The following is a 71,648-nucleotide window of genomic DNA, read 5'->3' on the forward strand; positions in this document are numbered from 1 at the left end:
TAGAGGGGCCGGAAGTCCCTGTGAAGGAAACCACATTGCCCCAGGAGCCCTAGAGCCCTGTTCCCTAGAGGCGGCACCTGGTACCCCCCAGGCTCTCCGGGGAGCTCCTGCAGGGACTCCCCTCACCAGCCGCAACACAGACAGGACACTCATAAAGCCACTCGGAAGTAGTCACCCGATTAGCCGGTCATGAGGGGTGGCACAGGCTCACACGTGAACCAGAAACCCACATGGTAGTCCCAGCTCCACTGAACACGGGCACGGGGACACACACCTGTGCACCCATCTTGCCGCACAAACATTCACACGGGCACACAGATGGAAGGCTTGTGCCTGTTTCCACAAAAGCTCATGCCCATGAGTCACGAGGACATGCATGCCTCGAGTTATATGCATGCAGACATGCTTGCGTGTGTGTTCCCAAGTGTTCTGTCCCTTCCCACCCTGGTTCCAGTTCTCAGTCTGATACCCCGCTGCAGCTCTCCAGGGATGACCTTTTGCAAGGTGGGCATCAAAGGAGGGCAAGTGCCACGTGCACATGGGACCCCCTGGGAACACAGCTCTGTCTGCGTACATGTCTAGATTTGTGCACGTGCCACTGTATGTCTCGTAGTCTGTATGGTTATAGCTCTCTGTTAAACAGGGAAGCGTCTCTATGTGACTCTGGGGATATTTTTCTGGATCTATGTGTATTTCTGGCAGGACTTCCATGTATCTCCATGAACACATTTTTTTGTGAGTGTGGATGACAGTAGGGGACTTGTGTATTGTGTGACTAGACCATGTGGACTGTCTTGCCGCAAATGTATGTCTATATATGTGTGTGTGTTTGCACATGTGTACATTTCTCATGTGTATATGGCTCTGGGGTCTGGAGTCCACAGGCTGGCTGGGCTGGCTCCCATCCCTGCAGAGGCTGTGGCCTGGGGTGGGGCTGGGCGGGACTCGACTGCATCCCTCAGCCACTGACAGTCGTATTTACAGAACTCCGAGTAGGACGTAATTGCTTCTATTAATCTTTCTCTGGTTGTTAATTGCTCACTTATCGGGTTGTGTATTATGCCGACTGTTGCTCTTAATTCGCCTCCGTAGCTGCAGGTGTTTGCTGCCTTATTAACTGTTAATCGGCGCGGCTAGGGATGGAGACTTAATTGGCCCCCAGAGTGGGACACAGGCGGGCCAGCCGGGCACTGCCAGGCTCTCAGCCTGTCCCTGGAACCCTTACCTGTGGAGCACAGGTGGCTACAAGGGAAGGAGTTGGCCCACTGCCATCCGCAGGCGGACAGCAGTCTTGCATCCAGCGGTCAGAGTGACAACTGTAGGGTATAGCCCCCATGTACTCCTACCTCCTCCAGGAAGCCAATCAACCAATCAGAATCCAGCTCCAACCCTCCCTCTCCATCACCAACAAACTTCATCTACCCAGGAGAGGAGCCAACCTCATTTATCTTAATTATGTGAACCTAATTGAGAACGAAGGGACCAACACAGAGTGGAACTGATTCTCCTCCTTTACCACCTCCTCTGCCTCCCCTCTGACCCTAGTAGTCAAGGCTAAGGTTACGGGGACTCTGGGAAAAAGGAAGGCAAGAAGGCCAGAGCAGGAAGGGCTGAAGTCAGACCCAGGAGGGACATTCCAGGTTTTGAAGAGGCTATACAGAACAAATGGAGGCTGGAGGGGAAGGGGTGTAAGGACGTGCATGAGTGTGTGGGGGTGGTGATGGGTGGGGGATGGGGGCCATGCTTCACCAACCTGGCCTCCAGCCTCCAAGGACAAACAGGCAAACCAATAGTCCTCATCCTGTGCCTTGAATCCTGACATCTGGAAGTCCTTGCTGGTGTTTAGTTGTCAAGTCTGGCGCTGCAAAGGAAGTTAATTTGCTTTGGTTGGGTCCTGAGAGGAGCTGGATTCTAAGAAGGGAGGGTAGAAGCCATTACTAAGGGCCTGCTGTGTGCCAGAAGCCGCATAAGTGGATATAAAAGTGACATCTCATCAAATCCTCACATCATCTGGTGAATTAAGGATTAGTATCCTTATTTACAAAGAAGGAAACTGAGCCATAGAGAGGGGAACTAAACTTGCCCAAGGCCACACAGACAGGAGAGGGCAGAATTGGGATCCCAACCAGACCTGGCATTGCGTGGGGGTGCTGGTCAAGGGTACTTGGACGAATTCATGCTAATGATTCAATAAAGGGCCAAAACAGGAGGTCACTATTACAGATCACCCACCCACCCCAATTCTGGGAACATTAACAAGCGAAACACTCACGCATGCGCGGCCCACGTGCCCCTCGGGCGGGATGAGAGAGAAGCAAAGGGAACTGTCCCGGGATAGTTGCCCAAACAAGTTCCGGCCCCGCCTCTATGTTAATGACATGCAGATATATGCAAATTTCCACACGCTACCGCTCAAACCTTTGGGAGAAATGGGACGACACAGGAGCGGTTGCTATGGAAACCCAAATGCGAGCCCCCCTCCCCCCTCTACCGCTCAAGCAAGCGCAGAGACACGTGCCCAAAGACCCAGGGTTCCTCGCTCCAGAGCCCAGAGGATCACGGAGTCTCGGAGGGTGTGAACCGGAAGGACCCTCGGAAACTGCGTCCAGCCCGGGGGAAGCTGAGGCCAGGAGAAAGTCGCGCCTTGCACTGAAGCCGAGGGGAGCTAGGTGGCCTTTCCGGTCCCCGGGGACTCCTACTCAGGCCTAGCAACTTGAGCCCCGCCCAGCGTTGCTTAGCAACGTCCCTCGAGCCCAGCAACCTCCGGTCACGCCCCCTAGCAACAGCTCGCCTAATCCTTGCTCCTGGCCTCCTCCGCCGCAAGAAAGGCGAAGGAAGAGGCTTGTGGACTAGGGCCAAAGCGTGGGTGGAGGTCGTACTGTCCAGCCCCAGCCTCCAAGCACGCTGCAGGATTTCGCGGTCCACCTCTAGCCCTCTTCGCGGGGCGAGGTGCTGGAAGGCCGAGTCATCGCCCCCATTTGCAGGGGGGAGGGGGGAACTGAAGCTCCGAAAGAAACGCCCGGCCGAGAGTACAGAGCCTGCTCTTCCCTGAGTGCCCTGAGAAGGCAGCATACGCTCTCCTGTCTTCCTGAGAGGAAGCCCTGGGCCTGGGGAGAAGGGGTGCGCAGCCGTCTTCCCCTTGACCTGCCCCAACTGCATTAGGAAAATGACCCAAGTTGCCGACTCAGATCAGGCTGCAGGTTGCATAGTAATTTGTGTCATTTACGTACAGAACGGAGGCTGTGGCGCTCACTAGCACGTCGGAGTCGGTAAAGTTACCGAAGGAACCCCGCTTTCTCAATCCTGATTCACTTGTCCAGTCCCCTTTCCGCGTCCTTCTCCTGCCCCCGCACCACACTCCGGGCCCCTCTTCCTGTCCCTCCGGCTAAAATTCCATACCTCTCCCCGCCCCCAGTTCGTCCTCAGGTCCTGCTAGCCCCGACCTCCATCCCTAGGCCGAGGGCCCCCTCTGCTGTCGGCCGCGGGTAGGGCAGCAGCAGAGCTCGTGGGGCAGAGAAGAGGGGCTCCCCCAAACAACCAATGCCCCATCCTTCCCAGTACAGCACGCTCCAGAGCGAGGCGGGTGTACAGGTAGACTTCCAGAGGGATGGACGGGGTATACACCCCTTTAGGACCGGGCAGGCGGGGTGAGGAGGGAGGAGCGGTCCAGCCAGAAGTTCTCTTCCCACTGGGTTAGGCAGCCAGGGGGCAGCTAGTTTCCAGGTGGGTCCCCAGACTCAGTTCTTGCCGGGTCCACCCCACACTGAAATGCTTTACAATTGTAGCTGCTGTTAGGAGCTCACTCCAGGCCCCAGGCAAAGCAGTACCATCCGGCCCTAACACAACGAGCTTCCCAGCCTGCCCTGAATGCCCACCCCTTCCCAGGCCAAGACCCGTGGTGTTCTCCTGCACCAGTTTCTGGGAGCTGGCAAGACACACAGAGAAGAGTCATCCTAAATGGATCTCCTAACTTACTCAACAGACACCCATACACACACACACACTCAGACATCCATGCACACAGAGGCACACACAGGCTCACAAGCCCATGCGTACAGAGACACTCACAGATCCACATGGACGCAGAGACACAGAGGGAATATGGTGGTACCCAACTAGCCAAATGAAAAAAATTGCTGGTAACTGAAAAAAAATGGGGGGGGGGACTGAAAAATTTTAAAAATCATTGCAACTTGCTCTCCTTTTTCTCCCTAACAATCTCTCAGTGTCTGTGCCCTGGCAAAAGCCTCATTTCTGTCTCCCCCACCCTAGTCCTGCCCTCTGTCCCATGGCTTCTTCCTCCTAGTTCAGAATACTTGCAGAATGCTTAGAACCCACCACAGCAACAGCTGTGCCCTGGGGTGCAGTGATGGTTCAGGAGCTCAAGGCAAGCAACTGGCAGGGCTGCCCCCTCCATCCCCAGCACTTCAGCTCTGCTACATCTGTGCACAGAAAGTCACAGACACACCTACCCCAACCCACCCCTGGCCCGGCCCCGGATCTCTCCTGATTAGCCAGCAGAGGCAACCTCACCTTTGCCAAACTCTTTATTGAACCAAAAATCAACACCAAACAGACCGCAGAACAAGAAACTCAAAGAGCTGACCCTCCCCTGCTTCCTCTGCCCCTCCCTCTCTCCGGGAACAGCTCAAGATTCAGTCCTGGGGAGGGAATCAAGGCCTCTCTTCTGGTTGGCAATGAGGGTCAGGTCTCTCTAGGGAGGGTACACTCAGAACCAGCTCCATCTGTAGGACCCAAAGAGTCAGGAGCCTGGCCAGGGGGCTCTGGAGATGCAGGGGGCTGGCAAAATAGACCAAGAATTCCAGGGGCTTCAGGGGGCTGGGCAGGGTTTGGGGGAAAGAGCCCCTGGCCTGGGGAGCTCAGCGAGGCTTGGAGCTGGTGGCTCATGGACACCAGGGATTCCAGATGCTGGAGCAGGGCCTGGTGGGGACAGGAGGCCCTGTGGAGGTGCTGGCTGGGGCCAGATGGTACTGCTGAATGGAGATGCCATGACTGGCACCAGCCTGGTTTGGGGGACCACTGCCCTCGCCGAGGACCCTGCCAGTCCTCTGGCTCTCCCCACAGTCTCTCCCTGCCTCTGGAAGGCCTGTGCCAAGCACAAATTCCCTTTGGATCCAGGCTGCCCGCGTCCTGGCTCGGCAGTGGAGCACCCTTTGGGCAAGGGGAGCCCTTCAAGGCCACGCTGGGACTCCTGTCCTCTGGCTGATAGCTCCTCCTCTCCACTTTTCTGTTGAAGGAGACCATCTTTCGAACTTTCCCCCACAAAGGGCTGGACTCCGCTGTGTGTGGAAGCCCTGCCTTGGGGAGCAGCACAGCCAGGACCAGGCTTGAGTGAGCAGCTTCCAGGCCTGGGAAAAGAGGGAGCAGAGAAACCAAGGGCCGGGTAGGAGAGAACACACCGTCCCCAGAAGCTGCACTGTGGCAGCAGCAGGTCTGGAGAGGAGGCCCCAAAGAGAGCAGTGAGACGGGGGCCCATGAGATGCTGGGAACAGTAAGAAGAGGGTGAGGCTGTCCCAGGCACGGGAATGGACTCCCCTGATGAAGGGTAGGGCAACGGACGGTTTGACCTCAAGACTCTATGGATTCAGTCTGCCACATTGTCGCCAGGACAGGCAGCCCAGAAAAGCCAAGTGTTCTGCTTGGAAATGGAGGCAGCCAACCCCCTGACCACCACCCCCACCCCGGGGGCTTTGCTGGAGCCACGCCCTGTGCACCACGGCCAACCTTGGCCTAGGACCACTGCGGTGAAAACCCCCCTCCTTCCCATCTTAGGTGATGGTTTTCGATTGTCTGCGGGTCCTGCCTCTGTCCCACTGTGTCTGCCTTCCTTGTGGCCGCCCCAGGGGTTTCTAATCCGGATGCCCAGTTGAAGAGGCAGTCCGTGTGGTGGTCAGCAGCCCAGTCTCTGCAGCCCTGCCTCCTGGCTGTGAGGCCTGACCCTGCTCCTGACTGGCCGCCTGACTCCAGACATGTCACCAGCTTTCTCCCTACCTCAGTTTCCTCATCTGTGAAATGGAGAAACCGACATCAGCATTCTGATGGGGGTGATTCTGAGGACTCAATAAATTAATAAAAGTGAAGCTTCTAGAACACTGCCTGGCACCCAGTAAGCAATGTGGAGCTATGATGGTCACTGCATGTGCCAGTCTCAGGAGTCCCCTGCTGAGCTGAGCTGAGCCTGCCTCCTCCGTGGACACCAGGGTGACCTTCAACAGCGCTCCCCCTCGCTGGTCACAGGGCAGGGGAGTCAGGGTCTGGTTCGCGTACTGGGGCACTCACCGGGGCCTCCAAGAGGGCGCAGTCTGGGGGGCAGGGGCTGGAAGGCGGGTAGGGGCAGCAGAACCACGCCCACGTGCTCCACAGCTGCCAGGCCGTGGCGCTGTTTGTTGTTGAGGTAGGAATAGAGCAGACGGCAGTTCTGGGTGTCCCGAGCCCCGTGCGGGCACAGTCTGGCCACGCAGATGTCCTGCAGTTGCAGGAAGGAGGGTGGCTTCTGGAGCAGCCATCCTTTCCTCCTGCGAACACCCCGCCCTCATCTAAACCTCTGACAACCCTGTGAGGACGCGTGTTCCCCCTTTCCAGAGGAGGAAAGTGAGGGACTTGCCCAGGGTCACAGAGTGTCTATGATTACAGGGGGAACCAGACCCAGACAGCCTAAGCCAGGCCTCTGCTCCAGACATGGAGAGAGACGGAGCACAGGGCTGGGGGTCCCCAGCTAGGAGGAGAAGGTGGTGCCCAAGGATGCCAGTTACCTTGGCCTCTGCCGGGCAGACGCTAGCCAAAAGCTCCCAGACAGTACCAGAGGGGATGCAGCCTGCTGAACGGATCACCTCAGGCAGGGTCTGGGGGCAGGGAGGACAGCCAGTCAGCCCCCAACTTCCCACCCACTTAGCACACGCTCCACACCCGCCATGGCAAAGCCACAGCCTTCAGTGACAAGGATGGCATACCAGAACCCCAGGAAGGTCAGTGGCAGCCTGGGAAGCCCTGACTGTCCCTGGAGGCCTACAGCCTACCTGGACCCACCCCTGAAGCTCCTCAGAAGCTCCTTCCTCCCTCCTTGACCTTTCCACTCCCATCCTTCAGTTCAGCTTGACCATTCAGTCACTTGACCATCCCTCCTAACCCCCACTCCCCGGGATCAGGGAGGCACCACACTCCTCTCCCAGGGCCCTCTCGCATGATGCCTTCAGTCACAGGGAGTCCTTGACCCCTGTGCATCTCCGCAGGAGTGGGGCTGGTGTCTCACTGGTCCCGTGCCCAGCACAGGGCCAGGCCCAGAGAGGCGCCAATGCCTTGTTCTAGAACGAGGGAGTAAGAGAATCAAAGAATGAAAGCAGTGCGAGGAGCTGACTCCCGGTGTGTGAGGGGGACGGCCCTGGCGAGCAGGGCCGGAGTACCGTGAGGAGCCGACAGCTGTTTCCAGACACCAGCTGGGCCTTGGCCCTGAACCGCTTGATGGAGAACATGTCCAAAGCTCCCTCCCAGGGCGGCTGGCTGGGCAGAGCCTTTGTGGGCCCGGCAGGCATCTGGAGCCTAGAGAGAGGGACAGAGAGGCCCAGACAGAGCAGGTTATCAGGCCATCCATCACCATCTCCCTACTTTTCAGAGAAGGCCCTGTGTTCCCTATGTGGGTGCTAGAACACTAGTCAGAGCATGGCCTTGTGGGGGGAACCCGCAGGTGGCGATGACTGGTTCCATAACAGATGGGGAAACTGAGACCCACAGAAGAGGCAGGACTTGCCCCAGGCCACAAAGAAAGAAGAGGCCATACTGTGTCTTCTGCCCCCCAGGTGGGCACCCCGCCCCCTCTGACCTCTCCCAGTCCCAGCCCCACACCTGTCCTGGAGCTGTGTGGGAGGCTTCTCCCTAGCTTGGGGCGTCTCTGGAGAGGATGGGAGGGCTGGGCTTGGAGCTCTCTTGAAGATACTGTCCCCTATCCTTGTAGTAGCTTTGAAAGAGCTTGGCAGCTCACACGAGGGCTTCCAGTCTACAAAGAAGAGCAGCAGAGGCTGACAGGCAGGCGGCTAGATGAAGCCAGCCTAGGGCTTTGGAGCCAGGCTTTGAACTGGCTTCTTTTCAAGGTGACCCGGGACACAAATAGGCCCACCCTGCCACCTTCTCCCCAGGCCATGGATCCCTGTTGCTGCTGAGCCCCCACTCAGCCCCAGCCTGCCTACCACCCCTGCACCCAGCCCGTGTCTCCCGCCAACCCAGGCAGATGCGGCAGCTGGGGTCCAGGAAGTGGTGCTCGTGCTGCCCCGTGGTGTCCTCGTCCTGCTCTGTGGTGGCTTTCGACGTGGCTGCCAGGGCCGATGGGCTGTCATCTATGGACACCATGGGTACCTAGGAAGCACAGGAGGAGAGAGCAGTGGGCTGGCAAGTTGTCAGAGAAGGCAGCAGCTCTCCATCCGTAGGGAGCCTCGGGGATAAGGTTTTATTTTTCCACATAATACATTCTTTTATTACAGAGATACACTGAAGGTGTTGGAGAAAATTTGGAAAATACAGAAAATTTGAAAATCACTGAAAAGTCACCCCTGGCCCCAGCACTCAGAGACACTTGTCCTTGTAGCAGATTTCCTACACACAGGGTGCGGGGTTCCTTTGAGTAAAATAGCTGGGATCATATATTCCGCCTGTATCCTCATCTCATCCCTGAATTACAGCAGAGATGCCTGCCGTGTTGCCCAGCACCTGAGTAAGTGGGGGGATGGGGGTGGGGGGGTGGAGAGGGGCATCATATGTGCATTACCACCACTCCTGGATGGTGGGGTCATTCCCAGAGTTTCATCATTACAAACAGTACTGAGGACGTCCTTATGCAGAGAGCACTTTCCTAAGCTTTCATCTCTGTCCTCAGGACAAGTTCTCAGAAGCAGATGGCAGAATCAGGGAGAATGAGCAATTTTTTTTCTTTTTTCTTTTCTCATTTTATTTTTTTTTTTTTAAGATTTTATTTATTTATTTGAGAGAGAGAATGAGAGCCAGTGAGCAGGAGAGGGGGAAGTTCAGAGGGAGAACCCGACCCGCTGCTGAGCAGGGAGCCTGATGCAGGACTCGATTCCGGGACTCCAGGATCGTGACCTCAGCCAACTGAGCCATCCAGGAGCCTGAGAATGAACATTTTTAAGACTTGATGCTCACTACCAAATCACCTTTTTTCCCTCACAACATAAATAGCTTTAACTACAAAACAGGGATGCCTCGGTGGCTCAGTTAGTTAAGGGTCTGCCTTCAGCTCAGGTCATGATCCCAGGGTCCTGGGATCAAGCCCCACCTCAGGCTCCCTACCAGACGGGAGCCTCCTTCTCCTTCTGCCCCTCCCCTCTGATGCTTGGGACGCTCTCCCTCTCTCTCTCTATTAAATATAATCTTTAAAAAAAATAAAAAATAAACACAAACTAAACATAGCTTTAGGAAGATTTTGAAAGATTCAGAAGCTCCACTCTGGCCTCATAAACCACCTCCAGAGTAGCACCAAGGCACACACCTCAAATCACAGCCTCCCCTCAAGACCAACTAAGTGACCCTGGGCACAGGGCTTCGGGTTCCTCATCCAGGACACTGGCATCACCCACCTCTTAAGTCACTGTGAGATCTGAACGAGGCACTGTTTGTCAAAGGGGCATACAGTGGGGCTGGATGAGGAGTGAAGATGTTATTACGTGTGACTCCCCTCTCTGCTTCTCTGCCATTCTCTCCCCGGTGAGGGCTCCTTTCTGGGTTTTCTAGTTCCTCCCTCTACACTTAGGTGCCACTTATTTGGGGAATACAGATTGGTTTTGCTGGGAACCCCTTTACACGCAGGCAGCGGGAGGGAGCAGGGATTTTTGTCTGTCACGTTCACTGTCATTTACTGAGAGCACGTGGCTCACGGGGTCCATCCACGCCGTCCACCCCAGACACAGAGCTTATTAGAGGCAGGTGAGCATCTGAGCCACGGAACACCTAAGCCAAACCAGACCAGCCTCCCGGGAGTGACTGAAATAAGCCGAGGGGGAGTTCTGATCATCTGCGGAAGGCTGAGCTGGTGATGAGTTCATTGATTTGAGGGCTGCTGAGCCACGGTGACAGGCCACGTGCAAGAAGGGGGGGGGCGCAACAGGGAGGAAGGAGCAGATCCCCAGCAATGCAAGGGAAGTGTAGTGACAGCCCTGGGCTTCGGGTGGTTCTGCGCCCCCAGCCCCCCAAAGTCCTGCCACCAAAGAGAGTAGGTCTCTGTTCCTCATATCCAAAAACAGTCGCTGACTCAAACAGTGTGACCCTCCTGCTTCCCAACCAGAGATCTGGCAAGAACGATTGGGGCTGGAGAAAGCAGCAGTGATAAGACTTATTCCCACTCCCATGGGATGACCTGGCATTAGGCCGGAAGGAGGGGACCACCGAGAAGGTGAGGACAGGCCAGTCCCAGGGGTTCAGTCCTGCCCCCTGTTCGGCTGGACCCCTGTGGCAACAACCATCCCCTTGTTCACAGTGAAGACCCTGGCACTCACAGTGGCCCAGCAACTTGCTCAAGGCCACCCAGCTGCCAAGGTGAGGAGTGGGACCCTGGGCACCAGACCACCCCCCCCTCCCCGCCCCCAGTGCCAGGTCAGGCGGCCACTTACCACCAGGTCCTCCAGGGTCAGCGTCTGGTCCATGTCGCGCGGGATCTCTACTTCACCCTTGTGGGTCAGTTTGAAGGCCGGGAGGCTGCACGACTCCTTCTGTTGCTGCTCAATGATCTCCAGGCCCTGGCAGTGGGGGTGGGGGGGGCAAGTAGCCCAAACTCAGCCAGGTCAGGGGGTCCCAGTCTACCAGGAGCCCAGGTGTTCACTTTCCCCCGGGGACGCCCCTCTCCCTCGGACCCCCTCCTGGGCCACCTCTTCCTCTCCCTTCACACTTCTGCTTCCACTGTTCCCCATGCCTAACAAGCCCTCCCCCCTCAGCCCTACTGCTCCAGAGCTCACTCATTCGCCTTCCAAACTCGAGCCCTGCCTCCTCCAGCAAGCCTTCTTGGACTTTATCTTCTCCCACAAGTCAATTCTGCCTCTGACCGTGCCCCACCCTCTGGCTTGGGAAGAACACGGTGCGGTAGAAAGAGTGCAGGCTCGGAAGCATCAGCTGGGTCGTGACTAGAGACCCCCCGAGGCAGTGTGGCTTTGGACAAGCACTTCACTGCTCTGAGCCTCCATGTATCTGTTTTCGAGGAATTAAATTAAGGGCATTAAATTAAATGACAAATGTAGAATGCTTGGCTGGAGCCTGGCTCACAGTAAATGCTACCTGTCATTCTTATTGTTAATCAACGTCATCTTATCTGAAATGTTTCCTGGAAGCCTGGAGGAGGTCTCGTCCTCCCTGGCGGGGCTCGCCTCACGGCTGAGGGCTCCTGTGCTTACATGGCCATGGCCCTTCACACAGCCTCTTGCTTCATGCTGTCGCCATCTTGAAATTCTTACTGCTTCTTGAGCAAAAGGCCACACATTTTTGTTTGGCCCTGCCCCTCACAAGATATGTAGCTGGTCCTGCTCCTGGTCCCCCATAGGTACCTGGACAGAGGCTCAGCCTACAGTGGACAGAGTCACCTAGTGGATTCCAGGTGGATCTAATCAGCCTAGTATCTTCCAGAACGGAGGCCACAGCAGCCCACCCCGCCCCACCAGCCTACTCCGAGATCAGACCCCTCTCCATCAGGGACCACCGGCAAGCATTCCCTAAAGTTAGCTCAGTGCCCACACCTTCCCTGTCCCTGAGCCGTCCCCAGGAAGGAAGAGACTCATGGACATGGGTTGTATGAGGACGTGACTATGAAGCATGAGGGCTGTGGGGTCCCTCCTCCAGCGTGAGGCACCAGGAAGACTTTTCTGGGGCTTTTGACGCTGATGTGGGAACAGAGACATCCCAGGGGGGTCTACCCCCATCAGTGACGGATGACAATCCTGGACTCTAGACCCCAGACCATCACACCCAGTACCCCCACCCCTGCCCACAGCCTAGCTCTGCAGAAAAGCAAATGGAAGATGACACCTCTCAAGGGTCCACACTCCACCAAGCTCTCCATCACCAGGCCTTTTCCTTTTTGCCTCTTGTCCATTGTTTTTCGTAGAGAGGTCTCTCTCTCTCTCTTTCCTTGTCTTCCTGCTCTTTCTTTCCATTTCCTCCTTTTTATCTCTGTCTTGTGCTCCCCGAATCTCACTGCACCCCCCACTCTGTTCTGTCTCCCGGCGCACCCTCGGGCCCTCCCCTCCCCAGATCCCCCCCACATCACCTATCTTGACTTGACCCAACAGCTCACCCTCTTCTCCTCCTGGTCCCGCCAGCGGGCCAGCTCTTGGGGGGCCAGCTGCGTGGAGCTCATCCGCACCAGGTTGTGGGGGGTGACCTCTCCCCGAACCACTTTGAGAAACAGGTCCTGCAGGGGCAGACATGGGGGCTGCACCACACTGCTCCAGAAGCACCCCCCACCCCAATATCCTGCCTGGGCTTCGAGCCTCCAAGGGAGGGTCTGGGCTCGCCCCCAAGCTCTGCGCACCGGATTCCGGGGATCACGCAGGTTGAACAGCAGGCTGCGGTACTTGGTCTTGTAGCGACAGCTGGTGGCTTGTGTCAGATCGAAGAGGGCTGTCTCAATGCCCGCAGCTATGCACTCCACCGCCTCCTCACTCAGCACCAGATCTGGGAGCTCCTGGAGGCTGCGGGAGCCACGGCTCTGAGCCTGCGAGGTGATCTAGGCCCTCGGCCGGACAGGGAAAGTATGGGGCAGGGTCTGGACCAACTGTGGGTCCTATTCTGTGCATCTCCCTATGTATATGCGTTCATTCTCACCCTAGTTCTGCGAGCAAGCCATATTCTCATTCTCCATTTACAGATGGGGTGAGCAAGGCTCAGAGAACATAAGGCGCTTGCCCAAGGCCTCATGATGAGTGGCAAAGCAAGACCTGACTGATCGGCCCACACTTTATCCTTGGCCAGTGGAACTGGGTTGGAGGAAGCCAGGGGGAAAAGGGAAGGAAGCAGCCAGGCAGGGGACTGAGCCCTGGCCCTCAGTGTAACCCGGACTCTGCCACTGACTTGCTGCGTGGCCTTTACCAAGTCCTACCCTCTCTGAGCCTTGGTCTCACCATTGTAAACGAGAGATGCACAGTCTCACTGTGTCTGAAAGCATTTGCTGTGGGTGGCAACCACGAGGACAGGAGCAGCAGCAGTGGCTTAAGGGGAGGGCGTGACCTTGCAGCCAGAGAGACCCAGGTTCAAATGTCACCTCTCCACCAGCTTGCTGTGTAGGCAGATGAGCTCGCAGCTACAAAATGGGGTTCGTCACACACTTAGAAGCCCTGAGAACATGGCAGCATGGGCCTGGGAGGCGAGGACAGCTCTCAGGACGTGGGATGACAGGGAAGTGGGGAGCGAGTCCTTACCGATTCCGCAGCACCTCCTGTAAGGCATGGACCACTGTAGCCCGTACCCCGACATCCAGGGACAGCTTCTCCTGTTGGGGCTGAAGCTGAGCTGCATGGGGGGAGAGGGAGAAAGAGAGAGAAAGAGTCACAAACCCCCATGGGATGCCTGAAGAGCAAGGGGCAGGGGGTGACTCAATGCTGAAGGGTTCACGTAGGCAAGGTTGGGGGCTCCCAACTTTAGGAATCTGAGCCGTTGGGTCCAATCGCAGTCAGCTAGCAGCCCCATCCCTCTGTGGAAGGACTGCGGGCAGTGGGACTGGGGGATGGAGCGAGAGAGAGAAGAGTCCTAGCAGGGGCTGGGGCCAGAAGCAGCTCCTGGGAGGGCTCCCTCCCTGGCATCTCACCTGAGTCCTCTCCCCCATCCTGCTTGCCAGGCTCCTCTTCAGCCTCCACTGGGCCGCACTGCCCAGAAGGGGAGAGGAACTGAGGCCATGACTCTGGGAGTAGCCTCCCAGCCCCAGGGGGCACTGCTCCCCCCATTATCACCTCCCCAGCTTCTGCCTGCTTCAGCAGGGGGCCGGTGGGGAGAGAGGCACTCATCCCAGGACCCTCAGCACAGGCCTCACACACAGGAGCCCCCTCCTGAAAGAGAAAGGAATGGCTTCGACAGCGGAAAAAGTCAGAGGCCACCAGGGGCCCACGCCATCCCTCCAGAGGGAGGGGGCTAGAAGACCTCCGGAAGGCAGAACATGCTGGTCAGCCAGGAACAAAGGTCAGCAACTGCTCCCCCTCCAAATGCACTGGAGGCTCAGCCCCTCCCTTGCTCCAGTCAAGCTCAGAAATTCAGGAGCGCTGGACAAAGAGCACACAGACCCCGACAGCAGGCAAGTGGGGGGTCTAACCCTGTCTCTGGCTAGCACATTCAGTGTGACCATGGGCAGGTCAGCTGTGTGGTGGCCGTGACATCTCTGTGAGGCAGGTGTGACAGCGTCACTGGGCAGGGATGATGGAACACTGTCTACGTGAAGAACTTGCTCTGTACCTGGCACCTGGCAGGGCCTTGGACCACGGGCCTTTCCTTCCTTCTGGGCCTCTGGACAGGCGATGCTAAGCTGACCTCCATCATGTCCTCCAGCACCTCCAGCTTTGGGGGCTGCGGCTCCCCTGCCTGGCCACGGCGGAGGGCCCCCAGGAGGTGGAGCACTGCTCCAGAACCAAGCTGCAGGGGGAGGAAAGCACCTAAGAACCAAGGAGCAGCAGCATCGAAGGCCCATTTGGAGAGCTTACTTCCTCTGCACTCATTTACTGTCTCTCTCCTCGCTGTGCTGTAAGCAGCAGGAGGACAGAGAGCATGGATGTCTTGGTCCCACTATATTCCCAATGCCTAGAACAGGACTGACACGAAGTAGCATTCAAGAAATGTGTGCGGACTGCAAGGATCTCTATGCCAGGAGAGGAGCTGGTCTTCATTCTCATCTTCTCACCTTCCCCGCTCACTCCAGCTGCTTATAAGCATTTCAAGGTAGAGTGGTTTTTGGTCTTTTGATGAACTATAGACTCTATCCTGCTCCCCCTTTTTGCCCTGGCTGCCAGGAAGCTCAGCATTAACTTAGAGTCCAACAGTCGTACCTTTCCAGGATTGGCAGAGGGTGAGAGGTTGTCATACCAAGATTTCCCCTTCACTTACCCCTTTTCTCTAACTTGAGGCTTTTATCCCTTTTCAGGTATGTTTTGATTCTTTTGATTTATTGCAAACCACAGGGAACTACTGTGAAAGCAGGGTCTGAAATCTAATCTTTGAATTCTCATGAATGGTCAGGTTCCAAAGGTCGGGGAAAACGAAGTCTGAGGTTCAGCACCACCGGGGGTGGGAAGTGCTACCATGCTCTGGAGGAGAGGGGGTGGGGCAGAATTAACTCTAGATCCTCTAGGAAGACCCCTCTCATCCCCCCAGATCTGAAGAGAGGGAGGAAGAAGAGCAGTAAGAAAAAGCAAAAACCTACGTAACACACGTGCTTCACCCCATGGGGCATTTCCATTTCCTCCTTGGAGAGAAAGGAGGCAGAGGTTAGGATTCAGAGGACCAGTGACCCCTTTGGAGGGAGTTCACATGAAGACACTCACACAAAGGTAAAAGAAGTTCAGTGTTCACAGGATTGGCAAAAGGCCCCCACACAAAAACAAATGTGTACCCTCCAATGTCCATCAAAGGGGGAATGATTAATTAACCATCACATATCATCCTGTGGATTCTAACCGGCCACCGAGTAGAGTGAGTCATAATAAAATCAATACGTCATTCATCAGAGGCTTATAACGTAGCTTCCCCGAAGGAAACACATCACACAAGACCTTATTTCGGGTCCCAGATCAACACCATGTGGTACGTACCATTTCTACCTCCATTTTCCAGATGAGGGAAACTGAGGGTCAGAGAGGATCTGAAAAGTCCCGCAGCTAACCACGCAGCAGAGCTAGGGCTCGAGCCTACTTCTGTCTGCCCCAAGCCCAGGCACGGAGCTGCGGGCTATGTGGACAGCACTGACAGATGCGGAAAGATTCATGGGAAGATGTCAGGGTGTATTATTTGGAGGGAAAAAATTAGGTTACAGAGCAGTATTGTTGCATAAGGCCCATTTATGTAAATATGTATTTATAGACGCAAAAGGCAGGTTATCTCTGGGGAATGAAATTCCAAAGGGACTTTCAGTTTCCGCTTGTAGACACTTGGGTACTTATGTTACTCAAAATGAGCATGTATTTCTTTTATAAGCAGAAACATATTTTTTAAAATAAAAAACAAGTTTAGAACAATGAGTGTAGTGTGCTCTCATTTGCGTTAAAAGAGAAAGAATTTTTAAATTTGTATTTGCTTGAAACTGCATAAAATATCTCTGGAAGTATCCATAAACCTAAAAGCAGAGGCTGGCAGTAGGAAAGGGACAGGGAGCTGGAAAAGAGGCTTCTCACTTTTTTTTTTTTAAATCATGGGGATGAATCAGCCTTTCAGAAAAGTAAATTGAGGCAAAGGAAAGCAGGAAAGACATTAAGAACAGCCCTCCATGGCTTAAAACTTTCTAACTGGCCCCTGTCTTGGGGGCCTGTCCATCAGCTTTATGAGGCTCCAAGACAAAAGGCAGCCGAATCTGACCAGCAAAGACTTTAGATGCTGGATTTATCAGACTAGAATACAAAATATGGGTAACATGTTTAACAACACAAAAGAAGGAGTCAAACATGTGAGTGAAGGGCAGAACGATATTACACAATAACCAAGCAGATTTGGTTGGGAACCAAACACAACTTCTGGAAATAAAAATGGGATAATCATGAAAATGTAAGACTCCATGTCTAGGTCTGATAGCCTATTAGACACAGCTGAATACGCTGGAGAACTAGAAAACATTTTAAATAATCCGGAGTGGGGCTGCCTGGGTGGCTCAGTCGTTAGGCGTCTGCCTTTGGCTTGGGTCATGATCCAAGGATCCTGGGATCGAGCCCCACATCGGGCTCCCTGCTCAGCAGAGAGCCTGCTTCTCCCACTACCCCCTGCTTGGGTTCCCTCTCTCTCTCTCTGTCAAATAAATAAATAAAATATTTTAAAAAATAAATAAATGATGCAGAGTATTCACAACACAGAGACTTTGAAAACACGGTGAACGAGTGAAAAGGACTGATTAATCTAACTGAAGTTCCAGAAGGAGAGAGGAGAGAGAGCCGGACAGAGGCAGTATTTGAAGATATATGGCTTAGACTTTTCCTGAATTGGTAAAAGAACAATTCACAGATTCAAAAAGCTCAGTGAATCTCAAACAGGAGAAGAAAAAGTAAAGCCACAGCTTGGCACCACGGAGTGAAATTGCCCAATACCAGTGAGGAGGAGATCCTAAGAACATAAAGAGAAAAAAATGACAGCTAACACTTTAATAGCACTGAAAATGTGCCCCCACCCCTGTGAATGTTTTCCATTAGCTCATTTAATCCTCACCAAAACCCTATAAGCTTAGGTACTGTTACTATTATCGTCCCCCTTTCACAGAAGAGGAAACTGAGGCACGCAGAGGCACTCAGAGGCTAATCAGTTTGCCCAGTGTCTCACAGCTACCAGACCAAGGAGCTGGGATTTAAATCCAGGCAGTCTTGGGACGCCTGGGTGGCTCAGTGGGTTAAGCCGCTGCCTTCGGCTCGGGTCATGATCTCCGGATCCTGGGATCGAGTCCCGCATCGGGCTCTCTGCTCGGTGGGGAGCCTGCTTCTCTCTCTCTCTGCCTGTCTCTGTCTACTGTGATCTCTCTCTGTCAAATAAATAAAATAAAATCTTAAAAAATAAATAAATAAATAAATAAATAAATCCAGGCAGTCTTGATTCTAGAGGCCACACCTTTAACCATATGCTATAAAGGCTTCTCACCAAGACATTTTTAGCTACAAAGGAACGGCAATTAGACTAACCACTAACTTCTCAACAGTCACAATGGAAGGCAAAACAGAGTAGAATAGTATTTTCAAATGTGCTTAAAGCAAATAACTATCAACTGGGGACCCATACAACATATTTTTTGAGAATGAGGATCAGACAAAGATATCCTAGTGAAAACCAAGAGAATTATTGTTATTCTTAATAATTTTATTTTTCTCAAGAAGGAAAATGGTTTTTTTAATTAATTAATCTATTTGAGTGAGAAAGAGAGAGCGCAGAGGTGGGGATGCAGAGGGAGAGGGACAAGCAGACTCCCCGCTGAGCAGGGAGACCGACAGGGGGCTTGATCCCAGCAAACCCGGTGACCCCAGGGACCCTGGGGATCATGACCTGAGCCAAAGGCAGACACTTAATTGACTGAGCCACCCAGGTGTTCCACAAGAAACAAAATGTTAAAGGATTAACTTGAGGCAGAAAAAAGGAAATATTACCTGAGAGAAAAGCCGAGATACAAGGAGGAATTTTGAGCAAAGAAAATAACAAACAGGTTGTTACATCTATATGAACATTGGTCATACGAAATTTTAACAGTGTGTAATTGGGGGATTAAAAATAAGATAGGACCAATTTACTGGACAATAGCACATATATTGGGAAGGTGCATTTAAAGCAATTAAATATAATTAACTGGACTTAATTAAAGCATCCCAGGGTACTTATATCATTTCAGAGGCAGGTAATAGTAGTAACTACCTTTCAACTTTGACAAGTTAGGTATTGGTTTTAAAATTTCCAGAATTGCCACCAAAAGAACATAAACAGGGCATAGAAAATTCCAAACTACTAGAGGGATAAAAAAGGAATACAGAAAAATAATCAGGGCTCCTGGGTGGCTCAGTCAGTTAAGCATCTGCCTTAAGCTCAGGTCATGATCCCAGAGTCCTGAGATGGAGTCCTGCATCCAGCTCCCTGCTCGGCAGGGAATCTGCTTCTCCCTCTGCCCTTCATCCCATTTGTTCTCTCAATCTCTCTCTCTCTTTCTCTCAGATAAATAAAAATCTTAAAAAAAAAAAAAGAATCTAAAAGGAGGCAATAAAAGGGGAAAAGGTATAGAAAAGGCAGGATATATATGCAAAGCTCAAAATAAGACAGTAGGAATAGATTCAAATAAATGAGTAGCTACAACAAATGAAAATGGACCAATCCTTGAGATAAATACAAAAAAATCAGGCCTTTAAAAAAAAGAAAACCTGGGGCTCCTGGGTGGCTCAGTGGGTTAAGCCTCTGCCTTCAGCTCAGGTCACGATCTCAGAGTCCTGAGATCTAGTCCTACACTTGGCTCCCTGCTCAGCAGGGGGCCTGCTTCCCCCTCTCTTTCTACCTGTCTCTCTGCCTACTTGTGATCTCTGTCTGTCAAATAAATAAATAAAGTCTTTAAAAATTTTTTTAAAAACCTAATTAAAGGATATTTATAAGACCCACTTCTAAAATACAAAAATACAGGGTGCCTGGATGGCTCAGTGGGTTAAAGCCTCTGCCTTCGGCTCTGGTCACGATCCCAGGGTCCTGGGATGGAGCCCCGCAGTGGGCTCTCTGCTCAGCAGGGGGCCTGCTTCCTCCTCTCTGCCTGCCTCTCTGCCTACTTATGATCTCTGTCAAATAAATAAAAATCCTTAAAAAAAACCCAAAAATGCAAAAAAAGTATAAGAAGAAAATAGAATAATATGTGAACAGACAAATACCAAGCAAAATAAAGCTTCATAGCCATATTAATATCTGACAAAACAGACTTCAAGGAAAAAAATAACTAGGGGCAAAGACTTTCACTACATAAAGATAAGCAGTTTCACCAGGAAGCTATCACATCTCCAAATGATAAGCATCTAATAACATAATCTCAAGAAATATAAAGCAAAAAGTGACAAAACTGCAAGAAAAAAAAATCCACCATTATAGCAAGAAATGTTAATATACTTCCCTGTTGATGAATCTGGCTGACAAAATAGTAAAGATTAAAAAGATTTGATAAAAACTATTTTATTTATTTATTTGACAGAGAAAGAGAACAAGAGAGCACAAGTGGGGGAGGGGCAGAGGGAGAGGGAGAAGCAGGCTCCCCACTGAGCCCAACCTGGGGCTTCATCCCAGGACCCTGGGATCATGACCTGAGCCCAAGGCAGAGGCTTAACTGACTGAGCCACCCACGTGCCCCTGATAGAAACAATTTGAAAACTTCATCGTGTACATATATAGGACGTGTACATATATAGAAGACTTTTCCTAACAAATAAAAAATACATAATCTTCTCAAGGATACACGTGATAGATAAAATTAACCACAGCCTGGACCATAAAGCAGACCTCAACAAATTTCAAAAGACTGGTACTTTCTGCACCAGCACTGCCCAATAGAAGTATAAACATGAGCTGTGTGCATACTTTGAAGTTTTCTGGTAGCCACATGAAAAAAAAAAAAAAGTAAAAAGAAACAAGTTAAATTAATTTTAAGGGCACTTGGGTGGCTCAGTCGGTTGAGCGTCTGACTGTTGACTTTAGCTCAGGTCATGATCTCAGGGTGCTGAGATCAGGCCCTTTGTCGGGCTCCACCCTGGGTGCGGAGCCTGCTTAAGATTCTCTCTCTCAGGACACCTGGGTGGCTCAGTTGGTTAAGCTGCTGCCTTCGGCTTGGGTCATGATCCTGGGGTCCTGGGATCGAGTCCCGCATGGGGCTCCTTGCTCAGCAGGGAGCCTGCTTTCTCTCTCTGCCTCTGCCTGCTGCTCTACCTGCTTGTGTTCTCCCTCTCTCTTTCTCTCTCTGACAAATAAGTAAATAAATAAAATCTCAAAAAAAAAAAAAAGATTCTCTCTCTCCCTCTTCCTCTACCCGTCCCCCACTCAAAAAATTAATTTTATATTGTATTTAACTCAACATATGCAAAATACTACAATTTCAATATGTAATCAAATCAAGAATTTATTAGATTTTTACATTTTTTTGGTACTAAGCCTTTGAATTCAATTCAATTCAATTCAATTCAGTTTTGGTCACCCAAATTTCAAATGCTCAATAGACACAAGGGGATGGCAGCTGCCATTTCAGACAACTCAGATAAAAATTGCATTCTCGGGGCGCCTGGGTGGCTCAGTGGGTTAAGGCCTCTGCCTTCAGCTCAGGTCATGATCTCAGGGTCCTGGGATCGAGCCCCACATCGGGCTCTCTGCTCGCTGAGGAGCTTGTTTCCTCCTCTCTCTCTCTCTCTCTCTGCCTACTTGTGATCTCTGACTGTCAAATAAATAAATAAAATCTTTAAAAAAAAATTGCCTTCTCACACCACACTCTGATCAAGCTAGAAAGCAATAGCAAAGAGAAAGAGAGGAAGAAAAGAAAGAAGCCCAGAGGAATGGGAACTAAAAAAAAAAAAAAAAATCTTCTGAACAATAATACTCAAGTCAAAGACAAATTATAATAAATATTATGAAATAGTAGTAATTGAATGATAATAAAACTATGCATTAAAGTCTCTGCGTGAAGCTAAGGTGATAATTACAGGTTCCCTTATAGCTTCTAATGACTTTAAGATAAAGGAAGAAGAAAGAAAATTAATAAACTCAGCATAATTCTTAAGATTTTATAAAATAAGAAAATAAATTGAAAGAAAGATGACACTAAAGACAAACATACAATGGAAAAGATCAACAAAACCAAAAATCAGTTATTTGAGAAGACTCAAAACACAGACAATTCTCTGACAAAATTAAGGAAACGAGGGATGACACAACTAGACCATATTCAGAATGATTAATCATGAATGCACCAATATTAAAAAGATAAGATGTTATCGTGAAATACTTTATGCCAGGGGCATCCGGGTGGCTCAGTCTTTAAGCGCCTGCCTTCAGCTCAGGTCATGATCCCAGGCTCCTGGGATTGAGCCCCACATCGGGCTCCCTGCTCCACAGAAAGCCTGCTTCTCCCTCTCCCACTCCCCCTGCTTGTGTTCCCTCTCTCACTGTGTCTCTCTCTGTCAAATAAATAAATAAAATCTTTAAAAAATAAAAACACTTTATGCCAACTTGCCAATAAATTCGAAAACTCAGATTAAATGGATATATTTTTAGAAAAATATAACTTGCCAAAATTGACTCAAAGAAAAAAACTGAATAAACCTATAGAATGAATTTAATCAGTAAGGAGACATCTTTCCTAAAGAAGACACCAGTCCAGCCTCTTTGTTACCAGTGACTCTACCAAAATGTTCAAAGAACAAAATAATTCCAATCTTATACAAATTCTTACAGCAAGCAGAAAAGGAGAAGACACTCTGCAATTCATTCTATGAGGCAAAAACCTGGACACCAAAACCTTAGAAGGCAAATGAGAATAAATAATTTCAGGCCAATTAACACATCAATAGAAATACAAAAATCCCAAACCAAATATTATGAAAATGAATTCAAAAAATATAAAAGAGAAACATGATCAAGTTGGGTTTATTCCAGAAATGCAAGACTGAGTTAACATGAAAAAAAAACCCCAACTCATTAAATTTACTACAATAATAAATTAAAGAATAAAAATCATATTCTCTCAAAAATGCAGAAATCGTATTTGATCAAACGTACTGTCCATTCAGAATAATGAACAAACCAGCAATAAAAGGAAGCTTCCTTAACTTGATGAAGAGCATATATATAAAAATAGAGCAAACAGGGGTGTCTGGGTGGCTCAGTTGGTTAAGGATCTAACTTTGGCTCAGGTCATGATCTCCGGTTCTGGGATTGAGCCCCACCTCATGCTCAACGTTCAGTGAGAAGTCAGCTTCTCCTTCTCCCTCTGCCTCCTTCCCCACTTATGCACAGGCCCACTTTTTCTGTCAAATAAATAAATAAATAAAAATCTTAAAAACAAAACAGAGTGAACATATTCTGATGAAGATGACTGCGTTCCCTGTAAGGTCCAGAACAACACAAGGCTCTCCGTTATCATTTCTATTTGACATTATACTGAAAGTCTTACCTAGCGCAGTAAGGAAAGAGGGCAGAGAATATGCAAAAATTGGAAAGGAAAGAAAAAAGCTGCCATTATTTGCAGATGACATGATTGTCTACACAGAAAACAGAATTTTAATAGGTAAATTATATGAATTAATAAAAGAATCTAGCAAGATTTCTTTAAAATTAATTGCATTTTTATACACCAGCAACAGTAATTTTTAAAAGTTACCATTTTATGATAGCATCAAAAGACATAAAGTAGTATAATCAGACATGATGTGGTTTTGGCTTGAAAGACCACATGACCACCTATAAAATAGTCAGGCTGAAAACTATGAATCCAAACTTAATCAAAGTTCCAGATTCAAACACCAGTTCACAGGAAATACAGAAGACAGAGAAACAGGTGGGGGATGCAGTAAGCTACAGGACAAACTAATTTCTTTAAAAACAGATTGCAAGAGGGGTGTCTGGGTGACTCAGTTAAGCCTTTGGGTCAGGTCATGATCTCAGGGTGCTGGGATTAAACCTCACTCAGGCTTCCTGCTCAGCAGGGAGTTTGCTTGTCCCTCCCCTTCTGCCTCTCCCCCCCACCACTCATGCTCTCTCTCTCTAATAAATAAAATCTTTTTAAAAAACAGATTACAGGAAAAACAAGATATGGGGAGAAAACCTAAAGGCTAAAAGAGACTTATAGGCATATTAACCAATTACAATGTGTGTATTTTATTTAGATCTTGACTTTTAAAAGACAAAGCATAAAAATAATCTTATAAGCATAAAAAAAATCTTTATAAGACTATTGGAGATTAAGATACTGAATGACTATTAGGCGATATTATTGGAACTATTATCAACTTTCAGACAAAATAACAGATGGCTGGTAGAGTTGGGTGATGAGTACTAGAAATTTCACACCAGGGCCCAGCAATTTTCCTCTGGAAAGAACCAGAAGGAAAGTATTTTAGGGTTGCTGGTTATATGGTCTCCACTGCAACCCCTCGACTCTGCCTTTGGGGTATTAAATTAGTCATAGATAATATGTAAACAAATAGTTGTGTCTGTGTTCCAGTGTATTTACAAAACCAGGTGAGGTGGCCAAGCCCTTCTTACAATTCAATCTATTTTTGCAGATATTTGAAGTTTTCTATAACAAGTTATATAGAAATATAGTATTTAGGAATAAATCTGAAGAAGATATACAATATTTTTGATGGAGAAAATACAAAACTTTATTGAAAGACAATAAAGATGATCAAAATAAATAAAGGAATATACCATGTTCATGGATTGACATATTATACAATACTTCACACATTTACAATACTATAAAGATGCTGTAAAGATGTTAGTCCTCCTCAAAATGATTTATAGATTCAGTATCTTTCCAGTCAAAATCCCAACAGGTTTTCGTGTATATGGAAATTGACAAGCTGATCTAATACTTATATGAAAGAGCAAAGGAATGTAAGAGCAAAGATCCTCCTGAAAACAACAAAGATGGGAGACTTGTCTTGCTAGACATCAAGAATTATTAACAAGGGGCACCTGGGTGGCTCAGTGGGTTAAAGCTTCTGCCTTCGGCTCAGGTCATGATCCCAGGATCCTGGGATCGAGTCCCGCATGGGGCTCTCTGCTCAGCAGGGAGCCTGCTTCCTCCTCTCTCTCTGCCTGCCTCTCTGCCTACTTGTGATCTCTGTCTGTCAAATAAATAAATATTTATTTGAGAATAAATATTTATTTGAGAATAAAAAAAGAATTATTAACAAGATACTATAATTAATATTCTATAATATTAGCAAAGGGAAAACTTTTTGAAAAATAGTACAGGGAGACCAAAAACCAATCACATACACTGAAACATGATTTGTGACAGATCTGGCACTGCCTATAAGTAGGGAAGGACAGGATTTTCAATAAACGGTGTTGGAACAACTGGGTATCCATATAAAAAACATATAGTCCATATCATTAACAAAAATTAATTCTAGGTACATTATAGACCTTAGCATGAAAGACAAAACAATACAATGTACAAGAACTTCTTCATAACCTTGAGATAGGAATTTCTTTAAAAGATTTTTATTTATTTTTATTTTATTTTTAAATAATCTCTACACCCAACATGTGGCTCAAACTCACAATTCTGAGATCAAGAGTCACATGCTCCACTGACTCAGCCAACTAGGTGCCTTAAAGATTTCTTAAAACACATAATGTAAGTGAAATAATGGATAAATTAGGATACATTAACATTAGGAATTTCTCCAGCAATTCTATCTCTTTTCAATTCCACTTTGATTCAGCTGCCACTTCTGAGCAAAAGGACTGAAAGTGCAGACTTGAACAGATCTTTGTACACCAATGTTTATAGCAGCATTATTCCCAATGGCGATGAGGTAGAGACCACCCAAATGTCCATGGACAGATAAACAAAATGTACTATATGCATACAATGGAATATTATTTGGCCTTAAAAAGGAAGAGAATTCTGATACATGCTATGACATGAACCCTGAAGACACTATGCTAAGTGAAATAAATAGTCACAAACGGAGGAATATTCCAGTTGTATGAGGTACCAAGAACAGTGAAGTTCATAGAGACAGAAAAACGAATAGCGATTATCAGGGGCTGGGGGAAGAAGGGAATGGGGAGTTACTGTTTAATGGATACAGGATTTAGGTTTGGGAAGATGAAAAAATACTGGATAGTGGTGTTGGCAGCATAACTGTGAAGGTACTTAATGCCTCTGAACTGTACACTTAAACAAGGTTAAAATGGTAAGTTGTATGTTATGTATATTTTACTACAATGAAAAAAATTTTAAATAATTAATTTCTGCTCATCCACAGACACTATAAGGCAAGCAAAATATAAGCCACACTTTGGGAAAATATATTTGCAAAACATATAACTGACAAAGGAATAGTATCTAAAATATATAAAGAACTCCTACAAGGGCATCTGGGTGCCTCAACTGGTTAAGCATCTGCCTTCAGTTCAGGTCATGATCCCAGAATCCTGGGATCGAGCCCCATGTTGGTGCTCCCTGTTCAGCAGGGAAGTCTGTTTCTCCTTGTCCCTCTGCCCCTCCCTCCACACTCATGCTATCTCTCTCTTACTTACTCTCTCTCAAATAAATACATTTTTTTTTTAAAAAGAACTCCCACAGATAAATAAGGAAAAGTTAAACAAACAAAATAAAATTTGGGGGAAAAGAGTTAACAGAAATAGCCAAAATGTATGCAAAGATTCTCCTTAATAATAGGGAAATGAAAATCAAAGTAGGGGTGCCTAGGTGGCTCAGTCAATTAAGTATCTGCCTTTGGCCCAGGTCATGATCTTGAGGTCCTGGGACCAAGCCCTGTGTTGGGCTCCCTGCTCAGCAGGGAGTCTGCTTTTCCCTCTCCCTCTGCCCCTCCCTGACAGCTGTTGCCTGTGTCAGTACATGTGGGGTCTCTCTCTCTGTGTCAAATAAATAAATAAAATCTTAAAAAAAAAAAAAAAGAAAGACAAGATAAATGAAAACAACACTGAAACCCTGTAACATATTATTCCCACTTTGGCATAAACTTCAAGTGTTGGTGCAGATGAAGAGCTACTTTACACACTGCTTGTGGAAGAATCTACTTTAAAAAAACGTTTGGTGGGGTGCCCGGGTGGCTCAGTCAGTTAAGCATCTGCCTTCTGCTCAAGTCATGATCCTAGGGTCCTGAGATCGAGCCCCACGTCAGGCTCTCTGCTCATTGGGGAGCCTGTTTCTTCCTCCCCCTGCTCTTACATTCTATCTCTCTCTCTCCTTCTCAAATAAATAAAAATAAAACTTTAATGAAAATTAAAATTAAAAAATTGTTTAAGTAAAGCTGAAGGTGTGTAAACCCTATGATCTAGCAATTCCAGTCCCAGGAACATTCCATGGAGACACTGTTGCTCATATGTACCCAGAAACATATACAAAATTGCTCATCATAGCATCACTAGATGTAATAGCAAAAAAATGCAAACAACCCAAATGTCCATATGGAGTCAATAAATAAACTGTGGCATATTCATGCGATGGGACACTTGCTGCCAACACTTAGGATCTGTATAATCTTGGGAAAATTACTTGATCTCTCTGTGCCTTAGTTTTTATCAGTGAAATGGGCATAATGCCAGTATCTACCTCATAGTGTTGATGCAAGGACCATCATTATTCAAGGTTCTTAGAACAGCGCTTGGAACACAGCACGTTCTCTCTGTAAACACTGATGTTAAGCTTCCTTGGCTCATGCCCTGACACCTGACCACACTGCAGTCTCTCCCCTTGCATTCAAGCAACTTTGTCCTTGCTGATCTCTCCCACCTCACTCCTCCCCCTCCAGACCCCATCCTGCCTCCTGTTCCACTCCTGTAACACTCCAAGCTGCCTCCTGCCCCTGGTCCTCTGCTCTCCTCCTGATATGTCTTTCCCTACCTTCTCCACCTGCTGAACACCTACTTCCTTTGCCCAGACCCAACTCAGACAGCCCCCATCTCTGCCCTACCTTACCTTAACCCCTCCTACCCACCCTTACCACAGGTAGACTCAATTGCCCTCTGGGTAATCTAAGGTCTGCTGGGCCTCAGTTCATACCTCTGGTTACTTGTTTACCTCCTCCCACTGGACCATGAGTTCCCTGTAGGGGTCCCCCTCCTTGTTGAACAAATTACAATAAAGTCCCATAAAAATCCAAACCCCTTAGCCAGGACTTTGGCAGCCTAGCTCAGAGCACAGACTCTGGAAGCCTCCAGGCCTGGATTCAAATACTGGCCCCAGGGGCGTCTGGGTGGCTCAGTCAGTTAAGTGTCTGATTCTTGATTTCGGCTCAGGTCACTACCTCATGGTGGTGAAATAGAGCCCTGTGTCAAGTTCTGTGCTCAGCACAGAGTCGGCTTGAGATTCTCTCTCCCCCTCCCTCCATCCCTCCTGCCCCACCCCCCACTCGCATGGTCTCTAAATAAATAAATAAAATCTTTAACAACAACAACAAAAATACCAGCTCTACTGTTTAATTGCTGTGAGACCTTGACTGAGTCACTTAACTTCTCTGAATCCCAAATGGGAGTACTGAGTATTAACACCAACTTTTAATGTTGTTGTGAGGGTTGATTATGAGATGATGACCCTATGTGAAGCTGCTGGTATACAGTAAGCGCTCAATAAAAAGCGCTGTTCTTAGGCTACCCATCTGCTAGAAGGACATGCTCTTCTCACACAGCTCCTGACACTTCCCAGCAGCAGACAGAGGGCCCCCAGATGGGGCCAAAGGAGCTCCATGCCTCCCCGGTTGTGGTGAGCAGAGCAGGGGGCTGGGGCCGAGCTGCCCTCCCCACACCACCTGCTGCTCCACCCTCAAAGTAGCGCCAGGCCTCACTGGCCACGGCGGGGCTCTGGACAGAGAAGAAAATGCCATTTCCCCCGCTGTGTCATCCAAAGGTCTGTATCTCACACCAGAAGAACACAACACAACCAACCTCTCATACTGGATGGCCATTTCATAGAGGAGGCAACTACGGTTCAGGGCAGAGACATCCCTCATCCAAAGCTACCCTGCAGTAAGAAGCAGAGACTAACCTTGAACAACCGGTCTGCCCCTGGCACAAGCCAGGCTGCCTCCAGGAGAAGGTGCTATCGCCCTGAAAGGGGACCAGACCGGCTGGACCCTATGCCCACGCCCCACTCAGCACCGGCCTCGACCACCTGTCTGTCCCTGTTGCAGCCCTGGCTCAGTTCTTCTCCTGCAGCTGGCACCCGTTGCCATAGCAACGGGTGGTTTCAGAAGCTGCACTGGCTGCTGAGTCAAGGATGGGCCCTGGAGGAGGGAGCAGCTGTGGGCTCCTTCAGTCAAGGCAGGTGGACACCTGGAGCCACCACCACACTCCCACAAGCCCCTCAAACCGCTGCAGGCCCCCAAGTCCCAGTGCCGGCCCAAATAAATCATCAGAAATGAGGAGAAACCAGAGGAACAGCAAGGTTCTCTGCAGCAATACTCAGAGCAGCACACAAACGTACATGTCAATAACAGGTAACACTTTTGAGTGTTTATCTTGTACAAGGCACTGTGCTAAACACCAAGCATGTGTCATCTCATTTGCTCCTCACCACCCCGCTGTCGGATAAGTGCTCCCCCCCACACCCCTCCAGTTTGCAGGTGAGGAAATGATGCTCAGAAAGGTGAAGCCGCCTGCCCAGGTCATTCAGATAGAGGCAAAGCCAGGACAGAATGCCAGGCTGGCCGTCTCCAGGCTTCGTACGCTCAACTACACGACGGTGGTCGGAAATGAGAAAAGGAAGTCCCAGCCCATCCTCTGGTCCCGGCAGCACCCGTGGCCGTGACAAATATGTCTGCAGCCCACTGCGAGCCAGGGCTCCGGAAAGGCACAAATTCGGCAGAACAATGTGTACCAACTTGGAAAGATCTCCAAATGCTATAATGCTTGAGAAATAAACAAAGTACAGATCCCAGAACGATGAAGCGTAGAATGAGCTTATTTAAATATGGGTGCTGCAGAGGTGTAGATGTTCACAACAAGGGGGCTGGAGGGATTCCAAGCGCGAACACCGATTATCTCCAGACAAAGGCAGTGGGGTCTGGAAGAATTTAAAAGGACTTCCTCTTTCTGTGTTCACAAATCAATGGTGAAAAAAAATTTTTTTAAGTAAACTCTATGCCCAACATGGGGCTTGAACTCACGACCCCAAGATCAAGAGCCATGTGCCCCGGGCACCTGGGCCGCTCAGTCGGTTAAGCGTCTGACTGTCTGACCCTTGATTTTTGGCTCAGGTCATGATCTCAGGGTCATAGGATCGAAATCTATGTCAGGCTCTGCACTGCTTAGGGTTCTCTCTTTCCTCCTCCCTCTGTCCCTCTCCCCGACGCTCACATGCTCTCTCTATATATACACCAACTGAGCCAGTCAAAAAAGCCAAGTCATACATCTGACACACACAGTCCTAATCTAGGTGAAGAAAAGATATGTATGTACAGGAAAGAAATGAGAGGAAAGACATACCAAAAAATTAGCATTTGGAGTTTTTAAAATTTCTAATTTTCTATCACAAACACATACTAGTATCTTTTATTAAAAATTGTTTTTGAGGGGCACCTGGGTGGCTCAGTAGTTAGATGTCTGCCTTTGGCTCAGGTCATGATCCCAGAGTCCTGGGATCAAGCCCTCCCATTGGGGTCTCTGCTCAGAGGGAAGCCTGCTTCTCCCTCTCCCACTCCCCTTGCTTGTGTTCCCTCTCTTGCTGTCTCTCTCTCTCTCTGTGTCAAATAAATAAATAAAATTTTTAAAAATAATTGTTTTTAGTGATGTTTACAAAAGCAATGTAATAGCATTCTCATGCAATTGTAATACCAAATTGTGGTACATCACAGAGCAACTCACTTGTTCCCATCCCTGTTCTACAAATTTGCTCTTTGGCCTTGAACTCGTCTTCTTACCTCTCTGGGCCTCAGTGTCTACATCAGTAAAATGGGTATATATCAATAGCCTCTACCTCGTCAGGTTGTTAGGAAGATAAAGCGCTTAGTATAGTACCCAGCACACGGTAAGCAGACTAGATCCTCTCACTAGTGTGATGCCAACAGGGAAGGGGCACAGGCAGACAGTGAGGTGTGCTTTCAGGACGGTCTGTTAGCATTTATGCACCGGTTCTGTCATTTACCAGATGTGTGATCTTGGGCCAGTCACCTTACCTCTCTGGGCTTCATGTGAATATTCAATCAAAACTGCCTAGCACAGAATACATATTCGAGGAATGTGGTAAAAATTCCACTATGTGAGAAGGCGCCACCTTCTGCCTTGGATATAAACACATGAGCTACTGGGGTGCCTGGGTGGCACAGTCCATTAAGCATCTGACTTGGATGGGGCGCCTGGGTGGCTCAGTGGGTTAAGCCTCTGCCTTTGGCTCAGGTCATGATCCCAGGGTCCTGGGATAGAGCCCCGCATCGGGCTCTCTGCTCGGCAGGTGCCACCTCTCTCTGTCTGCCTGCCTCTCTGCCTACTTGTGATCTCTGCCTGTCAAATAAATAAATAAATAGTATCTGACTTGGCTCCCACTCAGGTCATGATCTTAGGGTCGTGAGATCGAACCCCACATCAGGCTCTGTAGCGCAGTCTATCTGGGATTCTTTCTCTCCCTCTCCCTCTGCCCCTACCCTTGCTCGTGATCATGCACTCTCTCTCTCTCTGTCTCCCTAAAATAAACAAATAAAATAAAATCTTTTATTTGTTTATTTTATTTTATTTTTTAAAGATATTTATTTATTTATTTATTTGACATAGATCACAAGTAGGCAGAGAGGCAGGCAGAGAGAGAGGAAGGGAAGCAGGCTCCCCGCTGAGCAGAGAGCCCGATGTGGGACTCGATCCCAGGACCCTGAGATCATGACCCGAGCCGAAGGCAGCGGCTCAACCCCCTGAGCCACCCAGGCGCCCTATTTTTTAAAGATTTTTATTTATTTATTTATTTGACAGAGATCACAAGTAGGCAGAGAGGCAGGCAGAGAGAGAGGAGGAAGCAGGCTCCCCACTGAGCAGAGAGCCCGTTGCGGGGCTCGAGGCAGAGGCTTTAACCCACTGAGCCATCCAGGCGCCCCTAAAATAAAATCTTTTAAAACAACATGTTACCTATTATTAATAAAATAATAATTTAATTAAAGGACAATGGAGAGAGAAGTAGTAAATACAGGGAATATGGCTGGGCATTGACTCTCGCTGTGTGAGCTTGGGAGTGTATGTTAACTTCCCTGAGCCTCAGTTTTCCCATCTGGAAACATGGGGATAACGTGCTATTGTTGACTCTAAAGGAAACACAAAATTAACATAAATGAAGTGATTTACTTTGCTCCTTAGGCGGTGCTAGGCACCTTACTTTACACCATCATCTCAATCCTTAAAACAACCCCCACTCAATTGGAATGAGTTATCCCCTTTTTACAGATGAGGAACTTAGTTTAAAAAAATATTCCAGAGTCACTCAGCTAGGAAGTGGACAGAGGCAAGATTTGAACCCAGAACTCACCAACTCCAAAAGATAACGAACCCTCATAAGATATCAGCAAATGAAGTTCATTTTCTCGTTCTTGACATGGTGGGCCTCAGTTTACTCAGCATAAAATGGGTGTGAAGAACAATGCCCACTCAAATGCTCTCTAGCGTACCTCTATTAAACTCCACTGCCAAGCATGGCGTTAAGACTGGCCAAGTCCTCCCTACCCCAACTTCTCAGACTCCACTTACCGGTTTGGGGAAGCTTCCTGGGTGGGATTTGTCTGGCTGGTCCTCGCTGAAGTCATCCGCACTCCTGTCTGCGCCCTGGTGCTGGGCGCTGGACACTGGGCCTCTCCTCGACTTCTTAGCATACTTGGATCTTCTCTGTCCCATGGATGGGCCCGAGTGAGCCCTGCTGGTTGTAGGCTGCAAGGAGCTGGAGGGGCTGTCAGTGGGAGCAGGGGGTTCTTCTCCCAGCCTCCCCCTGGACTCTGGCTGAGCCTTGACCTCTAGCTCCTCCTGACTGTGTGAGACAGCAGGGCCATCATCACAGCCAGCCCCGACTAGGTGCTCAGCTTCTCGCCACACTGTGGCGGCCTTTCCAGATGCTCCAAGGCCTAGTGCAGAGCTGGGATCCCAGACAGCTGGCCTGAGGGATTCCCCTCCATCAGGTGGTAGGACCCCTACAGGGTCAGAGGGGCTGCCTGGCTGGGCCCCGTTCTCTGCAGCAGGCAAATATTCAAACTTCGAAGTCCCTGAGACACATCCCACACAAGTTCCACCTGGATCTCCTGACCCAGGCCCAGTGTCGTAGGGAGAGACAGGACCACAAAGGTCTCCCAAGGACCCCACATCAGCCCCTGGTGGGGGGTCTCCCTCACATGGGGGGTTGTCCCCACCAGGGCTCTGACCAGACCACAAGAAGCCTCCTGCCCCCTCCCCACCCTCTGAGCAGGCCTCATACTTCCTGCTGTTCTTTCTTGCCCCCATAGGGGCTGGGCCTGGGGAGGATGGTAGCCTCCTTTTGGGAGGCCGCTCTTTACTGAAGGTAGAGCCCCCTTCATCACTCCAACCTCCTCCCGCTTCTCCTGGCCCGGGGCAGCTCCTCCTCCCCACCCCTCCCAGCCTCTCCCTACCAACCAAAGCTCTCTCTGGAAAACCCAAACACATGGGACAAGGGTTCCTGGGCCAACTTTCATTGAAGATGTCATGCAGAGAAACCTGGAGCCTCCTGAAGGCTGGAGCCTTCCCCTGAGCAGACATTCTGGGTGGCTGGGAGAGGAGCTGGGGGCCAGGCACCAACTCCTGGCTCGGTCCCTTGCCTTGTAGCTCCAGGGCCATCGAGTGGGCCTCAGCCTCCAGGCCCGCCCCAGGAGCACCTCCAGCCTGGGAGCGGGTACCTCGATGGGTCTCTTCCCTCAGGACCCTCTTCCTGCTGCCAGCCCAAACTCGGGCCCCAGAGCTTGCCCCTGGCCAGTGTGGTGTCAAGCCTGACCCGGAGCTGGCTTCCACATCGTCCTGGAAAAGTGCAGCAATGCAGTGGGGGCTGAGGGCAGGGTCCTCTGAGCTGGAGCCCTCTGGGGACCCCTCCTGAGACATGTCTGTCCGCCTACAGGGGCCAAAAGAAAAACGCAACCCCCGTGAGGAGACAGAAGGGAGACTGCGTCACATTGGTGTCTGGCTGCCAGACCATTCAGGACACCAGGACAGGGGCACCTGGGAGGCAGCCTCCCTGCCAGGGGCTGAACAGAGGCTCTACCCCTCCTGAGGCCCAGAGACCACAGGGAGACAACAGCCAGTCACATAAGCCTCCCCACACTGTAAGTCCCAGGGGAGCAGGGGAGGCCTGCCACCAAACAGGGTTGAGCTACAGTGACCCTTAGGTATTCTAATCTCTGAGGGGTCCCACTTTTGCTTAAACGGGATGTAACTGTAACAGGTGCTGTTTCTTAAGCAACTACTATGTGCGTTATTTCATTTCATGCCGGCAGCCACAGGGTAGGAAACTGAGATACAGGGACTTTAGCGACTCACCAAAGGACACGCAGGAGAGGAAGAGGCGATTCTCTCCCCCACCCAAAGCCCAGCTCCTAACCACTGGGCGGGGAGCAGGTAGTGATTGGGGCTAATTCCCCTCACGCCGATCCTGCTCCGATGGATAACCCCGCCAGGTTCCCAGGCTTGCTCGGGACAGACCCCTACCGCCCAAGCCGTCCAGGAGCTCTCACCTGGGCTCCCCCGAGCTCCCCGCACCGAACCACCCGCAGGCTGGGAGGGAGCTGGGGTCACGTGAGGGGGCGGAGCCCGGGGGTGAGGGGCAGGGGTGGGGCCTCTGAAGAGGCGCCGTGGACGGCACCCTAGGCGTACTGGCGCCCTGGCACCGGCAGAGGGCGCGCTCTTCCTCCCGAGGGCTTCCCGGCGGAGGTGCCAATCCCTCGGGCTTCTGGGCAGGGGTGGGTGGGCGCCTGAAACAGAGGGCAGAAGCGTTGAGGGGTCTTGAATCTGTCTGACAGTATAAACGGTGCCAGAGCCATGGGGGGAGTCACTAAAAGTGCCTGAACCCCAAGGAGAATCAGAATTACACTTCTGCCTAATTATGTATTAATTTCATTGTCTCAAATATAAAAATATTACTCATATGGAGGAAAATGCATACCCAAGACCAACTGAAAGGTTAGAAATAAACTCAAACGTCCTCTCACTTTCCGACTCTTGGGAGTAAACTTTCTTCCTTTCACCATGTTGTTTTAGTTTTCTATTCATGCCTTTTAGTATTCTATTCATGCCTCTTTCATAACTGTAAGTGATCTTATACTCTATTACTAATTAATAATATTAATAATAGTCTCATACTCTATTACTTGACTTATTCGTGGGAATAGCCTCCCTGCCCTGGTGATTGCATTAACCACCTGTCCTCCTTTTTCTTCCCAGTTTTTTCTCTTTCATATTTATATTACTATCATTTCTATTGATTACTCTCACCCCTCGGAATAATAGTCTTAAATTGTCCACTTCTTCCTTAGATTGCGTGTCTTGACTCTCTGCGTGAAATGAACTGTTTCCCTCCCGTTCCCACCACTCACCCCCACCCCCCACCCTCACCCCCCACCCCGCTGCCCTTCCTCCAGCCTCCCACCTTTTGTCTTTGTCAAGTTCTGTGGCACGTCCATCCCATCCTGGGAAGATGATTCAGTCTGCCATACTTTGCCTGTGGATTGATTCTTAACATTGAAACCAGATGACATTACAGCTACATAAATATTTTCACTGCGGAACTAGGAATCTGATAGACATCATGGAGAAGGAAGTGAAATTCGCAGGCAGTAAACCTGCACCACCTGAGGCCAGGAGCCGCTTTGGGGGCGGTGGAATAGCCCACTGCCATCAGAGTGAAGGCGCTAGATCTGTATAGATCAGCATGGCTGTATCTTAGTGACATAATGTTGGATTTAAAAAGCAAGATAACGTCAGGGCGCCTGGGTAGTGTGGTCGATGAAGGCTCCATCCAACTCTTGCTTTCCGCTCAGGTCCTGATCTCGGGGTGGGGAGATCGAGCCTGGCATCCAGCCTTGCCTAGGACTCCGCACTCAATAGGGAGTCAACTGGAGAGTCTCTCTCTCCCTCTGCCTCTGCTTGCACATGCTTGCTCGATCTCTCTCTCTCTCAAGTAAATAAGTAAATAAATCTTTGAAAATCAAGATAATGTTAACAGTAAGGGAAACAGAGGGCCAGATGTATGGGAAATCTCTGTACTAATCTTCCATTTTTTTTCTGTAAATCTAAAACTCATCAAAAATAAGGTTTGCTATTAAAAAGAGAGAGAGAGAGAAAGTAGGTGTTCTGTGACCCACATGGAAAGCTGTTGGTCTCGATCTGGCTGTCAGGGTCACAAATGAGGTAAGAGTTGAGACTGGATTCCACTAATGACATCCAATACTGCTCAAAAGAAATTATTTTTTTAGGGATGCCTAGGTGGCTCAGTCAGTTAAGCGGCTGCCTTCGCTCAGGTCATGATCCCAGGGTCCTGGGATCAAGTTCTGCATAGGGCTCCTTGCTCATCGGGGAGCCTGCTTCTCTCTCTGCTTCTGCCTGCCACTCTGCCTGCTTATGCTCTCTCTGACAAATAAATAAAATCTTAAAAAAAGAAAGAAAGAAAGAATTTTTTTAAGTGAAAAGACTTCCCATCCTATGGAATGTTCTAGTCATTGTGGCAAAGACTTGATCAGGTCTCCTGAGACCAGGGAACTGTTATTCTGGTCCATTTCGATAATGGAAGTCTCCTGCCATTGGCAAAGAAAGGGGGAGTAGCGGTGTTATTAGTACCATGTGGCACTGAGGATAGAAAGACAGTGATCACTAATGTATATAATGCTACTGTGAGCCAGAGACTGATCTACGTGCTTTACCTGCATTTATCAATTTTAATTTACCTATTTAATCCTGATGCCAGACTCTCAGCTTTTAAATCATGTTCTTCAAATCGACAGTAACCCATAGTAACTTGGAACTGTAGAAACCGGTGTTGAAGGCAGAAAACAGTCACAAGGCGTTGGGTGTTTACCAGGTCATGGAAGGGCCACAAGAGTGCACTCTAAGCTGGGCTTGGGGACACCGCCACCAGAGCTGTCTACAGATACAGCCTGGTGGCAGCCAGCCAAGACAAGGACCCAGCACGGCCATTGCTGCACTGTGTCCCAACATTCACAAAACTGGAGGCCAGACACGGACACAGAGAACCCCAGCGGCTCCTGCACTGAGCCTGTAAGCAGAAGCCGCCCAAGGGAAAAGACATTCATCCGCCTTCCAGATCCCGCATAGGGGCACCCGGGGCCGGAACGGAATCCACATTTGGAACGCTAGCTGTAAGGGACTCTGGGAAATCGTTTTTGGCTTTCCATCTGCTGCGAGATAAGAAGGCACGCTAGCATGTGGGAACAGATGTGGAGTGACTCAGTCTGCGTTATCCTCTATCATATTTTAAATTACTTTTTATCTCCTCGATCTACCCATTTCTAAGAGGTGTGCATTTTTTAAATTTTTTAAAAAGATTTTATATTTATTTATTTATTTGAGTGAGAATGAGAGTGGGGAGAGATCACAAGCAAGTGGGGAGCAGCGGTGGGAAAGGGAGAAGCAGAGCCCTCCCCCCACCGCCCCACCCCCCTGTCCCACCAGCAGGTAGCCAGATGTAGGGCTCCATCCCAGGACCCCGAGCCAAAGGCAGGTGTTTAAATGACTGAGCCACCCAGGCGCTCCAAAAGGTGTGTTTTTATTTTATTTAATGATTTTATTTATTTATTTGGGAGAGAGAGAGTGAGAGAGAGCATGAGAGCAGAGACGGTCAGAGGGTGAAGCAGAGTCCCCATGGAGCAAGGAATCCTCCTGATGCCCGGGACTCGATCCTGGGACTCCGGGATCATGACCTGAGCAGAAGGCAGTCACCTAACCAACTGAACCACCCAGGTGCCCCAAGAGGTGTGTTTTTAAATCTCATGTTATTATCGTGGACTTGTCAACTTTTCCTTTACTTTGCTGAGTTCCTGCTTTATATATTTCAAACCCCTTTTAAGGTGCATACAAATTCATTTATTTTTACCTCTTTCTGGTAGATTGTATCTTTCGTCAATGCCAAATGTTCTTCTTCCTTCCTATCAATGTTCTTTTGCTTTAATTCATTTATTAGTTCATTCATTTATTATTAATAATACATTTATTATAGTAATTAATTATTCATTTATTATTTGCCTGGATTTACTAATACCCTGCTTGCCTGTGGTCAGTGTTGACCAGGTATAATTTTTCTTTTTCTTTTCAACTTTCATGTGCAGGTCTACTTTTCACCACGCCTCTTGTACACGACATACAGCTAGACTTTAGAGTTCTAATCAGAGCATCTTTGTCTTTCATTGATGTGTTTAACCTAGTCATATGCTTGGGATACCGACATACTTGGTCTCCTTGCTACCATTGCTCCATATGCTTCCTTGCTACAAATTCTCTCCTTCCATTGTGTTCCTTCTTGCCTTTTTTCCGATGTATCAAATCACACTCCTTTTCTTTTCCTCAATAGATTGGAAATTAGATTTTACTTTTTTTTTTTTTTAATTTTGTTTGTCAGAGATCGAGAGAGCACAAGCAGAGGGGAGCAGCAGGCAGAGGGAGAAGCAGGCTCTCCGCTGAGCAGGGAGCCCAAGGCAGAACTGGATCCCATGACCTGAGCTGAAGGCAGACACTTAGCCGACTGAGCCACCCAGGTGTCCCCACGTTTTCTTATTTCTAATCTTCAGTAGTTACCTTTAAACTTGAGTGTGTGCTTTAATTGCTCCCTGTTAAATGTGCGCGGCCTCTGTCAGAGCCCTCCCAGGACACCCCGGGATGTGCCTGCTCCTTGAAGTCCTGGTTACGGCAGAAGGGACTGGATTTCCCGTGCGCCCAAGCTCCCAGCCGCTTAGGCAATGGTCGGGTCCTCCAGGGTTCCTCATCCCCATTCTGCAGGGCTGTGGACAGCCAGCCAGGGATGAACCAGACCTGTGGCTCCTTGCAGGTGGGTGTGCTTGTGTTTATGAAAAGCAGACCTTTTCCAAGGCTGCCAGGGGCTGCTGGCACCCTGACCGAGGCTGCGGATGGATGCACACCCTATCTCTAGGACTTATCACTGTTGATGTTGACCTTGATCACCTGGCTGGGTCCTGTTTGCCAGGTTTCTCCTCTGAAAAGTTTACTCTGCCCCCCTAGCTGTGCTCTTAGGAAGAAAGTCACTGTGTGCAACTGTGAACCATCTCCTTGACGGTGGCATAGCTACATAAATTATTTGGAATTCCACATGGGAGATTTGTCTCTTTTCAATCATTTATTTATATCATTTATCCAATCATTTATTTATATCAGTACAGATTCTTGGATATTTATTTCATACTTTGGACTGGAACCCAACGCCGCCTTATTTATTTTGTTGCTCAAACTGTTCCAGCTTTGGCCACTGGGACCTCTTCTAGTTGGCTCCTGTGTCTCTTTACATTTTGACATAGCTCCGCTTGGGGGGGGGATTGGTATATTTCCTACCTCCTTGGAGACTTTTGACCCTAATGATATCAGATGTCAGATGCAGCTGGGACCCAGCCCAATCCCTCCTTCACTCACCCCTGCCATTATCTAGAGGGCCTCTGAACCCCGAGCCCTGACTGCACCTCTGATTAGGGGAGACCTCAGAGCTGCTGGACACACCGAACTCAAGACCCTGCCCTTTCCTTCCCCCCATAGCCATTGCCCTGAAGAAACAATGCCCTCTGGCTGAGTCTGTCTGCGGGTTACAGACCCCCAGAGTGTTTTGTAACCTTAGTAACATAACTGCTGTCCTCAGTGTGAGAATAAACTTATTTAAAGGACAAAACAAAACAAAAAATCTCCACCTTCCTTATCTTTGAAAACTTACCTTTTCGTCTCCATTCCTGAGACTTCAGATAAATGTCCTTTCACTGGAGACACTCCTATCCGCCCGCGTGACACCAAGGTCTCTGGGGCTGTTCTAGGGGCCCTGGGTGGTCTACTTGACCTCATAAAGCCTCTGTTTCCTTGTCTGTAAAAGGGGGACAATGAAAAGCCTTCACAGAGCCGCCACTGACGGAGCACCTGTTACGGGGATCATTTATGAAAAGCCCCTAATAGAAGGCCGGCCTCACGGAAGCTGTTACCACTGTTAGTAGTGGGAATAGCCTTTCGTCTCCCAGTCCCTGGCCTCTTCCTTAACACTCCCCCCACCCCGTTTCCCCACCCTCTGAAGCTCAGACACGACACTACCACTCTTCCATCCCCCGAGTCCTTCCAGGATCCAGAAGACCGAAAATCCCCGCCTGGGATTGAAGAGCTTTCAGAATCTTGCCCTGCTCCTTGCCCCTGGCCTCATCTTCCTTCTCCTCCCAAATCTGGCCGGATTATTCACAGCGCCCAGAACATTTCTTTGCCTTTGCCTATGCTCTTCCTCCTGCCCACAATGCTCTTCCAGCCTTTCTCCATCTGGGGATGCCCAGGCCTGAGTTTCTGTTCTCAGTGACAGAAACCAACCAACCAGCTGGAGCTTGTGGCTCCTGTCCGCCTCCCAGGACCCCCTCGCTCCCGGCTTACTGCTGCCCTTGTGCCCTGCCCCCACCCCCGCCCCACCAGGCTGCCCCAGGCGCGGGGGGCGGGGGCAGTGGGGGGGGGCCTGTTTCACTGGACCCAGCAAGTGCGGTAAGGAGGCAAGCGCATGGACTCATGGTCCCACAAACCTGGGCGTGACCTGCAAGATCCCAGTTCTGCAGTTGATCTGCTGTGTGGTCTCAGGCAAATGCCCTAAAGTCTTTGAGCCTCGTTTTCCTTATTTATAACGTGATAATAATAGTAGTTGTTTCACAGGAATGTCATAAAGATTTCAGTAGATAATCCATGTGAAGCACTTTGCATAATGCCCAGGACACAGAAAGCTCTTACTAAACTGTCCCAGCCTCTCTTCTTATTAATACCAGGCAGCCGGGAGCTGCCGGCTGGGCTCCATTTATTGATGGATTCAAGGCTAAAAATAGAGCTGCAGCTTTGGGGAGTTGGTCCTCCCAGAGCTAGGAAGTGATGCCCTTGCTAGTGTAGATGGGGAAGGAGCCTGCGTCTCTCTCCAGGGGCTCTCAGAGGAACACACGTCTTGATGCCTTACCCCTGGGGATTCCAGGGCAGGCATGCTGGGGCCAGATGCACCCAGGCTGAGGACCTCTCCTAGCAGGGGTTTCTGGGGTCCCACCAGCCAGGCTTCTAACTCCAGCCCTGCCATTTCCCAGCTCTGTGACCTTGAGCAAGCAGCGTTCCCCCTCTGAGGGTCAGAATTACTCTCTAGCCTGGGGAATCAACAATGGTAATAACAGAACTTGTGATAACCTACAGCTTACATGCACTGAGGTCTGAGCCTTGGTTTTCCTAGCTCTGAAAGAGGCACAGTAGCCCGCACTGTGGAAGGTTTTTGTGAGGACCCAGAGAGGTCACGGACAGCAGTAACAGCTTTTTTTTTTTTTTTTTAAGATTTTATTTATTTATTTGACTGACAGAGATTACCAGTAGGCAGAGAGGCAGGGGGAGGCGGGGGGTGGGGGGGTGGGGGAGCAGGCTTCCCGCTGAGCAGAGAGCCCAATGCGGGGCTGGATCCCAGGACCCTGAGATCATGACCTGAGCTGGAGGCAGAGGATTAACCCACTGAGCCACCCAGGCGCCCCAAGCAGTAACATCTGTTGGGAGGCTGAGTTATCCAGAGGCTCATCGTCTCCCTGTCCGAGGGTATGGGGAGCAAAGACGGACATTGATCGTAGCTGTTTTTAGTTATTGATCCACCAGCTTTGGAGAATGCAAAGAAATGCATCCAACAGAAAAACACCTCTTGCCTTGCACTGTTTAACAGGCTGACACTGACAGTGGGGAAACCATTTCTGGGCAAATGACTCCCCTGCTGTCAGTTTGGTGCTCTTGGCGATCTGTTTTGTCTCCCTGGACAAGATCTGATTTGATTAAAGCAGAGCCTGAATTGGGGGCAGGAGCCCCCATTTTCCCTTCGGCAGCTAGTCTTAACAGTGACATCAAAGGGTAGGAATCTGGCTTCCAGGGGCATTGAGCCGGACCCTTTCCCATAGCTATGCAGGGCCTGGATGGCCCACAACCCCAAGGCCACACACCTGGATTGTCTCTCTCCTTCTTCCCTTCCTGGGACAGGTCCAGGTAGACTCTAGCCCCTTGGTTACTTCTGACTATAAGATGAATACATAATGGTATGACAATACCATTAATAAAAATATACAGTCTGGGGTACCTGGATGGCTCAGTTGGTAGAGCACTCAGGGTTGTGAGTTCAAGCCCCATGTCGGGTGTAGAGATTACTTAGAAATAAAATCTTTTGAAAAATGAAAAATAAAAAAAAAAATACACAGTCCCATCCCCATACACATCACCTTGTAGTCCTCAAGGAGGAGGACAGAATAGTATTCTGTGGAAGAGATCAAGAGCCTTTCTTTGGCCAGAGCACCAGGTACAAAGGCTCTCATCCCAGCCATCTGTGATCTATGCACTTGACAACGGCAGGGGAGGCAGCCATGTTCTTCTGCCCAGGCAGAGCATGGAAGAAGGAAGACTGGATGATCATGGGAGGGTGCCAGCGAGCCCTACAGGACTGACCCGCCAGGTGGGGGAATCACGCCAGCAGCACCTAGGATGGGAGGTCAGGGTCTGGATTCTCCCTCCCGGATTTGGATCCCAGCACCACCCCTGGGGAACCCTGGGCCAGTCTCTTAGCCTCTCAACTACTTAGTTTCCTCAGTGTGTCTATTTATTTGTTTGCATAGTCACAGTATTCTAGCTTGCAGATAACAGAATCCATTCTGGCCAGATGAAATAGAAAGGGAATTTACTTAGGGATGTTAGGCTTGTCGGAGGATGGAGAAACAGGCTCTAAATACAGGTTTCAGGAGCATCTCCAAAAGGCACATTGGAAAATCAGACCACTGGGGGAGCTGCTGCCACTGCTGTCACTGCCTGCTGCCACCCAGCCAGCCAAGGTGTCCCCCACATGCATCCGTTCCCACCCGGAGCTCACCTCCTGGTTGGTATCTCAGATGTGTGAGTGGGATTGGAGGAAAGGAGGTCACACGCCTGCACCCTAGCTTCCAGGGAGGCAGGCTTCTGCTTTGGGAAGAAGGAACTCAAGATATAAGGAATAATCAAAATGTAGAAAGGAATTTTTAAGATCATTGGGCAAGGGCAAGTATACAGTACATTTTCTCTCTTGTCTATTTCCCCCTCCTTGAATATAAATTCCATGGGGCAGGTGTCTTTGAGGGTCTTGTTTATCTTTGTGTCCCCAGCACCTAACCTGGAACCTGTGGGGAACAAACAACTAAAATGTGGGTCATGAAAGAACCACCTGGACTTTGAGGCTTTGACAATTTGCTGTCACTCAGGGGGCTGGAGCTCCCTTTCCCAGGAGGGAATCTGCTCCTTCTTAAATCAAGCAGTAGAGGCGCCTGGGCGGCTCAGAGTTTGGGGCCTCTGCCTTCGGCTCAGGTCATGATCCCAGGGTCCTGGGATCGAGCCCCGCATCGGGCTCTCTGCTCCGTGGGGAGCCTGCTTCCCTTCCTCTCTCTCTCTGCCTGCCTTCCTGCCTACTTGTGATCTCTCCCTCTGTCAAATAAATAAATAAAATCTTAAAAAAAAAAAATCAAGCAGTACATTTGATTTAGTGAACTGTGATGGGACCCTGATTCGTCCACAGCCCCTTGCCTGATGGTGAAATTGTCTTCCTCTTCTATTTCCCAGTTCTGACTCACCTCTTCCTAGAGGCTTTCCTTGATATGCAACTCCATCACTACCACAACTGTCATCACCACCATTACCACCTTGCCCCGGGGAGCTGGTTTGGTGTGGTGGTTAAGGTAAGCTCTAGGGGCACCTGGGTGGCTCAGTGGGGTAGGTGTCTGCCTTTGGCTCAGGTCATTACCCTGGGATCGAGCCCCGTGGCAGACTCCCTGCCCAGCAGAGATCCTGCTGCCTCTCACCCTGCTTGTGCTCTCTCTCTTTCTCGGTTTCTCTTTCAAATAAATAAATAAAATCTTTAAAAAAAAAAAAAAAAAAAGGAAGACAAACTCTACAGTCTAACTGGCTGACTTGAAATACTTGGTTCAGCTCTTACTAACTGCCGGAGTGTGGATAAGTCATGGTAGCATTCGGAGGATCATTCTCCCCATCTGTAATGATTTTGAAGATCATTCTCCTCATCTAAGTCACAGAGCTGTTGTGAGGTTTAAATGAGATACTGTAAGAAAGTTCTTTGAAAGGGGCTGGGTGCAGAGAGCTAGCTCGATTGCTACAGCTGCCCTTGCAATCCTCACAGTTCTAGCCTGTACTGGGACATCACTGATCGTTTTCATGGCTGCAGCCCCAACTTAACTGGAAATCAGGAACCAGGGTGTCCTTTACTCCCCTTCTCCATACCTCTCTATACACCTGTTGTATGGATCTGATGCTCACTTGGTGTTTGCTGGGTAACCAACCAACTAAGTTGAAGGAATCACAAATGCAAAGGCTGATAGATAAAACACCCAAAGTTTGTATATTAGAAAAGTAACTAAGATGTAAATGTCACCTGGGAGTGGGGAAAATGACAACTGGTTAATGTCTATATTATGTAAGGATTTCATACACACCCATGAAAAATAGGTTGCTAAGAGATACCTGGACAAAGGTCGCAAGCAAGCAATTCAAGTGAGGAAATAGAAGTAGTAAGTAAACACGGAAGAATATTCAACCTTCAGCAGGAAATAAAAATGAGATACCAATGAAAGCAAGAATAACATAGAATAAATAATTCAATAGGAAATTGTAACACTACAAAATGTCCAGTGGCAGAAGGATGGTTCCCTAAATAGTGACACCTTGATTCAATGGCATGATGTTCTACCATCAAATTATCACAAAAATGTGGAAACAAATGCTTACAATACAGTAAGTTTCCAAGCGGACTGCAAAATTGGATTCAAAGCATGATCACAAATGTGCAAAATAGTCATCTTGACTCGATGACAGCCTGGCAGAAAATACAAGAAAATGAAAGCAGTCACCTTGATAATGAAGCAGAACTGCACAGACTACACCATACACCAGACATTATGCCAAGGGCTTATTTCTACTAAACAAGAGTACAGAGAAGAGATATAAGAGCTCACAGAAATAAAAACAAGACCACTGAAGGAAATAAAACAAGCTGTCAGGATTCAGGAAAATTATGATAGAGCAGAATTAGAGTCAGCTTGAAAGTAGCATCAAAGAGCATAGACACTGCTGAAACACCACAAGAATGTGAGAAAAAATAGAATGAGAAGACTTTTTAAAGTTTAAATGATGAAACGGACAGAGACCATGTAACAGAAAAAGTAAACAGAAAATTACATCAAACAAATCAGATTCTAAGATATCATTCAAGGAAATGCTTTAGGAAAAAAAAGGAGACATTGGAAAGGCAATGAGACTCAGGAAAATTTATTCATAAAGATCAATATCAAATCTATCCTAATAAAGGTATTAGATCTCAAAGTCATAAAAAAAAAAAAAAAAGTAATCCTTTGGGCAACTTGACAAAAGGGAACCAGTAACTTACAAGGAGGGGGGAGGATACCAGGCTGGCCTCTGGCTTCTTCATGGCAGCATCCAGCATGAGAACTCAACAGAGCCCCACCTACAAAGTCAGCAAGGAAAGAAAGTGTGACTCAAGTGTTTTATTTTGAGGCAAACTGCTGATCAAGAATCAAGGCAGAAGACAACATTTTTGAACATGTGTGGGAGTTTGGAAGCTAAAGTAAAAGCACAGTCTGGATTTGTTGGAAGAACAGGACTGCTTTCCTTTTGGTGACCCCAAGTCTTAGGGTGGGGTTCGTTTGTGTGTTTATTTGACAGATACATAAAGACCCTAGTATGTGTTGGGACCTGCGCCCCAGACTATAAATGATCTTTTACCAAGTACTGGAGAGGGTGGAAGGAAAGTTTCCTCAAAAAGGTGAGTTGGCTTTTCCAAGATAAGTGGGAGTGAGTACATGAAGGGAAGGATATTCCAGACAAGGAGAAGGGCAGGCAGGCACGAAAGAATAAGGACAGATATTCTGAGATAGAATTTAAGATCTCAGCAAGGGTATGTTCCGGAAGGTCCAGACATCTGGAATGGGATGAGTGGGTAAATTCTAAAGACTCAGGATTGGGAAAGGGTAAGAGGCCTTGCATGCTAGGTTTTTAAAAGGCTTAAGCTGCTCTGCACAGAGACTCTGGAATCTTGGAATGGTTGAAGCATGAAAACCACTGTGTAGTTGCAAGAAGAAAAAGATGAGAGGTTCTGTGAGGACTCAGATTTCACGATTCCCGCAGCTGCTTAAGCTGGCATTCATACTTGATGATGCACATTCGAACCGTTCCTTTAAAGTCAGGAACAAAGCAAGGTTGGCCACTAATGCTGCTTTTGTTCAATGTTGCGCTGCTAGTTCTGGCCAGCACAGAAGGACTTGAAAAAGAATTTAAAACCTTAAGGATTACTGTCACCATCTAAGTATTGTTCGTTGCTGAGTTAAGAAGCTTGCTTGTATATTTCCTTCCTTCTACGTCCTTATGTTTTTCCTAGAGGTGGTTTTGTGGGTTTTCTCTCTGTCTCTGTCTCTGTCTCTCTCTCTTTTTTTAAGTAGGCTTCACGGGCGGTGTGGAGGCCAACCTGGGGCCTGAACTCACAACCCTGAGATCAAGACCTGAGCTGAAATCAAAAGACAGATGCTTAACAAACTGAGCCATCCAGGCACCACTTTCCTGGAGTTTTTAATTGTCTTTTCCTTTGTTCTTGGACTATTTGCATTTTTTATTGAGGGCAGAATCTTCCCAACAACTTGGTAAGGTCAATTTTCACCCAAGCACATTCCAGACACACTTCTTGTGCCTGGATCCCCCTCACTCTTCAGGTCACCACATTCTTTCCCTTCTTCAGAAAACAGCCCACACACACCAGTTGCTCCTTGTCTGCCCTTCATCTCCTCTTCCCTGGATGGCTCACAGCTCAGGTACCAAGTCAGCCTCCTTCCTCCCCGGGTGAGGATATTTCTCGGAGGCTCCCTAAGGCCTAGGGTGTCCATCCCACCAGCTCATCAAATTGACCCATTCCTATAGAGGTCACAGTCTTGGTGCTAGTGGACACCATCCCCAGAACCTGCAGCATTAAGGGAAATAAAGTACTTGGAATAATCCATGTGATTTTGCATCAGGAAGCAGAGGACTTCTTTTTGAGCACAAGTGAGAACCCCTCAGGGGTTCCCTCCTCTCCTTCAAAGCCCCCACATCTAATCATCTATCCATTCAATAAATTGCTTGAGCACCTGTCCATGCCAGGCCCGTGCCAAGCCCTGGACATACCAGGACAGGTCGCTCTCTACAAAAGGGCACCCAGTTGAGAGACAAAAGGGAGCCAAGATCCAGCCAACAGACTGATCACCAAACTAGGCTCATAAAGCTGTGTCTGCTCAAAGGGGTGCCTTTTCTAGTTCCTTTGCAAGCACCATATGGGCTAGAAGGAGCCCTACACATGAATGAATTAAACCCACGTGGTACTTGGCCACGTGGAATTACAGGCCAGTGGGGGGCAGACAAATGATTAAACAACTAAATATGTAATTAGAATTCACTCTTACTTTGCTGGTGAGGACACTTGGTTCCTGAGAAGTCAAGTCACTGGCCCAAGGCTGCTCAGCTAGTCAATGACGGAGCCAGGGTTCAGACTCAGGTCTCCTGGCTCCAAAGCCGCAATCCGCTCTGCAGAATGAAAGAGGCTTTGGGGATACATCAGTATTCAAGGTGAGCATCAGTCCCAAGCTTCATCATCACAGTTTTTCCCTCTTCCTGACCACACAGGTGATAAACTTGGCCTTCTCTGATCCTGAAGTTCCCTCCTCTTGACCTTGCCAGCCTCTGCGGCTCAGCTCGCTTGGATACACCTACTGCCTATTGCAGAGGCTTATAATGAAATGACATTTTTTACTTCCTGACTCATGTGTCTTCTGGACCCCGTCATTCATCCCAGGGGCCGGGCTGAGGACGGACCTGAGTGATAGCGCCTCTGCCATCCCATGATTCCGTTCACTGTGGCAGCTCAAGCCATCATATATCTAGGAATAAGCTGATAGGAAGGAAATTATAAAATTTTACTGAAGTGCATAAAAAAGGATCTGAATAAATGGAGAGACACACCATGTTCCTGAATGGAGAAGCTCAGTATTATAAAGATGTCAGTTCTCCCCAAGGTAATCTATAAATTTAATATAATTTCAATCAAAATATCAAAGGTACTTTTTTTGGAATTTGACAATCTGATTCTCAAGTCTAACAGGAAAAAAAAGACACAAGAATAGAAGAGCAAAAAAAAATTTTTTTAAGAATTTTTTATTGTAGTAAAATACACATAACATAAAATTTACTATTTTAACCATTTTTAAGTATACAGTTCTGTGGCCTTAAGTACACTCACACGGTTGTGCAACCATCCCCATTATTTTTTTTAAGATTTTATTTATTTATTTGAGAGAGAGAGACAGAGAGAGAGAGCAAGCAGGAGCAAGGGAGAGGGGCAAAGGGAGAGAGAGGGGCAGGCTTCCCCTGAGCAGGGAGGCCGACACGGGGCTCGATCCCAGGACACAGGGCTCTATCCCAGTACTGGGATCCTGACCTGAGCTGAAGACAGCCGCTCAACCCACTGACCCACCCAGGCGCCCCAGGGAGATGGGAGTTTTTTAAATACACGGAAAGGGAGCTGCAGACAGGACAGCAGAGGAGAGACTGTCTGCCTGTTTATCTTAAGTGGAGCATTTCAAATCCAGGAGGAGAATGTATTTAATCAAGAGCATTAGGACAAATGGCTCTCCAACTTGAAAGATAGAAAATTTGAACTCTGCCTTACACCAGACACACATCCAAAGTACCTTTGATTTAAAGAACTGAATGTAAAAAACAAAACCCCATAAAAGCTTCAGAAGACAAGCAGGAAAGGTGGGTAGACTTGACTACATTTACCTTCAGAACAACAGCGACTACGTGAGCCGAGTTAAAAGACAAGTAACGGACTAGGGGAAACACACCTGCCTTAGACACGCAGGAAGGCAGAAAACACAGATCTCAAAATAACAGTTTTGCTTTTAGGTTTTCCACTTCCTCCTGTCAATCAGAGGCTTCACTTTACCTCTGGGAGAATTAGTGCCTTCGTAGCAGGAATAAAAAGAGAGAGAAACAGCCAATGTTCAGATGTCATTGTTTTTTAACTTCCCAGATAGTCGGCTGAAGCCCGCATCAGAAACCACACTTTGGAGAGGCAGAAGCTTTGATCTGCAAGAGGCTGTTTGTGCTGAAGGGAAATGCTCTTGAAAATCAAAAGGGTAGACCCTGAAGGAAGCTAGAGACAGAGTTTGCGTGTTAACTATAATTGAAAAGAGGGCAGAGAAGACCCAGACTGTGTGCCACCTAGAGAAATCAATGAGGACACTGGGCTGGGAGGGAAGAAGGGAGTTCGATCAGACATGACCTTGGAAGTGGGTAAGGGGGACTGGGATGAGGGAACCAGACCTCTGGGGCCACAAGGAGGGGAAAGGAGTCAGTGCCCAGAGACAGCTAAGCCCTCCATCTTCGCTGCCAGGGGACTACCTGGGGGCTGGATCCTCGTGGCCACTTACGTGGGCAGGCCACGTTGGGCATTCAGCTCTTCAATCTCCAGACAGGGCTTGGTTGACAGTTGTCTAGAGTGCTCAAAAGGAGTGACGCTCACCCCATCCTGAGATTTTGCTGAGGAGCTCCATCCACATTTATCCCTATCAATGCCCACCCCGATTTAAATGACTTAGGACTTTTATCAGTCTCCTAAACCCAGGGGCGGGATCTTTGACACCATAGAGGAGGTGGTACTACGGAAGTGAAGAGCCCTGGCAACCTGTACTTGGCTAGAACTAGCTAATGAATGGTAAAATCTACTCTGGCTAAATAGAGCCACAATATATAAAGAACTCTTATAAATCAATAAAAAACAGGTGAATAATCCAATAGAAAAATGGGCAAAAGATATGAAAAATAAAATTCACAGAAGAAATACAAACCTCTAATAAGTGTATGAAAAGATGCTCAGTGTGAGCTCTAATTAGGAAAAGGCAAATTAAAACCATAGGATGCATTTTGCTTATCACACTGGCAAAATTTAGAGAGGGAGATAAGGGGAGAAAGTGCAATCATGTGCCACTGGTAGAAGTATTTACTGACGAAAACCTTAGTAGAGAGCAAGTTGCCAGTGGCCCAGAAATTCTAAATGTGCATGCCTTTAAACCCTGCAACTTCCGCTCCAACCACAATGCCCCTCCAGGTGATGGTTGATAAAATCATGAGTCCAGGGGTCTCCAGTTGTTTCCCAGCCATGTTGTTAGAGTGAGAAATTGGGTAACAGATTGGAGTGCAGTTTGGGGTGCTGCCATTTAAGGACGGTGGGCATGGTAGCCTTGATGGACAGAGTGTTTCTTCAGATGTGGGAAGTGAGAAGTGACCCATGCAGGCTTGGGAGAAGACATTCCAGGCAGCCAGTGAAGAGAATAGCCAGTGAAGGCCCTAAGGCCGCAGCATCTTCAGGAAAAGGAAACCACCACTGGGGCTGGAGCAGAGCGATGGGCAGACGGGAGCCGTGTCTGGAAGGAGGGCACACTGGGCACCCGGGGGAGGCGGGGTGGGCAGGCAGGTCACATAGGGCCTCGTAGGTCACTGTAAAGGTGTTTGGTATTTGCTCCGAGATTGGAAACCAGTGGAAGGATTTCTTATTAAAATTAAAAAGCAGAATATAAGATCAAAGTACAGGATGATATGTTTAGAAACTCATTTTAAAAAAGACTGAAAGGAAATAACCAAAATTGACCACAGCTGCTGAGTTAAGTGATGGGATTATTTATTTTTTCCTCTCGATCCAACTTTTAATGTCCCTTTATAGCGTGTTTGTAGTTAGAACATTTTTATAAGAGTCGTTTTTTAACACTGGTTCTTGAGGGGGAAATTAGGCTGGAGGAGGAGGAGGAAGGGCACAAAGAGCAACAGAGAGGGGGCACCTGGGTGGCTCAGTCATTAAGCATCTGCATTCAGCTCAGGTCATGATTCCAGGGTTCTGGGATGGAGCCCTGACTCAGGTTCCCTGCTCGGTGGGAAGCCTGCTTCTCGCTCTCCCACTCCCCTACTTGTGTTCTCTCTCTCTCTCTCTCTCCCTCTCGCTGTGTCTCTCTCTGTCAAATAAATAAATCTTAAAAAAAAAAAAAAAAAGAATAAGAGAGAGAGTTAGAGGTTGAGCAGAGGCCAAGATGGAGGCAGACATGGAGGGAAGCGGCACTGAGGTGGGAGAGAGACAGGACTGGGTAGGCCAGATGGCGAGAGGAGAGATGGTCACCAGCGTGGGTCAGAGAGGAGGCCCAGCCCACCACAGCCTCACCAGGACTTGGGCAGTTGAGCCGCATTCCAGCCTCTCAGGAGGCCCCAGGGCTGCTTGGGTGACCCTAAGCAGGGAAGCCACATGAAGGAACCTGAGTGCTCACAAGGCCCCTCTCTGTGAGCAGGAACCCGGACAAGCCCTCTGAGAAGCAGCTGGTACTTCTAAGAGCAAGGCAGGGGCTGCACAGCGCTTTCACACAACACACACACACACCTACACACACACACCCACACACCCCCACACACCCATACCTCCCCCACCAAAACACACACACACCCACAGAGGGCCCACACGTCTGCGACAGCCTGCACGGAGAAATTCTGGTACCTGGTGAGAGCCGGGGGTCTGGGCTGGAGGCACCCAGCAGGAAGGGCCGCAGCAGCACCTGGAAGCAGGAATTCTTTTCAGAGGCTCTGTGGGAATCCGCCAAAATGGCTCCGGATGCTGGTGGTGCCCCTCCCACATCCCCATGACCCCTGACTGGAGGCAGCTGGGGAGACCGTTTTTTTTTAGGCGCCTTCCCCCTCCCCACAAACTGCCTGGTGTTCTCTGCTCTCTATTTCACCAGGGAGGGCCTCTCAGCCCACCAGCTGGGAACAATTTAGAAACACAGGAAGCTGATGCCCCTGGGGCAACCGTTAACAAAGGGGGCCCGGAATCTAGGAGAAACACCTCAGTTTGGAATCTTGGAGAAACACCTCAGTTTTCATTCAGGCCTCAAGTGGGATGATTCTGAGGCTCTTCTTAGTCCTCAGAAGGGCCCCAGCCAAACTGAGCTCCGTTGTCCACAGAGGTAACAAACTCCAAGAAATAGCCTTGTTTGTGGCGCCTGGGAGGCTCAGTCGGTTGAGCGGCTGCCTTGGGCTTGGATTGTGATCCCAGGGTCCTCGGATCGAGCCCCACATCCGGCTCCATGCTCAGGAGGGAGCCTGCTTCTCCCTCTCTCTCTGCCTGCCACCTGCTTTCTTGTGCTCCCTATCTCTCTGTAAAATAAGTAAATAAATAAAAATCTAAAAAAAAAAAAAAAAAAAGGGATATCCTTGTAAGGGCCCATTTAGCCGGAGCAGCTCCATCCTGACCCTGTCCTTCCCCCAAGAAACTTACTTAAAAACAAGTCCCAGAAATGAGTCCCAGGTAACAAAGCCCAAATATAAGGGTGGGTCAGGCCAGGTGGAGGTATTCAATCAGTGGGGGCGCATACTGTCTCCCAAGCTATCAAGGACTATGAGCCCTGCCTTTTGGGTGCCCTTTGGGCGCCAGTTCTGACCAAGGTGATAGGCTAGTTCAAATATCTACTATAGGGTGAATTGTAATTCAATTGGTCACTTATGTGTGACCTAGCATGACTGTGCAGCTTTCTCTGTGTTACAATCTCATTGGCCACCTGTGCGTGACCAGGCCCAACCACATGGCCTTTGCCCTTAAAAGCTAGTCTGTAAGGCAGAGAGAGGTCGCCTCTTTGCAAGAGACGGCCCTGCCGGTCAGTTTGATTCTCGATGATTGGAGCGAAATAAAGCTTTGCTTGACCTTCGCTTTGTATCAGTCTCGCTCCTTTGACCATGGACCCAACATCCTTGTTCAAGAAATCATTTGTGGGGCGCCTGGGTGGCTCAGTGGGTTAAAGCCTCTGCCTTCGGCTCAGGTCATGATCCCAGCATCCTGGGATCGAGCCCCGCGTCGGGCTCTCTGCTCAGCAGGGAGCCTGCGTCTCCCCTCTCTCTCTGCCTGCTCTCTGCCTACTTGTGATCTCTGTCTGTCAAATAAATAAAATCTTTTTTTTTTTTTAAGATTTTATTTATTTACTTGACAGAGATCACGAGGCAGGCAGAGAGAGAGAGAGAGGAGGAAGCAGGCTCCCAGCGGAGCAGAGAGCCCGATGCGGGGCTCGATCCCAGGACCCCGGGATCATGACCTGAGCTGAAGGCAGAGGCTTTAACCCACTGAGCCACCCAGGCGCCCCAAATAAATAAAATCTTTAAAAAAAAAAAAAAAAAAGAAATCATTTGTCCTGTAGAATGTCCCCCCATTCTGGATTTGTCTACATGCTTCTTTGTGTTATTATTTACCTTGTTTCTCCATTCCCCACCCACGCCAACCCCGTTTCCCATAAATAGAAGGCAGCCCCAAATTCAACCCTCTGGCAGGGCACAACATGGGGTGGGAGGAGCTTCCCCAAATCCTCTGGGCCAACCCTGGAAGCCACTTACAGACAGGACAGACCAATGCCTTTTCAAGTCTTACACCCCGAGGGCATTTTGTGGTCTGGAGGGGGCAGGGGAGGGAATGCCTCAGGAGCAGCCATTGAACAATGCAGGGTGGGAGCTGGTGGCTCAAGATTCCTTTCTCCTGGCCTCTTCTAGAAGCTTCCTGACACTTCCCAATCTTTGAGAGGATCCCAGAGGAATTGGGCCCCCATTGTCTGAGTGGTGGCCACTCACTATTTCACTTTTTATTGATTTTCTTCCCTTGCCTCATTTCTCCACTCTTAAAGGTCCTCTCTGGGATCATCTCTCAAGTAAACCATTTGCACCCAAATATTTTTCCTGGGGTGTGCTTTTGAGGGAATCCAAACTAAGGCAGGAACTTCACAGGTAGGGCTGTGCACCCCATAGAACATCACGTCAGGGGACACCCGTGACAGCGCTAAGAGGGGTCAGCGGGCCCAGGCAGTGACAACCTGATGCCCTCCATTATAAAATTCCCTATCAGCCTTTCAAACAATAATTTCACCCCTCCACGGTTACTGCCTAAATCCATTATTTCATTAGTTGTTGTAAAAAAAAAAAAAAAGATGATTTTCTAAACCTATCAATCCTTCTACATTTATTGGTTGGAATTTTTAAATAAGGAAATACTGTTCATAAACGACAGCTTCAGGTTGAGATGAAATACTACAAGAATGACAGGATAAAGGCCTAATTATCTCCTTGTCACTGCTCAGGATGAGGATGGTGGCCTGGTTATCACCAATGGTGTTTAATAATATTTGTTTGATTTGAGGTTTTCTCTCTCTTTCTCTGAATGTCAATATGGACAAATATATTTAGTCAATATGGCTAATATATTCAGTATGATCCCATTACCGTGACGATGTCCTCACTTGCTGACTCCACAAGATGTCCCAGGCTTGTGCGGTCTATTTCCTGCCCCAGATCTGGAATCAACTGCTTCTCCAAGGAGCTCTGATTCTGGGTGGTTGGAGAACACAATCTGGGCCCTAGGTGTGCTCATTGATAGTGGGTTCTCACAGCTTCCAAATTTTTCAGAGCTGGAAGATACATAACTTTTGAACAGAAAAATGAGAGAATGATGAGCTTCTGCTAATATTTCCAATTCAAATATCACATTTCAAGGTTTTTACTTAACTTCTTTGGTTTTATCCTCATGTTTTTTTTTTTTCTTTTATACTGAAGAATCTGGATTCTGGTATTAACATAATTACTTATTTCCATTATGCTATGATTTATATAGAAGAGTTTCAAAAAACACCACCAATATTTGTAGTAACAGTGGAACTTCCAAAGGCAATTTTAAAATTTGTTTGCAGCTCTTTTTGTCCTTAGAAAATATTTTCTGGGGCACTTGGGTGGCTCAATTGGTTGGGTGTCTGCCTTCAGCCCGGGTCATGATCCCAGGGTTCTGGGATGAACCCCGCATTGGGGTCCCTGCTTGGCAGGGAGCCTACTTTTCCCTCTCCCCCTCTACCTGCTGCTCACCCTGCTCTCCTTCTGACAAATAAAGAAATAAAATCTTTAAAAACAAAATATTTGGGGGGCACCTGGGTGGCTCAGTGGGTTAAGCCTCTGCCTTCGGCTCAGGTCATGATCCCAGGGTCCCGGGATCGAGCCCCACATGTGGCTCTCTGCTTCCTCCTCTCTCTCTCTCTGCCTGCCTCTCTGCCTACTTGTGATCTCTATCTGTCAAATAACTAAATAAAATCTTTTTAAAAATTTATTTTTTTAGGCACCTACCATCAATATATTGAGTTGTGGAGCCACTTCAGGCAATTATTTCCACTGAGTGTTTATATCATCAATTTGATACACATTTAAGTTTCTTCATTTCAGATTGTTTTTGAATTTTAGACAGTTTTTTTTTCTTTCTTTTACATTTAATTTTTTTCCCTTTTTAAAAAAGATTTATTTATTTGACAGAGAGAAACACAGCGAGAGAGGAAACAGAAGCAGGGGGAGTGGGAGAGGGAGAAGCAGGCTTTCCGCTGAGCAGGGAGCCTGATGTGGGGCTTGATCGCAGGATCCTGGGATCATGACCTGAGCCAAAGGCAGACGCTTAACGAATGAGCCACCCCGGAGTCCCTTTATTCCTTTTTAAAAAATATTTTATTTATTCATTTTATTTGAGAGAGAGAGAGAGAAAATGAGGAAGGGCAGAGGGAGAGGGAGAGAATCCCAAGCCGACTGTGCTGAGCACGGAGCCCGACTCAGGGCTTGATCCCATGACGGTGATATCATGACCAGAGCCAAAACCAGGAGTCAGACACTCCCAACTGAGCCACCCAGGTGCCCTTGATTTAATACTATTTTCGAATGTGTGTAATATTTATCTGATTCCAAAGCCAAAACCACATATCAATATACATGTAGAAAATCTCACTTCCATCGTTGTCCCTCGGCCATGTTCTTTCTTCCATAAGTAATCATTTTTATTGTCATTGGGTGGTTTTAAGGTTTTTTGGTTTATTCTTCCAGTGTTTCTTTTGGCAAATGTAAACAATTTGTATACATATTTTTACCCCTTCCCACCCCATTATTTCACAAAAGATGGCGTGCTGGATATTCAGTTCCACACCTTGTGTTTTTCACTAGCCGAGTATCCCAGAGATTGTCGCATTGCAACGCATCTTCCACAATTGTGTTACGGCTCACAGTATCCTTTGGTTCCTTGGTGTAAATGTATCACCACTTATTGTCAGTCTCTCTAATGATAGACATTTGGATTATTTCCAATCTTTTGTTATCGCAAATTATGCCACAATGAATAACCTTGTGCATAAATCACTTTAACATTTTCCCCAGTGTATCATTAGGCTAGAATCCTGGAAGTGGGATCGTTGGGCCAAAGAGTAAATCCATAAGTCATCAAGGAATTTTTTTTTTTTTTTTTTTTTTTAGGTATCGCCAAGGTCACCTCCCAAAGACTTGTGCTATTTCACATTCTCCCTAACAACTATTTTTCAGTCATCCACTCAGTAAGCACACATTGAAACAGTGACAAAGATCACCACGGTCTCTGAGTTCAGGAGCTTGTGGTCTGGTGAGGAATTGAGAAGGAACACACACAAAGAATCGTCCATGACGGGTATCAGAAGTATCAGCTCTCTAAGAGTTTACAACCAGAAGCCCTAAGGTGATGGGGGTGGCCAGGCAGCCTTCCCTGAGGAATAACATCTACGCTGAAGTCTGACGCACTAGTAGGTATTCGTCAGGAAAAGTGGGTGGAGGAAAATACCTGAGTAAAGAGGAAATAAAGGGCCACCTGATTGGTAGGATACCATCCATATTCCAAACAAATAAATAAACAGTCTTGTGTTAAGAGATTCCGTCATGGGGTGCCTGGGCGGCTCAGTGGGTTAAGCCTCTGCCTTCGGCTCAGGTCATGATCTCCGGGTCCTGGGATCGGGTCCCACATCAGGCTTTCTGCTTGGTGGGGAGCCTGCTTCCCCCTCTCTCTCTGCCTGCCTCTCTGCCTACTTGTGATCTCTTTGTCAAATAAATAAATAAATAAATCTTAAAAAAAAAAAAAAGAGGAAATAAAAATAGAAACCTCAATAATCAAATCAAGGGAAATTTATATCAAAATTTATGGCACACTGGGTGTGGTACAAAAACAATGAATACTGTTATGCTGAAAATAAATTTAAAAAATGATTGAAAAAAAATTTATGGCACACAGTGCTCTTCATTCAGAAGGTAATTTACCATTTGCAATTTCTTCGTTGTTAAATTCTGCTGAAAACGAACAAACTCCATACGCAGCTTAAGACTTGAAAAAAAAACAAGATGAAGAAAATTCATAAAAATAAGATAAATTAGTGAAGTAGGAGAGAAAGAAATAAAAAGCGGTGGAAAAGGTAAAGAAAAACTGCTTCTTTTGAAAACATTTTGTAAACTACAAGAACCGCTAGCAAGCCTAATAAAGAACAGAAAGTATAGTGCTTTTAGATAGAGATCATGGGAAAGGAGTTAGAGCTGTGGGGCGTACAGGGCTAAGGGAATTTATTTATTTTTTTAAAAGATTTTATTTATTTATTTGACAAAGAGAGATCACAAGTAGGCAGAGCAGCAGGCGGAGAGAAGGGGAAGCAGGCTCCCCGCTGAGCAGAGAGCCCGATGTGGGGCTCAATCCGAGGACCCTGAGATCATGACCTGAGCCAAAGGCAGAGGCTTAACCCACTGAGCCACCCAGGCGCCCCTGGCTAAGGGAGTTTAAAAATAACATTATGGCAACGCATTTGAAGGAAGATGACACTCTATCAAAATAACAATTACCAAAATGGACTCAAGAAGTAGAAAAGTTGAACAGTCAAAGCAAAGGCGTCTCTCCCTCCCTTCCTCCCTCACGTGCTCTCTCCCACCCTCTCAACTCTCTACCTTTATTCCACCCTTTCACAGCCCCTTTGTGACCAGCGAGAGACCCACTGGCGACCACAGCAGCCACCTCCCGGACAGCCTACCCCTCAGCCCCTTGTGGAACAAGAAAACCCACCAGTTGTCCTGTTCATTGTTATCATAATAATAACACTAATAGGGGCGCCTGGGTGGCTCAGTGGGTTAAGCCTCCGCCTTCAGCTCAGGTTATGACCTCAGGGTCCTGGGATCGAGCCCTGCATGGGGCTCTCTGCTCAGCGGGGAGCCTGCGTCCCCCTCTCTCTCTGCCTGCCTCTCTGCCTACTTGTGATCTCTGTCAAATAAATAAATAAAATCTTAAAAAAAAATAACAATACTAATAACAACTCCTGGCTGATTGCCCAACTGTAGTCACAATGTGGATCAGTCACGGGACCGGCCTCAGCTGGGTCACACTCCCTGACTCCCTGGCTGTGATGTTGGGACACCGTGCCTGACAGCTCCCCCCAGCTTGCCCGGGAGCAGTTACCCAAGAGACTGTGGAGGACCACAGTCCACTGTAGCCATCTAGCACTTTCAGACAATGAAACAGGGAGGAGACGAGGAGAGCAGGTAATAAACTGGAGAACGGTGTAATGAATCATGACCTGAGGCAGACAAAGCATGTGACTAGCTAAAATGGAACTAGATAGTATCCCAGATATTATTCACTCACCATGTAACAAATATGTGTGGGGCAGGACCTGGCTCCAGGCTCTGCTCTGAATCAGTAAAGAACAAAAGAGACAGAATAGCTAAGAATACCCGTCCTCATGGAGCTTGTGTTTCCACAAAAACATGAGAGAATTTTTTTAAAAAGAGAGGGGCAGAACATTCAGGGAGACCTGCTGAGCACAGAGCCCTGGAGGAGGCTTGATCCCAGGACCCTGGGATTATGACCTGAGTCAAAGGCAGACATTAACCAATTGAGCCACCCAGGCACCCCAAAACATGACAGAATTTAAGTTCCCATCCAGTTCAAATGTCTTTACTGTAAAATGGAAAACCATGTTTATGTGTCTGAAAAGATAAAGAAATGTGGGGCGCCTGGGTGGCTCAGTGGGTTAAAGCCTCTGCCTTCAGCTCAGGTCATGATCTCAGGGTCCTCGGATTGAGCCCCACATCGGGCTCTCTGGTCAGCAAGGAGCCTGCTTCCTCCTCTCTCTCTCTCTGCCTGCCTCTCTGCCCACTTGTGACCTCTCTCTGTCAAATAACTAAATAAAATCTTAAAAAAAAAAAAAAGATAAATACAAAATCCATCTCCAACCTGAGTGGGAGCACAGCCTTCTCTGAGGAAAGAGGGCTAGATAATCTGAGTGCCTAGAATCCGGAGAGTAGCCCACGTGAAGGTTCCCATGTTTTAAGCTACAAAGAGGCAGTCTAGAGTAAAGATTAAGCACATGGATTCTTGGTTCAAATCCCAGCTCCACCACTGATCGGCTGAGTGACCCCTTAAGACTTAGGATTGTGAGTTGAAATCTTACTAAATGCATGATATTGGAACAGCTAAGTGAATTTTGGGCTCACCATATTTATTAGTTTCATTCCCTAGATTGATAAGGATTACTTTGTACTCAGAAAGATTCTGTTTGTTAAGTGAGAAAATTTAAATACTTAGAAATCAAATACATGGAAATTTATCAGCACGGTTTTACAATGTGAAGGTGTTTGAGTCTGTAAATGGGACCAAACATTTAAAGTCTCCTTAAAAATTATTCTGAAGAAGCATTAGGCTTATAAATAGAATAATAAGATTTATGAGTTGAACATAAAAGTCTGAGAAGAACTAAGGTTTTTTGGATTTGTAATTTTAATAAATTGACTCCATTTTTAAAACCAAAAATAAACCATCATCCTCAAGGGCACCAAAGAAGAGCATCAACGATTTTCAGGGACAGCTGCTTCTTATGGGAGTAGCAATTAGAGCCCCAGATAAGCTACCTTGCTGGGGAGGCTGATGTTGGGGAATGGCGGTGGGGGGATGGGGAGACTGGACTGGGAGAGGAGACGGTCACCCAGCTGGGGTGGGAATTGAGAGTGAAGGGCTGGATCTTCAAGGCCTCTGGAAGTTGTGGGTAAGACACAGGAAAGGAAAAGGAGGCAGCTTCAGATGGGAGTACTCTTCACGGAACTCCCTTTTACTCTGTTCAGGACACACCACGAATTGCTTTTCCCTTTGGTCACTGAACAGTTTTCCTTCCAACACAATCGCAGGCCAGAGGGACCGTACGGGGACTTGGTTTAGGAGAATCCGAGCTGTCCAGGCAGCTAGCTGACTGTTGAAAAGGTGCTTGCAGCTCTGTCCTGGCAAGGGGTGTGAAATCTGGAAGTGCAGCACGTGGGGCGTGGATGCGAGGAAGAGGGTGCTGCTCTATGTGGAGATCGTTTCTGAGGCTTCTTCTCAGCTTGGAAGGAGCCACCCTTAGGACCATCCTTCTCCTTTGGCTTGATTCCTGGTTCACCAAGTAGCCTTCTGGGCTTTGTTCTGCTCTGTTCTTCACCTCCTGTCTACTTAGTGTCTACTGCGTGCCAGGCATCATTCTCATCGCTCATCACCGCAATCATCTTGTTAAATTCTCATAAGAATTCTGGGTGGGGGTGGGTGGCCAGAGTCATTTAGTTGGTTGGTGAAGCCCTAGATCCCAAACTCATGATTCCACACTAGCTTTCATTGGCAGAGTTTGCTTCCCAGAGACCGTGATACCAGGCTTACCAAGGGCAATCCGAGCAGATCTCAGTCTTCTCAGGTAGAACATGGGAAAAATGCACCCTACACATTGGGCAGTTACATGAAGCAACAGGGACAACTGTCGGATAAAGAAGGAAATATTTCTGGTTTCCTTTAGGAAGACCCTGTGCCCCAAACTCAAGAACAGTGCAGAAAAGGAAAAGAATAGGCCAACCTCACTCATTCATATTGATGCAAAGCTCCTGAATAAAACCGCAGCAGAATGAGAAATGTGATATTTCTTGTACAACTGGGATTATAGACTGAGTTCATACTCTTTAAAAAATACTAGCAAAGAGAACCCAATAGTATATTAGGAGAGAAATATGCCACGAATAAGCGGCATTTATTATAGGAAAGTTAAAATAGTTTGATATTAATAAATCTATTAATATAATTTATTGTAGAAAATGGACAATAATAATCATTTAAAAGAAAAATATACCATGACCAAGTGGTAGTCTTTACAGAAATAAAAAGACCAATATGAGAAAATCTATTAATATAATTTATCTTATTAATAAGTAGAAAAAGAAAGCCATACCATATTATTAAAAGATAATGAAATTGCATTTCATCAATTTAATATCTATAACTAAGTTTTACAAATCTTAGTAAAATAGAAGTGATATGATGATTATTGTTTTCAAAGGTCTCTAACTTTAAGTATCATACTTCACAATGAAACTCTAGAAAGAGTTCCATTAGATAAAGAATAATCAAGTATACTTACCACCATGCTTAATTAACAGTTCTGAACATTCTAGTTGATTTAATTAGGAAAACACATAAAAAGGTATAAATATTAGACAGAAGGAGGCTAAATAATCATTATTTAAAGCTAATAAGATTATTTATCTGGAAATCCTCCCCAAAATCCATTAACAATATTGAGTGAGTCTAAGAACGTGGCCAATTACAAAATCAATACACAAAAATCAATAGCATTCCTGTCAAACAATAAAAAGCAGAGGTATCTTGTTTGGATGTGCTTGCATAGAAAATATGTGAGTTTTTTAATTTTTTTTTTTAAGTAGGAGCCACACCCTATGTGGAGCCCTATGCAAGGCTTGAACTCATGACCCTTAGGTCAAGACCAGAGCTGAGATCAAGAGTTGGACACTAAACCAAATGAGGCACCCAAGTGCCCTAAAAATCTGTTTCTGTTTAACTGGTGTGGAGGAGCTGATGGATATTACAGAGACCTGTTTCAGTTAGGAACTGATTCAAGCAGGAGGTAAGATAGCTAGCAGAGGCTTACCTGAGTCAGGGTATTTTATTTTGGCCCTAGTACCCTTATAGCAGCTTCTTGTGTCTCCCACTCTGCCATTCTGCTACTCCAATAGCACAGTCACAACAAGGAAGAAGGGGGAAATACATATAGAAAATGCAACTAGCAGAGTCTTCCACATGGGGGATAAAGTCACCAAGCCACACTTTGGCACCACCCCTATGGACCCTTGATTAAAAAGGGGGGGAGGGGGAAGGGCCTAAGAGCTTTGAAAGTCAGCTGATTAGAGGAGAAGCAGAGGGAAATTTTGGAGAAACCCTGTATCTTCAAGGTTCCACTCCATGTCTGTATCTACTGTGTGGCACGCCCTTACCTTCATCCTTGGGTCCGAGAGAGTATACGATCTGCCACCCTTGCAGCGACATTGGCCTTCACAGGACGGGCAGTGGCAGTAGGCAGCATTCTCTAAGAGCCCTCGCAGTGGGGCCTCAGTGGGAGAAGGGTTAATGCCATCTGGAAGCAGTAGTTTACTTATTAGTTTGGGGACCCTTGTACTGCTAAACTGGCTCTAAATTTTTTTTTTTAATTTAAAAAACCATTCTGATATGTAGCATTCACTGATTTCCATGGTATAAATACTCCCAGTGTGGCCAATTTCCAGCTACCACGGTATAACAACCAGCTCACGGAATTCCCAAATATTTAACATTCAGGAACCCGCACATGCTAACTCTAGCCTGCCACTCCTAGGAGCCCTTCTTTGGGGATTCTCAGAAATAACTGGAGGGTCCCTTTGAGGACAGAGGATTTGCCATCATGTGGACGGGGTGTTTGGTCATTATAAGTTGAGAACGAAAAGCCAACCAGGCAATTAAACTCAACTTTGTAGTAACAAGCTGATGAGGTTAGATACTTGGGCTACATTTGCATTAAAATCTTTTGATGTGTATCTCATTGTAAAATTGACAAGGAGGCAGATTCATCCATTCAGCAGATATTTATAGAGAATCTCCTCTGTGCCAGGGATGGTTTGAGACACTAGGGATGATAAAGTGAATAAAATAAAGTCCTTGTCCTCATGGCGTTTATACTCCAGTACATATGAAATCATGTCAGGTAGTTAACAGTTGCTGTGAAGAACATTAAAGCAGAGAAGGGAGTAGAATGGTAGGACTTTATTTTAGAAAAGGCACTGGGGGAAGCCTTTGCTGATTAATTAACGTTTGAGCAGACGTGGGAGGGAAGTGAGGGAGGGAGCCAGGCTGGGTCTGGGGGGAGCACTCCAGCAGAAGCGAGAGGAAAGACCCTGAGATGGAGCTGTAGGATCCTGGTGCTGCTTCCGGAGCTCAGCCAACAGGGACAGCACGGTGGGTAACGAAGTTAGAGACGTAGGTAGAAGCCCCATCAAGTATGGATGGAGTTTGCATTTTATTCTAAATATGATGGGCAGGCATTGGAGGGTTCTGAGCAGGGAAATAACAATATCTCCTTTGCATTATATTTTGTCAACATCATGTGGGTGGTAAAAGAAGAAGCAGAGGGCCCAATTAGGAAGCTGTTGCTACACTTTGGGGGAGGGGGAGATGATGGTGGTTTGAGCCAATTAGCAGAAGTGGAGGAAGTAAGAAGTGGTTAGATTGAAATAGAGTTTACAAGACTTAACAAAGAACAGGATATGAGATGAAGGAAAAAGAAGATGAATCTCAGATAACTCCAATATTTTGGTACTTCCTGTCCAAATCTGGGGATTGTCAGGGAACAGCAGGTCTGGAGTAGGAAGAACAAAGAGTTCAGTGGATGATGATAGGACTTTATTTTGTCTTCATTCTTGAAGGATTTTTTTTTTAAGATTTTTTAAACATTTATTTGACAGAGAGAGAGAAAGATCACAAGTAGGCAGAGAGGCAGGCAGAGAAAGAGGGGGAAGCAGGTTCCCTGCTGAGCAGAGAGCCCGATGCGGGGCTCAATCCCAGGACCCTGAGATCATGACCTGAACCGAAGGCAGAGGCTTTAACCACTGAGCCACCCAGGCGCCCCTTGAAGGATATTTCTGATGGATGAGTTCAGAGTTGACAATTCTTCTCATCATCGTAGACATGCAGAAGAAAAACAACCGTAAAGGTAACATTTTTCAGAGAGAGAAAAACTGAAACTGTGTCACTAGCAGATCTAAACACTCTAAAGACATTCTAAGTATCTTATCTCAAACAGATAGAAAATTATCCTGAGCAGAAAGTCTAAATGAATATTGAGTGTAAATAGTAATAGTTAATAATAACAATAATAATAATAATAATAATAATACCTTGAAGTTTTAAAACCAAATATCTCAGTCAAAGGGCAAAGACTGCCAGATTGGAAAATAAAAGTCCATTTATAAGTTTATCATCTACAGGAGATACATTTAAATTGTAAATATACCAAAAAAAGGTTGAAAGTAAGAAGGTAAAAAAAGCATGTTATGCAAATACTAAACAAAAGCAAGCTAACATAGCTAGGTTAGTTACAGAATAAAATACACCTTAAAGCCCAAAACACTTCACAATGGGGAATGGGAGTCATTTCATAATGATAAAAATTTCATTTAAGAAGATACGCCAATTCGGAGCACCTGGGTGGCTCAGTCGGTTCAGTGTCTGCCTTCGGCTCAGGTCATGATCCCACAGTCCTGGGATCGAGCCCCACCTCAGGCTCCCTGCTCAGCGGGAAGCCTGCTTCTCCCTCTCCCACTCCCCCTGCTTGTGTTGTCTCTCTTGCTGTGTCACTGTCAAATAAATACATAAATCTTAAAAAAAAAAGAAGATATAACAATTCTAAATTCATATGTACCTACTAACATGCCTTTAAAAGGTATAAAGCCAAAAAATGGCAGAAGGAAAAACAGACACATCAACCATCATAGCAGAAGATTTCAAGATATCCCTTTCAGTGACTGCTAAGACAGGCAGACAAAAAACAGTAAGAACGGAGAAGATTGAATGATTAACAAGCCTGACCTAGCAGACATCTGTAGAACACGGTATCCAACAAACTGTAGAATTCATGATCTTTTTCAGGACGCTTGGAACATTTACAGAAATCAGCCACATACTGGGCCATTAAGCAAGTCTGAACAAGTGTCAAAGTATTGAAATCATACAGGGTATGTTTTCAGGCCACAGTGAATTTATGTTAGAAATTAAAAAAGAAAGGGTAACCAGAAAACCCCTATGAATTTGGAAATTAAGAATTCTGCTTCTAAATAATTCATGTTATTCATTGACTTACATTAAACCATAAAGAAAATGTCTTCTGGGGGTTAGAAAGAAAAATCAGATTGTGAAATACATAAGCAACAATGGCATACAAGTTGGAGGTTAGTTACTGGAGTTTTAAGGTTGTTGCAAAGTTCAGGGAAAGAAAAGACATTGATTAATTTTAGACTTTGACAAGTCAGATAGCAAGGTGAAATTATGAGGGTAACTACTAAAAGAATAGGAACAGAAAAGTATTTCTTTAAAAAAAAAGATCTTATTTATTTGGAGAGAGAGGGGTGAGGGACAGAGAGAGAAGCGGATCCCCCACTGAGCAAGGACCCCCCCCCCACCGCCATGTGGGTCTCGATCCCAGGACTCCAGGATCATGACCTGAGCTGAAAGCAGACACTTAACCAACTGAGCCACCCAGGCACCCCAGAACAGAAAGTATTTCTTCCAAACTGATGAAAGGGAGAAAAAAAAAAAGAACAAGACAAAACAATAGACCTCTCCTCATTGATAGAAGTGAACAAAACTATTAAGAATGACATCTAAGGGGCGCCTGGGTGGCTCAGTGGGTTAAAGCCTCTACCTTCAGCTCAGGTCATGATCTCAGGGTCCTGGGATCGAGCCCCGCATCGGGCTCTCTGCTTGGTGCAGAGCCTGCTTCCCCCTCTCTCTGCCTGCCTCTCTGCCTACTTGTAATCTCTGTCTGTCAAATAAATAAATAAAATCTTAAAAAAAAAAAAAAAAAGAATGACATCTAAGATTTGAATACATGTGGGCTTCCTCATGGATGATGAAAGTGCTGTCTCCAGCTGTATCTGGGGACTGGGTGGGAAGGTGATGGGGCATAGGAAGATTTATTTCCCGCCAGAAGCCTCATCCTGGGAATGCTGGTATCAGGATGTGGCAGACACTATTGATGTCCCCACCCTCCCCTCTCAGACTGATCACCTCCATCTGCTCCAGTGAACTGGCACTTTCTGAGTCTCAATACCTGAAGGCTTTTCCCAAAGCAGCAAAAGACTTCTCTGCCCTGAGAGTGACTGATGGGTAAGGTGTATAAATACCCCAGCTCCCTACCTCTCTGGTGAGATCACCTTATGACATTCTCCAGAGTTTTCCCACAGACTTTAGTTATGGTTCCTCAGAGTAGTAGCTGGTGATAATGTACCCTTCGCTGTCAGCCTTACCTTCTCTGGGTCGTTTCCCCACCCGCCCCTACTGGTGTTTCCTGACTTTTCTGAAAAACCGTGTAAACTAAGATCCATGTCTCAGGGTCTGCTTCTGGGGGAAGCAGGCCCTGTGTTAGAGAGACGCTACTGGACCCAAGTGGCTGTTGGACACAAGAGCCATCCCTTAGTGGCTGCTATTTCCAAGGAAGCCATTGACATGGACCCTGGGAGGATCCTCTCTGTTTGACAGGAAAGTGCAAGACTTAGGGTTGGGCTGGACAGCCTGGAGGCCTCAGCTGGTGAGACGACTTGGAGGGCCCAGTGTGCTTCTCTTGGGGCAGAGAAGACAATAGGAAAATCTGCTTCTGAAGAGCACAAGGCTTTAGGCAGTCCTGGGCCTACTTGCTGACAGGGGTGGCCCAGATTGAAGACTTTCTGGATAGTCCCCAGGGAAGACTGGGCATCTTTGTTGACAAGTATACACACTTGCCTAAGGGGAAATGGAATTTTTGGAGCTCCATATATGTTTCAAAACAGCTAGAAGAGGGAACTTCCGGGCTCCTTGCCCACATACCTCTTCCATCCTGTGGCTGCAAGAAAGGGAGTTTAAGGAACCCTATGTCAGTGGTTAGGACACGCCATGATTGAGAGGAAAGAGGGCAGGCTGTAGAAGGAGCAGAGCTCCATTCTAGTCCCAATGTTGTCACTTGCTGGGTGATAGAGATATATGGCTTAACCTCTCTGACCTGCAGTTGGCTCATCCAAGAGACAGGGATTATAACAGTATTATCTTATAGGATTCTTGTGAGGATTAATTTAATGCTTTTAACGTGCTTGGCAAGTATCTCTGGTACATAAAAAGTAATCAATAAGTTGTACCATAATTATTATATTTGCCACAAACTTGCTTATTTTTTTAAAGACTTTATTTATTTATTTGACAACAAGAGAGCACAAGCAGGGGAGCAGGAGAGGGAGAAGCAGGCTCCCTGCTGAGCAAGGAGCCCAATGAGGGGCTCGATCCCAGGACCCTGGGACCATGACCTAAGCCAAAGGCAGATGCTTAAGGGACTAAGCCACCCAGGTGCTCCGCCACAAGTTTATTTATAATAACAAAAGAGAATAGAAACAACCAAATGTCTATCAAAGCGATATTGGTTAAATAAAGATGTTACATCCAAATATATAGGGGGATTCTGCATAGCCATTAAAAATTATGATGCAGGGGCACCTGGGTGGCTCAGTGGGTTAAAGCCTTTGCCTTCAGCTCAGGTCATGATCCCAGGGTCCTGGGATCGAGCCCCGCAGTGGGCTCTCTGCTCGGCAGGGAGCCTGCTTCCTCCTCTCTCTCTGCATGCCTCTCTGCCTACTTGTGATCTCTGTCTGTCAAATAAATAAATAAAAAATCTTTAAAAAAAAATTATGATGCAGGGGTGCCTGGGTGGCTCAGTGGGTTAAGCCTCTGCCTTCGGTTCAGGTCATGATCTCAGGGTCCTGGGATTGAGCCCCAAATCAGGCTCTCTGCTCAGCGGGAAGCCTGCTTCCCCTCTCTTTTTCTTCCTGCCTCTCTGCCTACTTGTGATCTCTCTCCGTCTGTCAAATAAATAAATAAAATCTTTTAAAAAAATTATGATGCAAATCTGCACTTGTTAATGTGGAAAACTATTCATGTATAGCTGGCCCCCGACTTTGCGATTATGGGAAGGAGGTATGCGTTTAGTAGAAAGTGTATTTCACAATTTTAAGTTTTGATATTTTCTGGGGCTAGTGATATGCTGGGTAGCCACAGCTCCCTGTCAATCACCACAATCAGGGGGGTCAACAACGAGTACCTGTAGAACCATTCTGTACCCACACAACCATTCTGCTTTCCACTTCAGCACAGTGTTCAATAATGACATGAGATCGCCACCACTTTGCCATAAAATAGGCTTTGGGTCAGATGATTTTGCCGGACTATAGGCTAAGTACGTATTCTGAGCATCATAAGGTAGACTAAGCTAAGGTATGATATTCTGTATGTGAGGTGTACTCAATGCGTTTTCAACTTAACTATATTTTCTTTCTTTTTTTTTTCTTTTTTTAAGATTTCACCCATCCATTTGTCAGAGGGAGAGAAAGAGAGAGAGCACAAGCAGGGCGAGTGGCAGGCAGAGGGAGAAGCAGACTCCTCGCCGAACAAGGAGCCTGAAATGGGACTTGATCCTAGGACCCTGGGATCACGACCCGAGCTGAAGGCAGATGCTCAACCAACTAAGTCACCCAGGCGCCCCTCAACAGTATTTTCAACTTACAATGGGATTTTGGGGGATGTAACCCCAGCTTTAAAAAAAAAAGATTTTATTTGTAAATAATCTCTACACCCAATGTAGGGCTCAAACCCATGACCCCGAAATCAGGAGTCACATGCTCCACTGACTGAGTCAGCCAGGTGTCCTGAGGATGTAACCCCATTTTAAGTCAAGAAAGATCTGTATATATAATTTAGTAGAGCAAAAAAGCGGTTTACATCTCAGCATATATACATCAACCTGATTTTATGTTTATTTTTTTTTTAAGATTTTATTTATTTATTTGACAGAGATCACAAGTAGGCAGAGAGGCAGGCAGAGAGAGAGGGGGAAGCATGCTCCCTGCCGAGCAGAGAGCCCAATGCGGGGCTCCATCCCAGAACCCTGGGATCATGACCCAAGCCGAAGGCAGAGACTTTAACCCACTGAGCCACCCAGGCGCCCCCTGTTTTTATGTTTAAACCCAACTTTGGATGACTGTATATAGACATATGTGGAATTCTACATATTAGTGCTTAGAAAGATGTTTCCATTAACACTGCAGGGTGACGGGGCACCTGGGTGGCTCAGTGGGTTGAGCCTCTGCCTTCAGCTCAGGTCATGATCTCAGGGTCCTGGGATCGAGTCCCGAGTCGGGCTCCCTGCTCAGCGGGGAGCCTGCTTCACTCTCTCTCTGCCTGCCTCTCTGCCTACTGTGATCTCTCTTTGTCAAATAAATAAAACCTTTAACCAAAACAAAACAAAAAAAACCACTGCACGGTGAGTAGATGCCTAGAGTTGTGGGGTTTTTTCCTGCTTATCTATATTTTATTTTTATTATTATTTTTCTAGAGAGTGAGCAAAGTGGGAGGGACAGAGGGGGAAGGAGAGGGAGACAATCTTAAGCAGGCTTCACACCCTGCATGGAGCCTGAATGGGGGCTTGATCCCACGACCCTGAGACCATGACCTGAGCCGAGATCAAGAGTCGGATGCTTAACTGACTGAGCCTCCCAGGTGCCCCTGTCTTACCAGATTTTAAATAAAATGTCACCATCCATCAGTCTCTGCCTGGCTTCTCTCCAATTACTGATAAGGTTGAGATTCAGCTAACATTTAACGAGCGGCTGCTGAGCTCCGGAACTAGGCTAAGTGCTTGCAGTCCATCATGTTATGTAAAGCCTTAAAACAGCCCTGGGAGTAAAGTAAGCCACAGTCATTCCCATTTTATAGAAAAGGATACTCAGGCTCAGAGAGGTTGAAGTAGCATGTCTAAGGCCACTGTATCAGGATGGGCTAGGCTATGCTCTAAGCTGTAAATGCTCCCAAAATCTCAGAGACAATTTTTCTTCTTGACAAATATTTATTTCCCACTCATGTAACATGTCATCGCGGGTCAGCTTGTCTGTCCTCCAAGTGACGTTCACGCCAGGCTGACAGAACAGTCCTTCTCAGCGCCATTGTTGGATTTATGACAGAAAGAAAAGAAAAAGATGGCAGCCCACAAGCTAACCCTTAGTGTGGCTTAGCTTAGAAGAGGCATGGCCGTTTATACTGCATTTCACTCACCAAATCAACCAATAATTATATATGTAATACATGCATATAATGTATGTATGGTACATATATAATTGTATATACATTATTTTATTGGATATTCATTACTCATATATACATACATTATTTATAGATGCAATGCATGTATACATATAATGATCTTGCCTGACTATATTATATATATATACACTATATATATATGATATATGTTATATATTAAGCATAATATATAATACATAACTGTTATGTATATATAATATACGTGTGTATTTAAAATGTTAGATAAGATCAGAGGAAGGTCAAAAAGGTTGTTTTTCTGGTGATTTAATTATAGATATTTTGATTTTATGGATATGAGGTATTTAGAAAAAGCGATATTCTGGTCTGCACTCACAGGGACATGTCCTTGCAGAGCTCTGGCAGTGGGAAAGAAAGACAATGAACAAGTGGTTTCCATAATGTGTGACAGACTCTCTAGAACCCAAGAATGGTGAAGAGCTTTTCCCAAAATTGCCCAGTGACTAAGTGGTTAAGAGCACTTAAGAGTGTTTAAGCGCAATCAATAGATTTAGTTTTGAATTCCAAATACTGGTTCCCTGAATTTAGCCGTATGACTCCCTCACCCACATCCCCCCTGCCCCCCCCAGGCCCCGGCCTCCAGGCAAATTACCAAACTTCCCTCTCAGCCTCGGTTTTGCGCTCTGTAAAATGGCTTGTTGTAAGACTCACTGAGATAACGCTTGGAGAATCCTGAGCTCAGTGCCTGGCACGCGGTGAGTCGCTGATATTTTTTTTTTTAAGATTTTATTTATTTGATAGAGAAATAGAGCTCACAAGTAGGCAGAGCAGAAGGCAGAGGGAGAGGGAGAACCAGGCTCTCTGTTGAGCAGGGAGCCGGATGTGGGACTCGATCCCAGGACCCTGGGATCATGACCTGATCTGAAGGCAGCTGCTTAACTGAGCCACCCAGGTGCCGGAGTCACTGATGTTTAAGAAGACCCTTGATCCAGGGCTTCCAAACTCAAGTGTGGGCTCTTCCCAGGCCCTCGCACTGCCTCTAACTAGGGACAGGGCCTACTTCCTCAGCCACAATAGTGCTCCCTACAGTCCAGTAGGGACCTTATGTCTCTTCAGAGGTAATGACTGACAGGAAACCGTCATCTCCAGAGAGAGAGGGAGCAGGGACGCAGGGGAGAAGAGACTTCACATCCTTCTGAACCGTTTGAGAAGACCATTTACTTGTTCAGAAATTCCTTTCAGGTTTAAAAGTATGGACATTAAATTATTTTAATGATGTGAATTCATGAACTATTCAGTTACTCCTTCAGTGGAAAGTTCTATTCCCTCTGCTGAACATGGTTTCCCTCCAAGTTTAGTCCAAGGACTGCTCATGTTAGAATTCTGTAACCTCCCCCCCCCATTGGAGCCCCCGCTGGCTCCAATGAACCAGAATTTCTGGGGCGGTGAATGAGGTGGGAGCCTGGTTAGCCTCACTTTTAATTAGCTCCCCTGGTAATTCTTAAAGACACCGAAGTTTAAGAGCCACTATTTTATGAATCTTTCAGCATATCAAGAGCTTAGAAATGCTACCTTCCCTTCAGTCTGCTTTCACTGAGATTATATCACAGTTCAGAGAGCATTTTGTCATTACTTACTGTGCAAACTAAAATTGTTCGCCCTGTCATCCCATTGTCCTCCTAGTACCAGTGGTCCAATGCTGCCTCAACCGGTTGAATAAGTGTGATGGAATATTATGTAAATATTAGAAAAGAATAAGTAGGCTCTTTCCACTGTACTGTGCACTCAACCTTGAGATATGTAAAGAAGAAAAAAATCAAAGTGTACCAGAATGTGTTTAGCCTGTGACGTTTTAGACAGTGACTTGTCTAAAAAGTGCTGTGTGCACACACCAGATATATACACATATGTGCTTGGAGATGAAGTCTTTGTA

At 47.3% G+C, this 71,648-nt stretch overlaps 1 protein-coding gene across 1 annotated transcript; it reads right to left on the reverse strand.

Moving 5' to 3' along the window:
• Positions 1–4,539: 4,539 nt before the first annotated feature.
• SPOCD1 (SPOC domain containing 1) lies at positions 4,540–32,324 on the reverse strand. The gene is made up of 13 exons (XM_032877049.1): positions 32,098–32,324; positions 13,953–14,048; positions 13,811–13,868; positions 13,425–13,515; positions 12,539–12,698; positions 12,302–12,418; positions 10,632–10,757; positions 8,235–8,367; positions 7,861–8,011; positions 7,422–7,557; positions 6,774–6,863; positions 6,301–6,487; positions 4,540–5,369 (listed from the first exon to the last, which is right to left on the reverse strand). Exons 1-13 carry the CDS (start codon positions 32,239–32,241, stop codon positions 4,705–4,707), a joined length of 2,154 nt encoding a protein of 717 aa, XP_032732940.1. The 5' UTR covers positions 32,242–32,324; the 3' UTR covers positions 4,540–4,704.
• Positions 32,325–71,648: the final 39,324 nt, after the last annotated feature.

Source organism: Lontra canadensis, unplaced genomic scaffold (assembly GCF_010015895.1).
Source record: "Lontra canadensis isolate GAN:19392208 unplaced genomic scaffold, GSC_riverotter_1.0 scaffold60, whole genome shotgun sequence".
Classification (NCBI taxonomy): domain Eukaryota; kingdom Metazoa; phylum Chordata; class Mammalia; order Carnivora; family Mustelidae; genus Lontra; species Lontra canadensis.

What these genes read in the sequence shown, in the direction of transcription:
- SPOCD1 (XM_032877049.1), bottom strand. Translation starts at nt 32,241, where the DNA reads ATGGGACAGAGAAGATCCAAGTATGCTAAGAAGTCGAGGAGAGGCCCA. An exon ending in GGATGGGGGAGAGGACTCAG is followed by an intron (nt 13,516 to 13,810) that starts GTGAGATGCCAG and finishes CCCCCCATGCAG; the next exon opens with CTCAGCTTCAGCCCCAACAG. An exon ending in ACAGCTGTCGGCTCCTCACG is followed by an intron (nt 6,864 to 7,421) that starts GTACTCCGGCCC and finishes CCCTGCCCCCAG; the next exon opens with ACCCTGCCTGAGGTGATCCG.